At 52.8% G+C, this 60,948-nt stretch overlaps 1 long non-coding RNA gene across 1 annotated transcript; it reads left to right on the top strand.

Moving 5' to 3' along the window:
- Nucleotides 1-10,554: 10,554 nt before the first annotated feature.
- Nucleotides 10,555-14,696, top strand: LOC118679594. Its single transcript, XR_004975274.1, has 3 exons — nucleotides 10,555-11,594; nucleotides 14,391-14,543; nucleotides 14,667-14,696. It is a non-coding gene; the product is annotated as an uncharacterized LOC118679594 (long non-coding RNA).
- The last annotated feature ends 46,252 nt before the right edge of the window (nucleotides 14,697-60,948 follow it).

The following is a 60,948-nucleotide window of genomic DNA, read 5'->3' as shown; positions in this document are numbered from 1 at the left end:
AGGACCCAGCATCCTGTTTTGAGCCGACACTGGCTCCTCCCTCTGGCCTGTGGGGGAACTCCGTGAGAGCAGGACTGTCCGTCTGTCCGTCTGTCCGTCCATACGTCCTGCCCGTGTGCTCCTCTGTTTGGTGCCTCGAAGAGAGCGTCTCAGCGCAGGCGGCCCGAGGCTGCCGGAGGCTAGACATGGAGGCTCAGTCGTCTGCAGGAAGCAGCCGGCATACCCTGAAGATCGCTCCCATGTCAGCACTGGGGAGTGACTGAGTCAAAGTCTAATCGTGGGGGGAAGTACAACAAATGAAGTGTTTCCCTTTTGGTCGCACCGTTCCCAACGCCCCCTGCTTCCGGGGTGAGCTGGTCCGTAAAGCCAAGGCCTGGGCTAGAGGCTCCCTAAGGGGCCCCCGTGCGAGCGGGGTGCTGCCGCCTCTCCACGGTGCTCAACATCAGACGTGCCCTGCCTCCCTCTTGCTTCCACAGCAGCTGCCAGGCTCCCCCCCCGCCCCCCCGTCCCCCCCGGAGGCCTGTGGGAGCTGGCGGGGGCTCCCGCTGCTGCTGAGTGGGACGGGGTTGACCAGCTGCCAGGGGGTGACCTGCCGCGGTTTTCTGGGAAGGAAGATGCCCTGTGTGACTCAGAACCAAGTTAGGGAAAAAACAAGCTCACTCGCTCGCAGGCACCTCCGCCAGCTGGCTTTGACCATGAGCTCATGAAAGAGGAAGCTGGGCGGGCAGCTGGCGCTCCCTCGCTTCTTTCCATGGCCTCATGGCGCCTGGGGTGTCTGGGCCTCCGGACTGGCATGCGGCTCAGGGCCCCGGCGCTTTCATGACACACTCCCTCCCTAGATGCCTGGCCAGTGGTCTCCCGTTGGAAACCCCATACCACACAGAGGGATTGCTCATTAGGGCAGCCCCGGCCCTGGGACCGAATCCCGCATCTCTGAAGACCAGTGGTGCTAACCCCAGAGCCTGAACGAAGGGGCTGTTTGGAAGCCGGGGTTCCCCAGTTCAGGAAAGAGACAGAGGGTCCCGAGGGACTGGGCAGCCTGGCCCCCCAGGGACGGGACCCTGGCTGAGACTGAGCTGACACTGGGCTGCAGAGCAGGCCTCGCAGCAGGCCTTCCCCAGCGCCGTCCTGGCCCCCCTCTCTCCCGGCCCCCCTCTCTCCCGACCCCTCAACCTCCCCCGACAAGATGGGGCATCACTGCTGCTGCGCCCTGTCTCAGGCACCATGTCCTGCTTCCGCTCCACCCTCCTGGAAACCCAGCCTGACCCCATGCACATTAGTCCACCTACTGTGTGCATAAACCTCTGGAAGCACCCACAGCGCGGTGTGGCCACGTGACTGTTGACCTCTCTGATGGCCTGGGCCTGCACACGCCATTTGGTGCCGGGACCTTCTGACAGGCCAAAAGCTATTGAGTTGTCAGCATTTACAGAAAACCGGTAAGAAACATGCACAGCCTGTCTTCTCCACCTCCCTGTGGGTTGTGCTCGCCTGTCTGGCTCCCACCCGCTCACAGGTGGGGAGGGCTTGCTGTCGGAGCTTTTTATTGAAGCCGTGCTGTGGGCGCCACCTTACAGGCCAGGAGCTCCGTCCGCTAGGAGAACCGGCTGATGAGGAGTTTTGACAAACTCACCGCGATCACAGGAGACGTGGCGCTGCACGGAGAGCCCCTCGGCTGGCAGCTCCCGCCCCCACCGCAGCAGTGACCGCTGACCTGGCTGTGCCGCGTCCTGCCTGTTCTAGAACGTCACGTGGCCAGGGCAGCAGGCGGCACTCTGTCGGGAGCCTTTGGCTCAGTGTGTTTCTGTGATTCACCCATGTTCTGACCAACTCATAGTTCTTTCCTTCTCATTTCTGAGTAACATTCCATTGTGTACATATGACGGGCAGGCGGCTGTGGGGCCTGGACCCAAAGACCGGGTCCCGAGGTGCGTGCCCTGGGCTGGGCTCTCCTCGCCTTTCTCAGGGACTCTGAGGCCCACACTCTGTTGCAGACCTTTTTCCAAGCGGCCGCCGAGGAAGACGGCTTCAGACCTGGGCCTTGCGCGCCTTCCCCCGAGCAGAGGAACCCCTGACCCTCGGCCTCCCCGCGGCCCCTCCTCAGCCAGCCAGACATGGGTGCCCTTGGCCGCTGACCATCTGCAGGCCCAGGGAGGGCGCTGGGGGGACGGGCCCTGCCTCTGTGGTTAGACCGCCTCCCCCCCACCTCTGCTCCTGTGAGGTCTGTCCAGAGCAGCCTTTTATTTTTGCTATTATTTATTTATTTATTTATTTATTTATTTATTTATACAATTTTAAACAGTGATTTCAGAGAGAGGAGAGGAAGGGAGAGGGAGAGAGAGAGAGAAATATCAATGAGAGAGAATCATTGATCCGCTGCCTCCTGCACACCCCCCACGGGGGATCGAGCCCAAAACCCAGGCATGTGCCCTGACCTGGATGTGCCCTGACCTCTTGGTGCCTGGGACGATGCCCCACCACTGAGCCACGCCTGCCGGCTCCGAGCAGCCCAGGTCCCGTGTGCCATTCCTTGCTCAGAGCCCCTCAGCGGTCCCCAGCCTCGCTCAGTGGCTGCCAAGTCCTCACAGGACAATTCTGCAAGGACGTCATCTGGGCGCTGCCAGAGATTGCACTGAATCCACAGATCAGGCCAGGAGTGTTTCCACGGTAGCAGCACTGCCTTCCAGTCCATACACATGGTGCCTTTCTGCTTGCGTAGATCGCCCTCAGCTGCAGTGGCGTGCTGCAGTTTTCAGAATAGAAGTTTTGCATTTTTGTTACATTTGTTCCTAAGTATTTTATTCGTTTGATGTTGTTTAAGTGGAATTTGGTTAATTTTATCTTCTGATTGTTCATTGATAGTGTGCAGACATATAGTGGATTTTTGTATAGTGGAGCCTCACTGAACTTTTTATTAAATCTAATCTTTTGGTGGAAAAAATAAATATTTTACAGTTGACTTATTCACTCACATTGATGGACAATTGTGTGTTTTCTCTGGTTTTTGACTGTTATGAATAAAGCTGCTGTGATTGTTCATATACAACCTTTTGTGGACACGTGTTCTGTTTCTGGAGTACATCTCGGGTGGGGTATTCAGTACAAGTCTAACTTCCAAGAGGTGCCCACACTTGCCTCAGTGCCCCGCACACAGCACAGTGCTCCTGCTGCAGGCGCCGCGCCACCGCCCTCTCAGCGCGTCCTTTCCGAGGACGGAACTGCCTGCAGCTCCTCGGGCACAGGGCGGGCGGGGAGCAGGCACCTCTTGGGCAGGTGGGGGCACGGGGATGGGGGCAGGCACCTCTTGGGCAGGTTGGGGGCATGGGGGTGGGGGCAGGCACCTCTTGGGCAGGGGGGGGCACAGGGGTGGGGGCAGGCACCTCTTGGGCAGGTTGGGGGCACGGGGGTGGGGGCAGGCACCTCTTGGGCAGGTTGGGGGCACGGGGGTGGGGGCAGGCACCTCTTGGGCAGGTTGGGGGCACGGGGGTGGGGGCAGGCACCCTGTGGCCGGTGCCTCTCTGCGAGCTGGCCTCAGTGTCTGCTGCGTGGTGCCCAGGCCCCAGGCACAGTGGGAGCTCACTCCAGCCCACGCTGCCAGGCGCATGCAGTCCTGGTGGCATGATGCTCTGTGGCACCGCTCGCTGCGCCTTCACAAAGCCCGGCTGCCATAACTGCCCGTGTCGTCACCGTCCAGGTGAGGAAAGCGAGAGGCTTGCTGAGGCGCTCACTTCTCAGGACGGGAGTTGGACGAGGACCCTGGTCTGCTCCGCTCCAAAGCCCAGCGTGCCCTCCTGTGCACCCGGCACTGCCAGGTGTAATTCGTCTCATTTCACGCGAGCGTCTGCGAGGAGGGTCTTTATGTCACTTGTTTCCCAGGCAGAGGCTTACACAGCGGGGCGGGCAGGGGGGGAGTTGGCATCCAGGGTCTGGCTGCCACCCTCCGTGCTGCCACCTCCAGCAGCCTCCTTATCGCTCGGCTCACTGGCCCCGCTCTCGGGTCACTGCGGTGACGTTGGCGTCCTGGCGTCTCACTTTCACACGGAATGGCTGTGCACTCTCCTCCGGACCGCCTAACCCGGGCAGCCCTGGGGGCACGTCACCTGGGAAGTCGTCTGCTCAGGCCAGGACCCCCCCCCCCCCCCCCCCCCCGCAGGTGAAGCCAGGCGGCAAGGCTGGGCCCGGCGAGCTGGGCCTGGGAAACCTCCTCCAGCTGCTCTTCTCAGGAGGCCATGACGCAGCCAGAGACATGGGAAGGCCTTGAGCTCATCTCCAAGGGCCACTCGTTTCTCCGGCCGAGAGGCCCTCAGAGGCGCGGCGGCCTCGCACCTCGCACCCCTGCTGGCTTAGTGCCTGCTCTGCACGGAGCAGGTGCTCCGTCGAGTCTGAGTGAACGATTGAATACGGAGACCCAGCTTCTCTTTCTTTTTAAAAAAATATATTTTTATTGATTTCAGAGAGAGGAAGGGAGAGGGGGAGACAGAAACATCAATGAGAGAATTATTGATCAGCTGCCTCCTGCATGCCCCCTACTGGGGGTCAAGCCTGCAGCCCTGACCAGGAATCGAACTGTGACCTGGTTCACAGGTCCACGCTCAACCCCTGAGCCTCGGGGGCCGGCATATGTGGCTATTTAAATTTTCATTAGTTAAAATGTAATAAAGCTTACAATTCCGTTTCTCATTTGCATCAGCCACGTGTAAGTGCAGCACAGCCACCAGTGGCTGGAGGTCTCCCTATTAGGAAGCTCCCCTAGCCGGCAGGCACCGGAGAGGGCGAAGGCTGCCGGGGAGAACACCGCGGCGGGCCAGGCTCAAAGCGGCCTCGCGCCCTGAGGGAGGCTCCAGGTCAGTCCTCTCTCGTTGCCCAGCCACACGCGCGGTTCCGAGCCCCGTCGTGAGAACCTGTCATCGGGAAGGGGCAGCATGCTTCCGATCACACCCATGACCCACGCTCTGTGAGGAAGAAGCCGGGGTTGAGGGGAGCCGAAGCCCTGCGTCGGGGCACAGGCCACGCGGAGTCACCAGCCGCGCCGTGCGCGGGCCGCACCCGCAGCTCTGCAGCACCGGGCGGCCGGCATGAGTGGCTGCAGCTCTCGGGCTTGTGAAAAGCCAGGCACAAGCCCACGGCAGCACCAAGTCACCGAGAGGAACGTCAGGTTAGGTGCGGTTGGTGCATCTGAGGAATTCAGAGAGGGCTGGGGTGGGGGGGGTGCGGGGCGGGGCGCGGGGAGAGTCCGCCGGCGGCGCGGGGACACCGGGCGGTCACAGCCGGCACACCCCTGGCTTCCCTGCCAGACGCTCCGCTCCGCGCTGCTGGCTCTTATTTTTATTTTATTCATTTATTTTTTAAAAAAAGAAAAATAAGTTTAATTTTTAAAATTTGTGACATTATGTACAGTGGTTTAAAAATGCGTGTTGAAAAAATTCAATAGTATTATAATTGAAATCTAGAGCATATGTTTTCTTTTATATTTTTAAAAGAAAAATTATTTCAATGTACATAAAACTACTTTTACCATGTCAAATATCTCCTGGCAAATATCACCTACATCACCCTTCCCGGCATCTAAACATTCCTAGTTAAGAAGACTCCAAAATGGCATTGAGTCTTCATAGTTACCATATTTTTTAGAAAAGTCAATTTACACTTGCTCTCTTCGGCGACATTACATTCTCTCTAAAGGCAGACCCAGGAAGAGCAGGCATCAATAAGGTTTAGTAATTAGACTGATTAGTGGGAACCTCTCTGTGAATAATGCCACAAATACTCTGCATAAGTTCGCACAGCTCTGCCAAGGCTGTGCAGGTTAAATAAAGGCCAGCACTCCCAATTCCCCGCGGAATGGTATGTAATTACATTTATTTTAGTACCGCCTGGATATGCTCTTCTGTATGTACAACTGAGAGATCCCGCCAGTAAAGAAAGCAGAGGAGTGTATTCCCACTGGTAGTCGTATCATAGTTACAAGTGAAATATTATCTATAATTTTTACAGAAGTGCTATTCAACATAATGACAATAACTCTCATGTTTTAGAGGGAATTCATGATGACTGGGTACTGTTCTCTATCTATTTATTCTGAAACATAGTAGTTTCAAATAAGAACTATTCATTATTATCGCCCATATGTCTGTAGGCTTGACTAGGGGTCATCTTCTGTCTAGTGGCCGGGCTGGGAGGTCCTGTGGATCTTGACTGTTTTGTTCATGTCTGTGGCTCAGGTGGGTGAATGTGCTGTAAGCAGGACAGCTCTGCTTCTTGTGTCTTTCATCTTCCTGGGACCAGTGCCTTAGTCTGGGAAAATTCTTCTCATGGCAGTATCAGAGGCCCAGCAAAGCAAGCAGAAATATACACATATTTTTATTTTTTAAATTTTGTTTTATTGCTTAAAGTATTACAAAGAGTATTACATATGCCTCCTTCCCCCCCACCCCCCCTTGACATTCCCCCGGCCTATCCCACTCCCCAGTGTCTTGTGCCCATTGGTTATGTTTATATACATGCATACAAGTCCTTCGGTTGATCTCTTAACACCCCCCCCCCCCCCCCCCCCCGTCCCCGTCCCCGCCCACCCCGTGCTGGTGGCTTTTAATGAGAGCGTTGTGAGCTCATGCTCTCCAGAAGGTAAGGCGCGGCCCGGAGCTATTCCTGGGCGTTGACACGGCAGCCTCCGGTCTCCCCTCTCCGATGAATGCCCACTAAGAGGCATTAGTGTTTTCTCTTTGGTCCTCCACCCAAATGGTCAGCATACCAAACAGACAGACAAGAAGAAACCCAAGACTCCCATGCATTTCATGGTGATTCTAGAAACAGAAACTCCAGGTGCAAAAGGTTTGTGTTGCCTCTAACAACCCTGCGGTGAGCATCCCTGCTGACGCTGGGGCTCAGCCGGCTCCCCCTCCACAGCCTGCAGCGCAGCCTGAGCACCCCAGCGGCCTGCCCACAGGCTGCCTGTGCTGCAGTCACTTACCTGCCAGCAGGGATCTGTGAGTGTCTTTCTAAGCCAGCCGTGGGCAAACTACGGCCCGCGGGCCGGATCCAGCCCGTTTGAAATGAATAAAACTAAAAAAAAAAAAAAGACCGTACCCTTTTATGTAATGATGTTTACTTTGAATTTATATTAGTTCACACAAACACTCCATCCATGCTTTTGTTCCGGCCCTCCGGTCCAGTTTAAGAACCCATTGTGGCCCTCGAGTCAAAAAGTTTGCCCACCCCTGGTCTAAGCTCTGTGCACTCTGCCTCCGCTTCCTTAAATGGTTCTAAATCTGCCCTGGCTGGTTTGGCTCAGTGGATAGAGCATCAGCCTGCGAGCTGAAGGGTCCTGGGTTCGATTCCGGTTTAGGGCACCTGCCCAGGTTGTGAGCTTGATCCCCAGTGTGAGGTGTGCAGGAGGCAGCCAATCAATGATTCTCATCATCGATGTTTCCATTTCTCTCTCTCTCCCTCTCCCTTCTCTGAAATCAATACAAATATATTTAAATAATATTTCTAAGGCCTCTACCTTCCTTCTTAGGATTTGGATTTCTTTGGTTTCAAACCACAGGAACTCATTTAAACAGAAATGTAATTTAAACAGAAAAGTGGGCTGTTGGGAGGACATTGGTTACTCCCAGAATGTAAGGAAGGCTAGAGAACCGGGCTCAGGCAACAAGGCACCAAGGACCCAGGGCATTTGGTGGCAAGAACAAGTCTTACTCTTGCTACCTGCTGAAGTGAATGAGTGACAGCTAGTTTTCCCTCCCTCCCACTCATGTCCACCACCCTCCCTCCCACTCATGTCCACCACCCTCCCTCCCACTCATGTCCACCACCCTCCCTCCCACTCATGTCCACCACCCTCCCACTTATGTCCACCACCCTCCCTCTCATGTCCATCACCCTCCCACTTATGTCCACCACCCTCCCACTTATGTCCACCACCCTCCCTCTCATGTCCATCACCCTCCCACTCATGTCCACCACCCTCCCACTTATGTCCACCACCCTCCCTCTCATGTCCATCACCCTCCCACTTATGTCCACCACCCTCCCTCTCATGTCCACCACCCTCCCTCCCTCTCATGTCCACCACCCTCCCTCCCTCTCATGTCCATCACCCTCCCACTTATGTCCACCACCCTCCCTCTCATGTCCATCACCCTCCCTCTCACTCATGTCCACCACCCTCCCTCTCATGTCCATCACCCTCCCTCCCACTCATGTCCATCACCCTCCCTCCCACTCATGTCCACCACCCTCCCTCCCTCTCATGTCCACCACCCTCCCTCCCACTCATGTCCACCACCCTCCCTCCCTCTCATGTCCATCACCCTCCCACTCATGTCCACCACCCTCCCTCTCATGTCCATCACCCTCCCTCTCACTCATGTCCACCACCCTCCCTCCCTCTCATGTCCACCACCCTCCCTCCCTCTCATGTCCACCACCCTCCCTCCCACTCATGTCCACCACCCTCCCTCCCTCTCATGTCCATCACCCTCCCACTTATGTCCACCACCCTCCCTCTCATGTCCATCACCCTCCCTCTCACTCATGTCCACCACCCTCCCTCTCATGTCCATCACCCTCCCACTTATGTCCACCACCCTCCCTCCCACTCATGTCCACCACCCTCCCTCCCTCTCATGTCCATCACCCTCCCACTCATGTCCACCACCCTCCCTCTCATGTCCATCACCCTCCCTCTCACTCATGTCCATCACCCTCCCTCCCACTCATGTCCACCACCCTCCCTCCCACTCATGTCCATCACCCTCCCTCTCACTCATGTCCATCACCCTCCCTCCCACTCATGTCCACCACCCTCCCTCTCATGTCCATCACCCTCCCTCTCACTCATGTCCATCACCCTCCCACTCATGTCCACCACCCTCCCTCTCATGTCCACCACCCTCCCTCTCATGTCCATCACCCTCCCTCTCACTCATGTCCATCACCCTCCCACTCATGTCCACCACCCTCCCTCTCATGTCCACCACCCTCCCTCTCATGTCCATCACCCTCCCTCTCACTCATGTCCATCACCCTCCCTCTCACTCATGTCCATCACCCTCCCTCTCATGTCCACCACCCTCCCTCTCATGTCCATCACCCTCCCTCTCATGTCCACCACCCTCCCTCTCATGTCCATCACCCTCCCTCAACAGAGACTAACCAGCCTCGGTCCCGTGGGGCCAGGGGGAGAGCGGGCACCGGAACTGACAGCCCATCAGGACTGCATGTCTCTGTAACCCCAGGGCTGTCCCAGAGGAGGCAGTGGCAGCTGGAGATCCCTGAGTCTCCATTCTCTCCTCCTCACCGCCATCTCTCACTTTCCCTAGTTATCTGGAGTCCGCGTGACAAATGTCCCTTCCCAGGTTGTAGAAAAGAGATAGGAAAATAAACCCACCTGCTTTAGCATTTTTCCCAAAAGGGAAGTTTGGCCTCCCCCTCAGCACTGAGTGAAAGGTTATGGAAGATGATGTGGTTGAGCGACGACCTATGGACCAGGAGGTCATGGTTTGATTCTGGTCGCTGGGGTGTGAGCTGGATCCCCAGTAGGGGCGTGCAGGAGGCAGCAGATCCATGATTCTCTGTCATCACTGGTGTTTCTCTCTCTCCCTCTCCCTTCCCCTCTGAAATGAACATATTCATATGAGAAACAGGAGGCATTGCGCGTTGGGTTGGGAGCTACACCCACAGAGGCCTTAGGAACATCTGAGCTGGCCCTGGCCGCTGGGCCGTGGAGCAGAGACAGTGCAGTGCTGGTGTGGGGCTTGGCGCCAGGAGGTGGAGATAAATGAGAGGCCTTTGACGGCTGCCCTGAAGGGAAGGTGCAGGTGTGAGTGGGGCGGCTGCCCTGAAGGGAAGGTGCAGGTGTGAGTGGGGCGGCTGCCCTGAAGGGAAGGTGCAGGTGTGAGTGGGGCGGCTGCCCTGAAGGGAAGGTGCAGGTGTGACTGGGGCGTGGAGCGAGGCAGGACCAGGACGGGGTGGGGCGCAAGCACCTGGGCAGTGTCTGAAGCCAGGTCACCCGGGAGTTGTTTCTGGGGTTGATGGTGGCGGAGAAGGCGTGCGGCCAGCAGGATGGCAAAGGGGAGAAGCCAGGCCAGGATGTGGGAATGCGGGTGGAGCGCTCGGCGCCACAGGCAGAGGCAGTGTCTGCAGCCCGCACCAGGCGGGCATTGGTGGAGGTCTGCCCAGAGTGTGCGTCGGGACGGCTTAGCTCCCACGGGTCCAGGGCAATTCTCCAGGGACGAGGGCAGCTGCGTGCCGGCGCCTCCGTTCAGTGGGTCGCTGTTGGGCGTGTGGATTTGAGGTGGCGAGGAAGCGCCGTGTTGGCACATAACTGGCGGGGGTTCGGGAGGGAGAGGAGAGCAGCTCGCCGGTGCCAAGGGGAGGCGCCGCCCGCAGTGGTCGCCCAGGGGCCGGTGGTGCGAGAGGAGGGACCAGGAGTCACGCACAGGCGAGGCGCATGGGAAGGCCTGTTCTGTGCCGTGGACCTCACACGAGAGCAGAAGAGGCGGGAAGCAGCGGGGGTGGGGGGTGGGGGGGTGAGTGTGGAGAAAAGGCTGAGGTGCTGTTGCTGGTCTGTCTGTCGGGAGGTCTGGTGCCTTGGAGGGTTTCGGGGCGCCGCTCCCACACCTCCTGCCAGTCCTTTCCGACCAGCCCTCCCTCCTCCAGGCACTGTCCGCGTCCCTGAGGCTGCTCAGTCCTGCTTGTGCTCAAGCTACTCTGTGTCCAGGTTGCCTGATGCTGCCTCAGGGATCCCCCAAGACTGAGGGCAGGAAACGCCTTCCGCTCTGAGCCGGCTTCTGTGGGTCAGGAATTTGGATGGAGCCAGTGGGCTCGCTGCCCAGGGTGGCGGCTGCGAGACTCAGAACGGGCTGGCGCTGTCTGCAGGCTGCTTCCGGTCGGGCAGGGCGCTGCTGCCTGGGTCCCTCGCCTGGTCTAGATCGGGCGGCTCTGCAGGGCTGGGACTGAGCCGCGGCCGCTTTCTTGTGATCTGCGTTCTGTTCCACAATCCCCGCCGGGCACAGCGCCACCCAATTCACGGGACGGAACAGGACCCCACCCTGGGGTGTCAGTCACCCAACCGAGAGTGTGGGAGGGGCACTGCTTCTTGGAAATGCACCTGCCACTCTCTCCATTTGCTTCTTCCAGCGGCCGCCCGATCCGACCGTCAGCGGGCACATCCCCGAGGGGCTTCCTGGGCGCAGGGACCGGCCGGGACGAGGCTCAGTGCCGGGCCCACGGCAGACACCGGCAGGAAGACCTCCCGAAGCCCAGCACGTCTCACACGTCAGCCGTCAGCCGTCGGATCCCACAGCAGCTCTGGGGCCATTTCTCAGTTGACGACCCTGCGGCCTCGAGGGCAGGTGGCTGCACAGGACCTGCCAGCAGGAGCTCAGCTGTGACGGGAACCCAGATCTCCTGGCCTGAAGCTGCGTTTAAAAGAACCAGATGCCTCCAAGCAGCAAAGGAATCCCTCCGGGCTGGGCTGCCCCCATTCTCCCAGCAAGCAGCCCAGGCCACCCCCGGCCACTGACTGTCCTGCATTCGGCACAGACTCCACTGGAGAGTTTTTCATGATTTGCCTTTTCCTGTGGGAACAGGTAAGGGCCAGGCCGGGAGCCGCACTCATTCAGCCCCCGGGCGGAGGAGGGGATCAGGGGGAGCAATCAGTGACCCGGGAGGAGGGGGAGCCCCAGGGAGGAGGGGGAGCCCCAGGGGGCTGGTCGGGGTGGAGGGAGAGGAGAGCCGACTTCCACCCACTTTCTCACTCCCAGCCCAGCCCCAGGGCTTCCAGTCCCGGGAGGGCCTGGCCAGTGCGGCGTGGGTGGCAGGGCGCTCCTCTGCTGGGCAGTGGGTGGCAGAGCCTGATCAGGCTTGTTTTCCAAGCGCTTCCTGCGTCCTGCCACCCGCCCACCCAGCTCTGTCCCGGCTGGCCTCCCTCAGGGACTGTCCCAAACCCGCTTCCCTTCCAGTGGGGCAGGCGGCGGGCGGCTAACCACACGGGGAGGCCGCTCTCCGCTCCCCGCTGAAGGCACAGGCTCCCGTGCAGCCCAGCTGGCTCCCCTGCGTGGCACGGTGCCCACCTGCGTGCTGAGCGCCCCCCCCCCCCCCCCGAATCGCTCATGCTTATGTCAGATCCCTCTGGAGTGTGCCCCCTGACACCCGTTCTCCCCACATCCTTTACTATTTTGTGTACCAACGATGCTGTTTTCCCTCCCTGATGAGTAAAATAATAGATGTTTGTGGAAAATGTATAAAATTCAAACAAAAGAAGATGAAAAGTTCCCATGATTCCACAGCCCAAACAGCCAGCATTGCTACCTGGTGGGTTTCCTCTGCTTCAGGCCTCCACACACTCATTTTCCTTCTGCCTGAAAGCGCCACCCTCGCCCCCCTCCCCCCCTTATCCTTTCCCCTCCCCCTCATCCCCTCCCCTCCCCCCTCATCCCCTCCCCCTCATCCCCTCCCCCCTCATCCCATCCCCGCCCCCTCATCCCCTCCCCCCTCATCCCCTCCCCTCCTCATCATCCCCTCCCCCTCATCCCCTCCCCCCTCATCCCCTCCCCCTCCCCCTCCCCTCCCCTCCCCCATTCCTTGCCCCTCTCATACCCTCCCCTCCCCCTAATCCCCTCCCCCCTCATCCCCTGCCCTCCCCCTCATCCCCTCCCCCTCCCCCTCCTCCCCTCCCCCTCCCTGTCCTCCAGCTGTGAGTAAATCAGCTCATTCCCTCAGAGAAACCTTCCCTCCACCCATTAGTCCAACTACACACTCAGCCCAGTGCTTCTCCCTTTAACTCACCCCGACTAGAGCTCCTCCCTCCGCCGGCTTAGCTGCTCTGCTTGACTGAGGCCCGGGCTTGTCCGCTTCCTCCCCAGCCTCCAAGGCCCAGGCCCAGGCCCTAACCGCTGCACAACCGTGCCTGCCACGGTGCCTGCCCTCATCAGCCTGCTTCCAAATAGAGTCCCACTGGGGTTTAGGGCAGATTCTGTCCAGGCACATGGTCTGCGGCCCACCTTGCCAGCATCTGCCTCCTCCTTCCCTCCTTCCCTCCCTCCCTCCCTCCCTCCCTCCCTCCCTCCTTCCCTCCCTCCCTCCTTCCCTCCTTCCCTCCCTCCTTCGCTCCTTCCCTCCCTCCTTCCCTCCCTCCCTCCCTCCTTCCCTCCTTCCCTCCCTCCTTCCCTCCCTCCCTCCTTCCCTCCTCCTTCCTCCTTCCTCCTCCTCGCCTCCTTCCCTCCCCCCCTCCCTCCTCCTCCCTTCCAGCCTTCCCATCCCTCCTTCGCTCCTCCCTCCCTCTTCCCTCCTTCCCTCCCTCCTCCCTCCCCGTCCCTCACTCCCTCCCTCCTCCTCCTCCTCCTCTTCCCTCCCTCCCTCCTTCCCTCCTTCCCTCCCTCCTTTGCTCCTTCCCTCCCTCCTTCCCTCCTTTCCCTCCCTCCTTCCCTCCTCCCTCCTTCCCTCCTTCCCTCCCTCCCTCCCTGCCTCCCTGCCTCCCGGCCTCCCTGCCTCCCTGCCTCCTTCCCTCCCTGCCTCCCTGCCTCTGCAGGGTTCCTCCTCTCCCTGAAATGTCCAGATCTCTGGGGACCCTGACCTGGTCACCTCTGCCTGCCCCGCTCCTGGTTACTCTTTGTCAGGAAAAACCGTCTGGCTTTGGAGCAAGCAAATAGGGTTTTGCTTTCTTTGGCTCCGAGGCCTCTAAGAACCACAGAACCTGTCTTGGCCTCATTTGAACCACTTGCTCTTTTGAGAACAGAGACCTGAGGAGAACCAGTCCCAGGAACAGGGCACAGCTCAGAGGGGCGCGGCTCCCCTCCTCCTGCCCCGCCTCCTGTGTGTCTGCTCAGGGAGCCCTCAGTGCTGGGCGGCTCCCCTCCTCTGCCAGCACCAGGCTTGTACTTTGGGTGGCACCAAGCATGTCAAACTCGCAGCCTGCGGGCCACATGAGGCCTGCAATGAATATTTTTGGGGCCCAGCCAATATAACGGCATGTAAGAAACATTTTAATAACAATTTTGGAACTTAATTTTTACAATATCCTGTTATACATAATACTATATAATAAAAGGCTAACATGCAAATGGACTGAACAGCAGAACAACCGGTCGCTATCACAGGCGCTGATGACCAGAGGGCAGACGCTCAACGTGGGAACTGCCCCCTGGTGGTCAGTGCACTCCCAGCCAGAAGCTGGGCTTGGTAGCAGCACTAAGGATATCCCCCGAGGGATCCAGGACTGGGAGAGAGCGCATGCAGGGCTGAGGGACACCCCCCCCCCCCCACACACACCCAGTGCATGAATGTCGTGCACTGGGCCTCTAGTTATTAATAACGAACTACACGTTTGCTAATGACTCATGACGATAATCATGTTGCATTTATTTCCCTACGCGCCTTACACGCAGGCGACCATTTCTCCCCACTGATGCCAGCAGCGAGTATTTAGCAGCCGATCGCCATGTCATTAGTCTTGTTTGGTGTGTGCAACAGGAAATACTTTGCTTTCGGAGAAGAAGAAAAATAGATTTACTTGTGTTACGCTTATTAATTTGTGTCTGGTAAGTTAATGTTCAAGAAAAAATTAATTTTTATTAAAATGTTCTATTATTTTATCTTAATGATGACTCATTTATTTCAGCCCTTTGTTTTTTTAAAAATATATTTTATTGATTTTTTTACAGAGAGGAAGGGAGAGGGATAGAGAGTTAGAAACATGGATCAGCTGCCTCCTACACACACCCCCTCCTGGGGTTGCGCCTGCAACCAAGGTATGTGCCCTTGACCGGAATCGAACCCGGGACCCTTCACCTTCAGTCTGCAGGCCAACGCTCTATCCACTGAGCCAAACCGGTCAGGGTTATTTCAGCCCTTTGTATTCACATGTCTCGATCGAAATAAACCTCCATGTCTATTAAAAGTGAAGCTTTTGTTTTTTTGCTGCCACATACACTTAAACCTTGTTAATTGGTCCGCGTTAGCCTTAGAGTTTGACACGGTTGGTTTGCACTTTCAAGTCCCAGTTTAAATGTGGGATCCAGGGCGGGCCTTCCCCTCCCTGTGCTGGGTCGGGTCCTCCAGCTGCAGTTCCTGGAGGCCTGCGCTCCCCTCCCTCCAGCAAGCTTCCTGGTCCCAGAGCCGGCAGAGCCCGCAGTGCCCTCCGGCCAGCCGTGCCGCGCCAGGAAGCGGTTCCGTAGCCGACAGCTTCTCCTGCAGCTGGCCTTGGCCTGGGTTATCCCCAGGTCGTTCCTTAGAGAGGACGTGCGTTTCGCTGTCTAAAAGGACTGACATTTCTCAGAAGGAATCTGTCTGGTCCACTCTGCACACCCTGGGCTCTGGCTGAGAAACATCTCCCCAGGAGCACTTGCCCGCAGGCTGTGCTAGAAGGACATGTGACGTAGCAGGTCATTTTATTGTGCATCTAGCCCAGGGGTGGGCACACTTTCTGACTCGAGGGCCACAGTGGGGTCTTAAACTGGACCCGAGGCCAGAACAAAAGCATGGATGGAGTGTTTGTGTGAACTAATATAAATTCAAAGTAAACATCATTACATAAAAGGGTACGGTCTTTTTTTTTTTAGTTTTATTCATTTCACCCGCGGGCCGTAGTTTGCCCATGGCTGATCTAGTGTAACTGCGACCCAGTGAGCCTTAGAAAGCCACGGAGGCACACTCCCGGGTGCTGGCCTCGAGGAGTCCAGTCGGCTTGTGCAGTTTCAGGGGGAAGGGCGGACCGGTGGGGGCGGGGGTGGGGGTGGGGGTGGGGGTGGGGGAGGTCCTGAAGAAGCCCAACCTAGGCAAGCCTGGGCTTTGAGACCTGGGCGTCTGGTTTGAGAGGGGAGGGTGTGAGGGCAGCAGCGGAGCCCTTGGTTGACTCTTGGGCCTCTGGGGACTGAGGAAAAGAGGGGGTGCAGTTTCTCCAGGGTGTGGAGGTCTGGCCCCCCCAGAGTGGCCCCTGTGGCGGGACTGGCTGCGAGGCCGTAGAACCTGCTCTTCGCAGGGCATTGCTTCCGGAGCCAGGTGACCTCAGGCCCAGGCAAGGCTGCAGAGAAGCAGCAAAAATGTGAAACAAAGCCAGCCTCACGGGTGCGTGTAGACCTGTGATTTTCCTAAGTGCATAACTACTTTGATGTTCTCTCTCCGTCTCCTCCTCCTCCTTAAATGCCAAATTATTTTCAAGGCGTTTTTCCCTCTCTCCCGGCTCATCAGATGCCTGGCCCCGTCAGCTGCGCGGCCTGACTTGAAATGGACCCCCTGGCCTGGGCGAGGAGCGGGCAGTGCCGACACCGTGGTCCGAGGAGCAGGCTCTCCTGTTTCCTTCTGTGACCCAAGAGGACGGTCGGAAAACGTCAGGCACGAACCAGTCAGGGCTGAAGCAAGATTTGATATGCGTGTGAGCCCACAGGGACGCCGGACACCAGGGACCCATTCGTTCGTACCCGTTACGTAGACGGACATTTGTGCTTGCACACAACAATGTTTCTTTTTTATTTTTATTGATTTCAGAGAGGAAGGGCGAGGGAGAGAGAAATAGAAACATCATTGGTGAGAGAGAATCATGGATCGGCTGCCTCCTGCATGCCCCCTACTGGGGATTGAGCCCCAAACCGAGGCATGTGCCCTGACTGGGAACTGAACCCTGACCTACTGGTTCATAGGTTGACGCTCAACCACTGAGCCACCCAGCCCGGCCACACCAATGTTTCTAGGTAGCCAGAGAAGGAGCTAGTAACAACGGTGGCTTCTGGGGGGTAGAACTAAAAACCCCAACACCAATGAGCAGATGCTATTTTATAATAAAAATGGACTTCAAAATGAAAATGACAGCAACAGCAAACTCATCAGGCTGATGGCCTCTTCCACTTCAGTCTATAGAGGGCAGCTGGAGATCCTTCCAGAGGGCGAGCCGGGGCGCAGCTGGGCTGCGAGCGCCGTGGCGCCGTCCAGCTGTGGCGCATGCGCTGGGCTGAGAGCCGAGGCGAGCGGAGGCCAGGCTGGGAGGGGTGCCAAGGCCCCCGGGCGGGGCCAGCGCCCGTCTTCACTCATCAGGGACCACCCGCCTTGTCCTGAGTCCCAGGCCCAAGGGCATGGGAGGAAGAGAGCCACTGGGCTCCTCGGCCGACCTGGGGTCTAAGGGAGCCGACGTGTGGGTCGCACCGTCCCAGCAGGAGAGCGAGGGGACCCAGGCGGCAGGTCAGGGTGCAGGAAGGCGCCGGCCCTCTCCAGGGCACCTCCTCCCAGAGCACCTCCTCTGAGGGTCTCCTCCCTGCCATTTGAGGAGCCAGAGGTTTCATTTTAATGTAAGAAGACTTTTCTTAGTTAAAAACGTCATTTTAAAAATTAACATGGCCCTGGCTTGCATGGCTGAGTGGTTAGAGCATCGACCTGCACACCAAAGGGTCCCGGTTTGATTCCTGTCAAACACATGTACCTGGGTTGCAGGTTTGGTCCCTGGCCGGTCGGGGCCCTGAGGGAGGCAAGCAGTCGATGTGTCTCTCTCACATTGCTGTTTCTCTCTCTCCCTCCCCCTCCTTTCTACTCTCTCTGAAAATCAATGGAAAAAATATCCTTGGGTAAGGATTTAAAAAACCTAACAGAGTGACCTTGGCTTTTCAGTGAGTTCTACGTCACAGCTGGCACTGTGACACTCAGTGACCCCCCACATCAGGACAGAGCCCTCCCACTGCCCGCCGCCCTCCTGACCCTCCGCCTCCGCCGCCCGCCCACGGCCGAGGTGTTCTGATTCAGTCTCCATCATCGCAGTTTGATTCTTCACGTAAACAGTTCAGCCTGTAATCTTTTGAGACCAGATTTTTCCACTCAGCTAAATGCCTTTGAGGCTCATCCAAATTGTGACATGCACCGACAATTTGTGTTTTTTTTTGTCCTGGGTAGTATTCCATGGGATGGAAACTGAGTCACCCTTTCCGACCCAGTTTTGAGAAGTGACGATTGAAGCTATAACATTTAGTGTACAGATTTTTGTATGAACACATTTTGCTCCGCTCAGGCGGATTGTTGGGGTATATGGTAGGTGTGCTGATTTGATAAGAAGTTGCTAAACCATGTTCCAGCGCATGCCTGCGCCCAGCAGTGACGTGTGGTCTGCCCGTGCCCGCATGGCCGCCCACCCGCAGGGCCTCAGAGCTGTTTGCTGTAGCGGCACTTTATCCTATCCTGGTTTCAACGTGCGTGTCCCTGATGGCCAAAGGCTGAGCAGCTTTTGTGTGCCCATTTGCCTGCCTATATCCTCTTTGGTGAGGCGGCTATTCAAGTCGTTGGCCTATTTGTAAGTGGAGGTGTCTGTTTTCTTGCTGTTGAGTTCTGGAAGTTCTTTCTAGGTTCTGATACACGTCCTGTGTCGGATGGGTGGTACGTTCTTCCACCCACTACCTTGTCCCTTCAGCCTCTCAGCAGGAGCTTTGGCACAGCAAATACTTTCTATTTTGAAGAAGACTATTTTCATTACACATTTTTCTTGAGATATAACTGACATGCAGCAAGTGTACCAATCTTAACGGACAGCTCAGCCACCAGGTTCCCCTGAGCCCGCTCCCACCTGAAGCCGGTGCTGTGCTGGCTTCTCCCACCGCAGATTAGCTTGGCCGACACGTTTCTAAGGACTGCGCTCCGCGTTCTGTGACGACTTGATTTTGTCTTGGAAACTGGAAGTCTCCGAAGCCCCTGCCCCGGGGAGAGCCCGTGACCCTCCCCAGCGACGTCCAGGCTGCCGGCCTGAGCACCGCTGCGCTTTCATCATCTTGCTTCCGCGCCGGCGAGCCCCACTTCATGGCAGAAAGGTCTCCCCCAGCCTCGAGGCAGTGGGCACTGTGGAAGCCCAGTGCCACGGGCAGGGCAGTCCCAGCAATCAGAGCACATGGGTGCGCCCCTCTGACATTTACTGCGTGTCCCTGAACAAACCGATAACCTTAACCTTTTTATTTTTTATTTTTAATGTTTTTATTTTGAAAAAAATAATATATGTATCTAACATTTACAAGATTAATACCTAGAGCTCCAGAATACCTTTAACAAGATTCGCGGTTGTCAACATTGACCACATTCATTCATTCATTCTCTCCTCTCTCTTTTCTCATTCTTTCTGATTGCAGAGTAGTTTCATATATAATACAATTTATCCTCTAACATCTCACTCTGTGTTTTCTGAAAACAACCTGTTCCTTTATGTAACCACACTCTCCTCACCCAGTTCGGTGGTTTGAACACTGACAGCACTGTTCCCCGCTGCACAGTTCTGTTCCACTTTTGTCAGCTGTCCCCGCAATGCCTTTCCCGCATTTTCCCGCCATTACGGGAGCGGGTCCAGAATCTGGTTTTGCATTTAATTGTTGTGGCTCCTTAGCCTCCTTTAATCTGGAAGCAGTCCTTGCTTAGCCTCCCGTTGTTTTTCATGCCGTTGACCTTTCTGTAAAACACGGCAGGTTATCTCACAGAATGTGCCTCGGTTTGGGTTGGTCTGAGGTTTCCTCATGATTGAAGTCATGTTTAACATTCCGGCCAGAACACCGTGGAAATGGTGCTGTTCTCAGAAAGCCACCCCTAGAGGCACGTGCCACTGGCCCACTCAGGGGCCATCTTCATTTTTTCTCAGCAGGTAAGTCTTGTCTAGCTCAGTGTCTCGGTGTACTTGCTATCACCCACTTGTATGTATTAAGTTCCCCGAAGGGAGACAGGTTCAGATCATGCAAATGCCTGTTCCTCATCAGACTCTCATGTCCCAGACATACTACCCATCGGCAATTACTATCTGGACAAGTCTTTCCTATAATGACTTCCAAACAGCGATGTCCAGCTCACCACCACCCCCTCCTCATCTACCAGCTGGCATTTTATTGAGGAAAGAGCATTTTCTTTTCGTCTCTTTATCTAGCTCGCCAGTTGTCTTACTATCTCAGTCTACCCCTCCATCCATCCATCCATCCATCCACCCACCCACCCAAGCACTTGTCTATTTACCATTATTATAGATCAATGGCTTACTATTTTATTCAATTGGTTATATTACATTACTGTCTTTATTTTGATACTTGATTTCTTTCGCCAGATCTGGTTGGCAGGATCCCTTTAAGCAGGCCCATGCATCCTTTTGCTAAGTCCCCTAAGGTTTTTAGTACATGCTTACCTTCTGGCACAGTGAGTCCAGGGCTTGCACCCTCCCTGCCCCAACCCGGAGTTAGTGCCTGCTCCAGGCGCCCTGGCTCTCCTTGCTGGGGACCGACACTAAGGCCTGGGTCTGAGTTTTTTCACTGTCACTGAGATCTCCCTGCCTTACATCCTCTCCCTGGACAGGGCTGTGAAATGTTTGTTGCTGGGGTCCAACCCCAGCAGGTCCAGGGGTCCCCAAAGGTGTGGACAGAGTCGGCGAAGAAGGAATGAGACGGAGACAGCGTTCAGTTGATCAGCAGCCTAGCCAGGATCTCTAGCCAAGTTCTGGACAGGATCTCCGGCAAAGTTCTGGTTAGGATCTCCAGCCAGGTTCTGTGTCCATGTTCTCTTGCTAGGTTCTCCAGCCAGGTTCTCCAGGTTCTCCAGCCAGGTTCGGTCACCAGGTTCTAGTCAGGTTCTCTTGCCATGTTCTGTCCAGGTTCTGTAGCCAGGTTCTGTCTCTAGGTTCTTCAGCCAGGTTCTCTCGCTAGGTTCTGTCTCTAGGTTCTGTCTCCATTTTCTGTCCAGGATCTTTTGCCATGTTCTCTCCAGCGAAGTTCTTCTGTCTCTAGGTTCTGTGTAGGCTCTGTGTCTAGGTTCTGTGTGTAGGTTCTGTGTCTAGGTTCTGTGTGTAGGTTCTGTGTCTAGGTTCTGTGTCTAGGTTCTGATAACCTTAACCTTAAACCTCAGCCGCCTCGTCTCCGCACGGGAACAGTGACGTCCGCTGGGAGGACCAGGCTGGTCACAGGTGGAGCCTCTCCTTCCAGGCCCCCAGCAAGATCGCGTGTGCCACCCACTGACGCCGACGCATTACCCGGCATGGCCAGGGGCTGACTTTGGCCGATGAAAACATGCCCCATCTCCGTGGGAGTGAAAGGCAGCCTGCGCTTTCCCCACTCTCCTCCTCCCACAGGGCGGCGGCATCAGCACTGGGGGGGCTCGCAGCAGAGCCCCAGCCAGCCCACACCGCTCCGTCCGTCGCAGGAGCCTCCGCTGCACAAAGCCACGGAGCTTTCCGCCTTAGCTGCAGGCATAGCCGCTTGCTTGGAGGACGTGCCGCGTTACTGATGTTAGCACGATCCCATGAGTGAAGTGTGGGGGGCTCGGGGACGAGCCTGATTCCCTTCCTTTCACCATCTCCTTTTTTTCTGGGAAGCCGTGGACACAGGGAAGCTCTTACCAGCCTAAAACCCTCGATAAGAGATAAGAGAACAGACGGACAACCACCCAATCTCAAAAGAAAGAAGAGGAGAGATACAAAGCAGCAAAGGGCCCAGCACGAGGGCCCAGCCAGGAGAAGCGCAGTGACCGGAGCGGCAGCCGGGACGAGCGGGCGAAGAGGAGAGGCCCCGGGGCAGCGGGAGCCTCCCACAGCCTTGAGGCAAATGGTCGGTTTGAGGTCAAGCTGCACCACCTGCCCTGGTCGCTGAAGGCACAGGCTTGGGTTCTACTTGTTCCTGGTTATCAATTTCTGCCAGTCTTTCCACCCAGTGTTTGCCGAGCACCTTCTGTGTGCTGAGTTTAAGGAGTGAGCGGGACCCAGGCTGGCCTCAGCCTTCAGGATCCCAGTTGGAGTGAAGCAGCCCCATCAAGAGTCAGGGCACCGTTTGGCCTGGGCGATGACGCAGGTGTGTTCATGGAACTCAGGGAGGAGACGGGAGCCAGGCCCGCTCAGGGGGTCAGCAAGGGCTTGCTGGAGGCAGGAGCCCGAGGGCCGTGCAGGCCGCCTAGGATCAGCAGAGGCGGGAGGGCATGCAGGGCTGAGGGGCAACAGGAGCGGGCGGTGGAGGACAGACTCCTGTGGTTTGGGGTCGCAGGAGCCTTGGGCCAGGCAGTGGCATCAGGCGATGGGGCTGGAGAGGGACTGGGGGCCGCCCACAGGGCTGGATGCCGGTCACTGGTGGCTGGGCCGGCAGCAGAGGTGGGTGGTCGTGCCTCAGCGGAGCTGCTGGGCCTGTGGCGTGAGCGTCCTGGCGGGAGCCCTCTGCGTGCGGTCTCTGGGGCTCAGGCGGCCTGCCCCCGGATGGGGAGATGACCTCATCGCAGCCTTGCAACAGTAGCTTCCATGAAGCAGGTGTTATTCACAGCCCAAACCTCCCAGGAAGAAAACAAGTGAGTTGTCAAAGGTCAGAGCCCCGACTCAGCCCTGGTCTGGCGGCCGAGCCCAGCAGGGGTCACGGTCACGTGTCAGTGGCCAGCCTCACGCCCCACACATTGGTTCAGACCAGGGCACCCAGCCTGCTCAGCTCCTCCTGCCCAGGGAAACGCTTTTCTGAGCAGAGGAGGCAGTCACGGAGACGTGTGGTTTTGGCATCAGTTTCCTGGTTAGGCAATGGCTTCCGCCCTCCAGCCGGTGACGCCAGCAACCTGGATGTCTGCCAGCTCTCCGCCGGGAAGCAGACTTCCGCCGGGCTCCTGGCCGAGCAGACCTCTCAGTGTGCAGAGGGAGAGACTAAAGAGCAGGCCCAGGGAGGTCTCACGAGGGAAGGGCTTACACTGGCAGGAGGAGTCCGAAGGCCCCGCCATGGATGAGCAGGGGCCCCGCTCTGGCCCGGGGTCCTTCCTGGGCACAGAGGGTCAGACCGAGGGGTCAGACTGTGACTAATGGACTTAGTAACGGGGTGGAGGAGGAAGGGGAGCGAGGCTGAGGAAATCTGGGAAAATCACACACGAAGACACAGACACAGGAGGCCGGGCCGGGCCGGAGCGGACTGCGGGGCCAGCGCCGCCCTGGCCGTGGACACCGCGTCCTAAGGAGCAGGGACGGGAGCACCAGGGCCCTCGCGGCTCTGCTTTGCCGAGTTATAAAAGCACTCCGGCTGCAGGAAAACCTAACCGTAGATAAGCGAGTAAAGTGGGAGTCAGAGCCCCCCAGCCCTCGCCAGGCCTCGAGCGGTGCCTTCAGCCAATCTCGGCTCGTTCAGGCCTCACGATGACCCTATGAGGTAGGAACTATTATTATCCTTGGTTTTTAAAAATTGCCCATTGCAGGATAAGAACCAAGATGGCGGCATAGGTTAACACCGGAGTTTGCTGCCTTGAACAACTACTTCAAAAGTGAAACTAAAAAACGGAACGGACATCACCCAGAACCACAGGAACGCTGGCTGAGTGGAAGTCCTACAACTAGGAGGAAAGAGAAACGCATACGGACACTCAGAGGAGGCGCAGTGCTGAAGTCAAATTCTGAGGTGCGGAGTGCGCTGAGCGGGCTGGCGGGGGAGGGCGCAGTTGGCGTTTTCAATCGGGAGGTAGTCGCGGACTCTGAGCTCCAGATACAGGCGAGTCTTTAGGGGCCCAGACTCAAACGGCAGAAGCGGGACTGTCTGGCTTCGGTCAGAGCGAGTGCAGCTTTCTCTCCGAGGTTTGCAGTGGGTGCTGGGACTCAGAGAGGCAGAGCCCCTGGGGACAGGACTGAGAGCCGCCATAACTGCTCTCTTCGGCCCACCCTGTTGATCCTGTGCGACCCGCCCTGCCCAAGCCCTGCACAGAGGCATTTGCCGGATAACCTCAGGCAAAGGCCAGATTAGCACCTCCCTAGAGGACAGAAGTTCTCTCACTGCAGACACAGCTGATTCTCACAGCCACTTGGCCTGCAGGTCAAACCCTCCCTGGTATTAGCTACAACAATCAAGGTTTAACTATAAGACTGTGAACAAAGACCACTAGGGGGTGCACCAAGGAAGCATAACAAAATGCGGAGACAAAGAAACAGGACAAAATTGTCAATGGAAGATATAGAGTTCAGAACCACACTTTTAAGGTCTCTCAAGAACTGTTTAGAAGCTGCCGATAAACTTAATGAGATCTACAAGAAAACTAATGAGACCCTCGATGTTATATTGGGGAACCAACTAGAAATTAAGCATACACGGACTGAAATAACGAATATTATACAGACTCCCGACAGCAGACCAGAGGAGCGCAAGAATCAAGTCAATGATTTGAAATGCGAGGAAGCAAAAAACACCCAACCGGAGAGGCGGAATGAAAAAAGAATCCAAAAATGCGAGGATAGTGTAAGGAGCCTCTGGGACAGCTTCAAGCGTACCAACATCAGAATTATAGGGGTGCCAGAAGATGAGAGAGAGCAAGATATTGAAAACCTATTTGAAGAAATAATGACAGAAAACTTCCCCCACCTGGTGAAAGAAATGGACTTACAGGTCCAAGAAGCGCGGAGAACCCCAAACAAAAGGAATCCAAAGAGGACCACACCAAGACACATCATAATTAAAATGCCAAGAGCAAAAGATAAAGAGAGAATCTTAAAAACAGCAAGAGAAAGAACTCAGTTACTTACAAGGGAATACCCATACGATTGTCAGCTGATTTCTCAACAGAAACTTTGCAGGCCAGAAGGGAGTGGCAAGAAATATTCAAAGTGATGAATACCAAGAACCTACAACCAAGATTACTTTATCCAGCAAAGCTATCATTCAGAATTGAAGGTCAGATAAAGAGCTTCACAGATAAGGAAAAGCTGAAGGAGTTCATCACCACCAAACCAGTATTATATGAAATGCTGAAAGGTATCCTTTAAGAAGAGGAAGAGGAAGAAGAAGGTAAAGATACAAATTATGAACAACAAATATGCATGTATCAACAAGTGAATCTAAGAATCAAGTGAATAAATAATCTGATGAACAGAATGAACTGGTGATTATAATAGAATCAGGGACATAGAAAGGGAATGGACTGACTATTCTTGGGGGGGAAAGGGGTGTGGGAGATGCGGGAAGAGACTGGACAAAAATCGTGCACCTATGGATGAGGACAGTGGGTGGGGAGTGAGGGCGGAGGGTGGGGCGGGAACTGGGAGGAGGGGAGTTATGGGGGGGGGGAAGAGGAACAAATGTAATAATCTGAACAATAAAGATTTAATTAAAAAAAATAAAAAAAAAATTGCCCATTGGGATAGTGCTGATATGTGCGTGGATGTGCACATATCTGAGTTCTGCTTTTATTTTAAACTAGAGGCCCGGTGCATGAAATCAGTGCACAGGTGTGGTCCCTAGGCCTGGCAGGCAATCGAAGTGCGAGCGTCTGGTGTGGAAGGGCAGGACCCAGCTGACTCTGGGCCCTGGGCAGCACCTGGGCCCCCGGGTCCCCACTGACCCCCTTTGCTTGAGTCATTGGGTTCCCACTCAGCTCCCTCAGTGCCTGGGAGCTGGGTGGCAGCCCAGCCCCCCGCCACTGCTGCTGGTCACCATCTGCAGGGTGATCGGGCTCTGCTCGCACCTGCCTTGTCCTGGCACTGCCCGCTTACCTACTCCACTATCCCGCCACAGTCCTGCTCTTGTCAGGGCCCATAGGGGCCAGCAGCGCCTCCACTGCTGCCGCTGCCAGTGCCTGTCACCAATGCCTACCATGTTCTGTGCCACCCCCTGGTGGTCAGCGCATGTCATAGCGAGCAGTTGAACTCCCAGTCAAACTCCCAGTTGAGGGGACAGTTTGCATATTAGGCTTTTATTATATAGGATAACATGAAATATAATTCACATGCTATATAATTAACCCTTGTAAAGTGTATAATTGAATGGATTATTTTAAATTAAAAATTGTAATTACTTAGAAGCATTCAGGATGTCAATAAAAAAGCTGCAACTTTTTTTTTCAGTTACAGAGTGGTATTCAGTTAACAAAACAATGATTTCATATAAATTGCATCAGACAAGTGAAGATAAAAAACTACCACCCCCTGCCAAAACCGGTTTGGCTCGGTGGATAGAGCATTGGACTGCGGACTGAAAGGTCCCAGGTTCGATTCTGGTCAAGGGCATATACCTCGTTTGCGGGCACATCCCCAGTAGGAGGTGTGCAGGAGGCAGCTGGTCGATGTTTGTCTCTCATCAATGTTTCTAACTCTCTATCCCTCTCCCTTCCTCTCTGTAAAAAATCAATAAAAATATTAAAAAAACAAAACAAAACAAAAAAACTACCACCCCATATATAACTAATTTGTGCTTTGACCAACAAGAACCTGATTTTAATTCCCATGCCAGCTTGCAGCCCCCATACTGTACCAGGCAAGTTTGGTCACTACAGAAAATACCACCAGGATAGCGCCATCTAAAGACACATTCGGTAGTGTAGTAACTGCACAAAAAAAGAGACACCGCACAGTTTAAAAACAAATCTTACACAGCTTTATATTTCAAATAGAGGCCCAGTGCACGAATTCATGCACCAGTGGGGTATCTTGGCCTGGCCTGCGGGAATTGGGAGGAAACTGGCTCTCCGACAGCCCCTGAGGGGTCCCGGATTGCGAGAGGGCGTAGGCGAGGCAGTGGGACCCCACTGGTGCATGATCAGGGCAGGGAGGGACACAGGAGGGTGGCTAGTGGGGAGGGACCACGGAAGGTCCCCAGGGCATGTCAGGCCTTTCTGGTTCAGTCCTGATCAGCCAGACCCCAGCAGGAAGCCAACCTACCAGTTGCAGCGTCTGCCCCCCAGTGGTCAGTGCATATCACAGCAAGCTGTTGAGTGGCCTTACATATCATTAGTATATTAAGCTTTGATTGGTTGAATGGATGACTGGACACTTAGCATATCAGTCTTTTATTATATAGGATTGTTTTCTTTAAAAGGAATGAGTTGTGGGACAACTAAGATGGCAGGGTAGGTAAATACCAGAACTTGCCACCTCCCACAATCACATCGAAATTACAATAAAAAGTGCTCAGCTGGCATGGCTCAGTGGTTGAGCCACGGTTCGATGCCTGGGTTGTGGGCTCGATCTCCAGTGTGGGGCTTACAGGAGGCAGCTGATCAATGATTCTCTCTCATCATTGATGTTTCCATCTCGTTGTCTCTCTCCCTTAATCTCTGAAATCAATAAAAAGATATTTTAAAAAATTAAAACTAGAATACAGAAAAACCATCATTCAGAAGCGCCTGAAATCTGGCTGAATGGAAGTCCTACAAATAGAGAAGTAAAGAAGAAAGCACATCGAGGTTGGTAGGAGGGGCGGAGGTGCATTTGGGCTGGTCCGACACCCACATGTGGCATTTTGTTTTTTAATCGGGAGAGTATCGTGGCTGTGGAGGCCTCCCATGAGGAGCAAGGGATCTCAGCCCCACACCAGACCCCTCAGCCCAGGGTTCCAGTGCTGGGAAGAGAAGTCCCTGTCACTTTAGGCTGTAAAAGCCAGCAGGGATTGTGGCTGAATGACACGGAGGCTGCTGCAGACCCAGGCAGTTCCTCTTAAAGGGCTGGCACACAGACTTACCTAGACTCACTCCCCTGTGCTCCAGTGCTGCAGAAGTAGCTTTGGAGGATGCAGGGATATACCACTAAGCATATACATACAGTCAAGTCACTGTGGCGAAAAGTGGACTGTGTAGATCTACGGTTATACTACTAACCCACTGTGCACATACGAGTAAACTCTTTTCTTTTACTTTGTTTTTGGTTTTCAGGGAATGCTTTTTATTTTATTACTAGAGGCCCACTGCATGAAATTTGTGCACGGGGAGGGGGGGGGGGGAGTCCCCCAGCCCAGCCTGCACCCTCTCCAATCCAGGACCCCTTGGGGGATGTCCAACTGTCTCTCACAATTCAGGACTGCTGGCTCCTAACCACTCGCCTGCCTGCCTATGTGATTGCCCCTAACCACCTCTGCCTCACCCCACACCTGGGACCAGGATTCCCTCCTCCGACCTGTTGCAGGCACCTGGGACCCGGGCTTGCCTCCCTCTGGCTGGCCACAGGCACCTAGGACCCAGGCCAGCTTCGCCTGGGATGGCCGCAGTCGCAGGGGACTGTGGGCAGGCAACTTTGCCTGGGCCACAGCAGCAGGCACCCGGGACCGTGGGGCAGGCGGCTTGTCCCTCTCCCAGGCTGCAGCCTGGCTGGTCCCCATTCCTCTCTCACGAGCTCATTTGTGCCTGGCTGGTCCTCATACCTCTCTCCCCGGTGTTGAGTGTCTGAGCCGTTAAGGTGTGACGGTGTGAGGGCATGACGACCATTTGCATTTTAGCTCTTTATTATATAGGATTTTTAAAAATTGATTTTGAGAGAGAGAGAAACATCGATTTGTTTCCCACTTATTTATGCATTCATCTGTTGCTTCTTGTTTGTGCCCGACCAGGGCTCGAACCTGAAACCTTGGTGCATCGGGAAGACTCTCTCTCTAACCAACTGAGCTATTCAGCCAGGGACAGGGAGTGCTTCTTAAACTTCATTTTGCGTGTAATTATGTTAAATATTTACATAGTTCCAAAGTCAGATCTGCGAAACAGGGGGGGTCAGGAAAACCTCATTTCTATCCGTATCTTCCCCGCTCTATTTTCTCCTTCCCCATGGGAAGCGAAGTAAAAAGTTTTTAGCTTATTCTTCAGTGTTAATATGTGTAACACTAGAGGCCTGATCACGCTGCTGCCTCCCGGCTCCCAGGCACTGAGGGAGCCGGCAGCGGTCCTGCCCCCACCGCGGCAGCTGGTTGCCCTGCGATCAGAAGGGCAGGGCATTGGGCCCCTGCTTGGCTCCCTCAGCACCTGGGAGTCTGGTGGTGGCGGGGCGATCGGCCCCCGCCCGGTGACCAGTGGCTCCCACCCGCCTTGGCCTGGCATCGCCCACTCACCTGCTCCACCATCCTGTCCTGGTCCCCCTCTTGTTGGGGCCCATTGGGGCCTGCAGCACCTCGGCGCGCATCATAGCAAGTGGTCCAACTCCCGGCAGAACTCCCAGTCGAGGGGACAATTTGCACATTAGGCTTGTATTGTATAGGGTTGGGCTGTTTTTAGTCTTTTGGTCTCTCAGTCAGGGCTGCAGTAAATAGCCTTATGCAAGCTCTTCCCCATGTTTGCAGGGACTTTTCGGGGAGGGCTTTGCTGGATTAGAGAGGAAATGCTCTATGACTTTGCTAGATATTCTGACCACATGCCCCACGGGCGCCCCGGTGTGCATCCCCAAATGCCTGTTTGCCCACAGCTTTGCCAACAAAGTGTGTTGGCAAACTTTTGGATTTTTGACCATATCATGGATAAAAATACTGCCTTCCTTATAGTTTTGATTTGTATTTTTTCTTATTAGAAGCAAGCTTGAACACCCTTTCATATGTTATGGAGCCCGTTACAATTCTTTCTGAGAACTGTTCATGTCTTTCACAATTTTAAAGTTGAATTTGTGGGGTGGAAACATTTCCCCTTCTTTCCTTCTGGGTTCCTGGCGCTCTAGTCACTAAATGGACGTAAGACGTTAACAGGGAAAACACATTGAATTGTGTTCGTACAGGAAGGGCCCAGGTCGCCTGAGACTCACAGGTGGGAGGGACTGTGTTCTGTGCCTCCTGAGGAGTGTGTGCGTGTGCGTGCGTGCGTGCGTGTGTGTGTGTGTGTGTGTGTGCGTGTGCGTGTGTGTGTGTGGGGGGGAGGGGGCGAGCGGTGGGTCGTCAGATGCACCCTCACCAAGCAGGCAAGTCTCTCAGAGGAAAGGCTGCCCTGGGATGGCCCCTGCCTGGCGCTCAGGCGGTTAAGGAGAGGTAGAGCCCTGAGTCCCCTGCGTCCCCATGGCGCCAGCGGGGGCCATCTTGGGGCGCTCTGCCCTTCAAGCTGTGGTCCCCTCCGGCGTTTTGAGCTCTTTATACATTGGCATGTGAGCCTCTTGTCTGGGAAAGCTTGTCACTTTACTTCGCTTATGTATTTCCTTACAAAAGTTTTTGCTGTTAACTTTTAAGTAGTCAAATTTATCAAAGTTTCCCCTCACTTGCAGCTAGATTTGTAGTGATAGTTATGAAAGTCTTGCATTCTCTATGGAATTTATTCTTTTGAGTGATATGATACACTGATCAAATCTTATCTTTTTTCATAGAGTCTCAGCTTTGATATTCCACCCCCTCAGCTTGCATTTTCCTGGACATTTATTATTTTCTAGGTTTGCCCAAACGACGTGGGTCAACATACACATCTGCTCACTCCCTGTTTTTCTTCCCTGGACTCCCGTCTGCTCAGTGTTTTTCCAGCAGCTCAGAGGGGTGGCCTTTTGAGCTTCAGGAAGTGTGAGCTCAGGAAGTGTAATAGAGGGGCAATGGGCACGTCCCTTCTGCCCAGGAGGGGGGCTGTGTGTGGGGTGGGGTGGCTTCCGGGGTGGGGGGGCACTGAGGACACAGTGTTGGTGACCCTGTTTCTGTGCCTCCTGCAGTCTCTACCAGGAGAAAACTGGGGGGGAGGGGGGAAGAGAGGGAGAAGAGGGAGGGGAAGGGGGAGGGGAGGGGAGGGGGGAGGGGAAGGGCGGGCTCCCCTGCTGAGCTCAGTGAATGCCGAGCAGACCCTGCCAGTGGTCCCAGCTCCCACTTACTATTTCTACACCCAGGTGCCAGGTACTGTGCTAAACCCTTTCCAGGGTAAATCATCCACTCTCAACCTCTTAGTTGGCTAAGGTTGGTGTTCCAGAGGGCAAAGGGGCTCAGACACAGGTGGCACAGGTGCTGGGCAGAAGGATTAGGGTCTGTGCCCCCCGGGGAAAGGCCGCTCACCTGTGGCCCCTCACTTCCTCTGAGGACCCACGTCCTGGCTCCCACTCCTGTGAGGCTCTGTGGCCGGGACGGCCCAGCTTTTATTCTGTTGCCAGAAAAAGGCCTGGCACATGGTGGGCGCTCATAACATATCTGTTGGGCGAGGGAGGGGCAGGGCGGAGGAGGCGTGGGGAAGGACACGGGTTGGGATAAAGCAGTGGAGTCGGGGTGTTTGCTGTTTGGTTAGAAGCACAGAAAAGAGTTTACTTTCGGGTCAAGAGTGGTTTCAGCTCTCAGCAGCTGCTAGGTTGGAGGGAGCCCAGGATCGGATGCATGTCACTGCAAGGCAGATGGTGACGAGATACTGGCCCCTCCCTGGAATCCATGACGACCCCACACAGACACTGGGCCCTCCCTGGAATCCATGACGACCCCACACAGACACTGGCCCTCCCTGGAATCCACGACGACCCCACACAGACACTGGCCCCTCCCTGGAATCCACGACGACCCCACACAGACACTGGCCCTCCCTGGAATCCACGAGACCCCACACAGACACTGGCCCCTCCATGGAATCCATGACGACCCCACACAGACACTGGCCCCTCCCTGGAATCCACGACGACCCCACACAGACACTGGCCCCTCCCTGGAATCCACGACGACCCCACACAGACACTGGCCCTCCCTGGAATCCACGAGACCCCACACAGACACTGGCCCCTCCCTGGAATCCACGACGACCCCACACAGACACTGGCCCCTCCCTGGAATCCACGACGACCCCACACAGACACTGGCCCCTCCCTGGAATCCACGACGACCCCACACATACACTGGCCCTCCCTGGAATCCACGACGACCCCACACAGACACTGGCTCCTCCCTGGAATCCACGACGACCCCACACAGACACTGGCCCCTCCCTGGAATCCACGACGACCCCACACAGACACTGGCCCCTCCCTGGAATCCACGAGACCCCACACAGACACTGGCCCCTCCCTGGAATCCACGAGACCCCACACAGACACTGGCCCCTCCCTGGAATCCATGACGACCCCACACAGACACTGGCCCCTCCCTGGAATCCACGACGACCCCACACAGACACTGGCCCCTCCCTGGAATCCATGACGACCCCACACAGACACTGGCTCCTCCATGGAATCCATGACGACCCCACACAGACACTGGCCCCTCCCTGGAATCCATGACGACCCCACACAGACACTGGCCCCTCCCTGGAATCCATGACGACCCCACACAGACACTGGCCCCTCCCTGGAATCCACGACGACCCCACACAGACACTGGCCCCTCCCTGGAATCCACGAGACCCCACACAGACACTGGCCCCTCCCTGGAATCCACAACGACCCCACACAGACACTGGCCCCTCCCTGGAATCCATGACGACCCCACACAGACACTGGCCCCTCCCTGGAATCCATGACGACCCCACACAGACACTGGCCCCTCCATGGAATCCACGACGACCCCACACAGACACTGGCCCCTCCCTGGAATCCACGAGACCCCACACAGACACTGGCCCCTCCCTGGAATCCATGACGACCCCACACAGACACTGGCCCTCCCTGGAATCCATGACGACCCCACACAGACACTGGCCCCTCCATGGAATCCATGACGACCCCACACAGACACTGGCCCCTCCCTGGAATCCATGACGACCCCACACAGACACTGGCCCCTCCATGGAATCCATGACGACCCCACACAGACACTGGCCCCTCCCTGGAATCCACGACGACCCCACACAGACACTGGCCCCTCCCTGGAATCCACGACGACCCCACACAGACACTGGCCCCTCCCTGGAATCCATGACGACCCCACACAGACTCTGGCCCCTCCATGGAATCCACGACGACCCCACACAGACACTGGCCCTCCCTGGAATCCATGACGACCCCACACAGACACTGGTCCTCCCTGGAATCCACGACGACCCCACACAGACACTGGCCCCTCCATGGAATCCACGACGACCCCACACAGACACTGGCCCTCCCTGGAATCCATGACGACCCCACACAGACACTGGCCCCTCCCTGGAATCCACGACGACCCCACACAGACACTGGCCCCTCCCTGGAATCCACGAGACCCCACACAGACACTGGCCCCTCCCTGGAATCCATGACGACCCCACACAGACACTGGCCCCTCCATGGAATCCATGACGACCCCACACAGACACTGGCCCCTCCCTGGAATCCACGACGACCCCACACAGACACTGGCCCCTCCCTGGAATCCACGACGACCCCACACAGACACTGGCCCTCCCTGGAATCCACGACGACCCCACACAGACACTGGCCCCTCCCTGGAATCCATGACGACCCCACACAGACACTGGCCCCTCCCTGGAATCCACGACGACCCCACACAGACACTGGCCCCTCCCTGGAATCCACGAGACCCCACACAGACACTGGCCCCTCCCTGGAATCCATGACGACCCCACACAGACACTGGCCCTCCCTGGAATCCATGACGACCCCACACAGACACTGGCCCCTCCCTGGAATCCACGAGACCCCACACAGACACTGGCCCCTCCCTGGAATCCATGACGACCCCACACAGACACTGGCCCCTCCATGGAATCCATGACGACCCCACACAGACACTGGCCCCTCCCTGGAATCCACGACGACCCCACACAGACACTGGCCCCTCCCTGGAATCCACGACGACCCCACACAGACACTGGCCCCTCCCTGGAATCCATGACGACCCCACACAGACACTGGCCCCTCCATGGAATCCACGACGACCCCACACAGACACTGGCCCTCCCTGGAATCCATGACGACCCCACACAGACACTGGTCCTCCCTGGAATCCACGACGACCCCACACAGACACTGGCCCCTCCCTGGAATCCACGACATCCCCACACAGACACTGGCCCCTCCATGGAATCCATGACGACCCCACACAGACACTGGCCCCTCCCTGGAATCCATGACGACCCCACACAGACACTGGCCCCTCCCTGGAATCCACGAGACCCCACACAGACACTGGTCCTCCCTGGAATCCACGACGACCCCACACAGACACTGGTCCCTCCATGGAATCCATGACGACCCCACACAGACACTGGCCCCTCCCTGGAATCCACGAGACCCCACACAGACACTGGCCCCTCCCTGGAATCCACGACGACCCCACACAGACACTGGCCCCTCCCTGGAATCCACGACGACCCCACACAGACACTGGCCCCTCCCTGGAATCCACGACGACCCCACACAGACACTGGCCCCTCCCTGGAATCCACAACGACCCCTGCATCGGGAACTTCCTCAGCTCATGCCCCAGCCCCTCACCCAACCACAGTATAAAAAAAAGGCACCTCCCTCCCTATTGGCGGGAATTCACTGGCCCTGCCTTTGGGGCTGTGTGTTTCACCCTGGGACGCAGAATTAAACTCTCTCCTTTCCTATTCTCTGACCGGCTTGGTTCTCTTTATTCTCTGCGCCACCTCCTGAGCCACCTTACAGCAACTTCCTGAGAAAATCACTGGTCATTCCCTGTCGCTTTCCAGATAGACCTTGTTTCCTGACACCTTCCATTGGCCCGGACCGGCCAGAAGGCCCTCTGCAGCGGGGTGTCCTCTGCCCTTCAGTGTGGGACACACTCAAGCCGCTCCGCCCTCAGCTCTGCTGCAGGACAGACAGGAGCAAAGCACTGCCGTGTGCACGGGCCCAGGCGCTGGCGGCTCGGGGAGCAGAGAAACACCCGCTCCCTGGGGCCTCTGCAGGCGGCACAGGCGGCAGGGAAACAGCGGTCTCTCTGCAGCCCTCCCTGCAGGTGCTGACCTGTGGCTCTCCCGCTCCAAACAATCCTCCTCCTCCCCCCCCCTCCTCCTCCCCCTCCTCCCCCTCCTCCCCCTCCCCCTCCTCCCCCTCCTCCTCCTCCCCCTCCTCCTCCTCCCCCTCCTCCCCTCTCCCTCCTCCCCCTCATCCTCCTCCTCTTCCTCCTCCTCCTCCTCCCCCTCCTCCCCTCTCCCTCCTCCCCCTCATCCCCCTACTCTTCCTCCTCCTCCTCCTCCCCCCTCCTTCTCAGCTTCTCTCACCTTTTTTCTTCTGCCCTTCCTTCCTTCCTTCCTGCCTTCTCTCTCTCTCTCTCTCTCTCCCTCCCTCCCTCCCTCCCTCCCTCTCACTGCTTTAGGGTAAAATCATTACTTTGTGGAAATTTTACTCTTTTGTGGGAGAAAATGTTTTGATTACTTGAAATTGCAGCCGAGTCTTAACTGAGAGGCTGATGGAGGTACGGAGCACAATGCAGGGGAAGGGTCCCCCTTGGGCAGAGAGGGCAGGGCGCCGCAGGGGCGCCGCTCACAGACCACGTCAGGCCAGTCTCTGCTGCGGAATTGCACCGTGGCCCCTGTTCGGGCTATCATCCCCGCTTGACCGCCAATCCGCGGTTCAGACCTCCACGAAGCTGCCTCCACACCTCCCACTGTCCGCTGGCGAGGAAAGGCGGGCAGGCGAGGCTGGACCCCACAGGGAGAGGCTGAGAGGGGGAAGCAAGAGGCGATGCCACAGGAGAACGGCCACATCTCCTGGGTCCGGCCCAGAACTTCCTGCAGTTGTTGAAAAGTGGGGCCCGAGTTATTTGACGATCAAAAGGCAGGTGACGGCCAAAGGCTGAGAAACCCGGTCGGGCCAACTCCCTCAGCCTCTCCTGTTGGACATGTATGTTGCTGTAAGTCTCCCCCATAGCTCGGGGCGGCCTCCCACTGCTGCCTGGCGCACCCACACCTGGCCCTGTGCGGCGTGCTTCTACCCTATCTGGGGGCACCTCGCCACCCCTGGGCTGACACCGACACACTCGGAAATAACAGTTTCTTAAACTCTCAAAGCGTTTCTTGGCCTGGCTCCTGTCGGCACAGACCTAACAAAACCCGCCGGCCTCCCTTTTGGCCTGTAGCCCTGCTCTCTCCCCACAGAGCCTGCGTATGGCTGCGTCTGTCCACTGACCGAACTCCCCTCTGTCTTCGGCAGCCCCACCACCTCCTGCCTCTTCTAACCTCCTCCCTTCTCTCACTTCCTTCTCCCTCCTCTTTGCTTCCTTTCTCTCCTTTTCCTCCCTCTCAATGTCTTCTTCTCGTTCTTCAACATTTCCCAGGTTTCTTCTTTCCACCCGGCCGGGGGCTCCTTTCTTTTCCATCTCCCGTCTTCCTTGCCTGCGCTCCCACCGCTTCCTGCTTCTCACCACACATCTTTGCAACAGCTTCTTAGCCACCATTCAGCAACCTAGAGGATGCAGACTGATGGTCTACTGCTTGAATATATGCAGAGAAGTATAATTTGCTAACAGAATGTTTAGCAAAAATATTGAATCCATTCCAACACTTTAAAATGGAAAGTTGCACCTAAAATTCAGATTTCTGGCTTTGGAACAGTCAGAGTACGGCATGGTGGGCACACATTCACTCCTGGTCACGGCCAGTGGGGCTGGGTGGCAGCACCCCTCAGGTCTGGCGGCCTCCCTAACACTGAGGGAAACAGCAATTGGTGTTTATCATTTAGCCAGAGCAGCTTTTCTTCTCCAGCAGCCAAATTGTGTCCTGAACGCCCCCCTCCCCCCCCCCGCCCCCGGTGTCACACATTCCTGCTATGCCCTGGGCTGTGGAGTTGGTGACTTCACTAAGGCATATTCAGGACTGTATTTCTCCCCTCACCTCTCCTTTATCCATATATATCCTTCCCCACCTTTTGTTAATATAATGATTGGATTTTAATGAGTCAACATAAGAAACATTTAAACCTGTAGAGAATTTTTGTGAGTTTATTTGAGCTGAACTGTAGACAATTGCTGGGAAGCAAACACTCTACAGACTGAGAAAATGTCCAGAGAATGGCAGTTTTGCACCCTGATTATTATTATTATTATTATTATTATTATTATGTTCTTCCCACATCCCCCACACCACTTTCCCCCGCGAGAATAGTCAGTCCACTCCCTTTCTATGCCCCTGATTCTATTATAATCACCAGTTCATTCTGTTCATCAGGTTATTCACTTGATTTTTAGATTTACTTGTTGATAGATGTGTATTTGTTGTTCATAGTTTGTATCTTTACCTTTTTCTTCTTCCTCCTCTTCTTAAAGGATACCTTTCAGCATTTCATATAATACTGGTTTGGTGGTGATGAACTCCTTTAGCTTCTTCTTATCTGTGAAGCTCTTTATCTGACCTTCAATTCTGAATGATAGCTTTGCTGGATAAAGTAATCTTGGCTGTAGGTTCTTGGTATTCATCACTTTGAATATTTCTTGCCACTCCCTTCTGGCCTGCAAAGTTTCTGTTGAGAAATCAGCTGACAGTCGTATGGGTATTCCCTTGTAGGTAACTGACTGTCTTTCTCTTGCTGCTTTTAAGATTCTCTTTTTGTCTTTTGCTCTTGGCATTTTAATTATGATGTGTCTTGGTGTGGTCCTCTTTGGATTCCTTTTGTTTGGGGTTCTCTGTGCTTCTGGGACTTGTAAGTCCATTTCTTTCACCAGGTAGAGGAAGTTTTCTGTCATTATTTCTTCCAATAGGTTTTCAATATCTTGCTTTCTCTCATCTTCTGGCACCCCTATAATTCGGATGTTGGTATGCTTGAAGCTGTCCCAGAGGCTCCTTACACTATCTTCGTATTTTTGGATTCTTTTTTCATTTTGTTTTTCCGGTTGGGTGTTTTTTGCTTCTTCATATTTCAAATCTTTGACTTGATTCTTGCGATCCTCTAGTCTGCTGTTGGGAGTCTGTATAATATTCTTTATTTCAGTCAGTGTATGCTTAATTTCTAGTTGGTCCTTTATCACAACCTTGAGGGTCTCATTAGATTTCTTGAGGGACTCATTAAGTTTATCGGCAGTTTCTAGAAAATTCTTGCTTTCCTCCATTTCTGTCATTTTTGTCCTGTTTCTTTGTCTCCGCATTTTTTTATGTTTTGCTGTGTCAATAGAGTGGCTTTCTGTGCTAGGTGTCCTATAGGGCCCAGTGGCTCAGCCTCCCCAATTACCTGAGGTAGACACTCTTGGTGCACTCCCTTGTGGGCTTTGTGCACAGTCTTGTTGTAGTTAAGCCTTGATTGTTGTAGGTAACACTGGGAGGGATTGACCTCCAGGACAATCGGCTGCAATCTGGATGGTCCCACTCTCTATTATTATTATTTTCAAATCTTCATTGTTGAGAGTATTACAGATGTTCCCCTTTATCCCCCAATTGCCCCCTCCATCTGGTTCCTGTTGTTTTCACCAGATAGGGGAAGTTTTCTGCTACTACTTCTTCAAATAGGTTTTCAATATCTTGCTCTCTCTCTTCTCCTTCTGGGACCTCCATAATGTGATTGTTGGTTTGCTTGAAGTTGTCCCAGAGATTCCTTATACTATCTTCATATGTTTGTATTCTTTTTTCTTTTTGCTCTTCTGAATGGGTGTTTTTTGCTTCCTCATATCCCAAATTGCTGATTTGATTCCTGGAATCCTCTACTCTACTGTTGATTCCCTGTAAATTACTCTTTATTTCAGTTAGTGTATGCTTAATTTCTGACTGGCCCTTTTTGATGTCTTTGACGTTCTCACTAAGATCCTTGAAATTTTCACTAAGTCCCTTAAAGCTGTCATTAAGATCCTTGAGCATCCTTATAAACATTGTTTGAACTCTATCTAGTAGTTTTCTTTCATTTCATTTAGTTCTTTTTCTGGATATTTTCATTTGTGACATGTTTCTTAATCTCAGCAGTTTGGTTGCTTCCCTGTGTTTGCTTCTATGTACTAGGTAGAGCTGCTATGTGCCCTGGAATTGGTAGAGTGGCTTGTGTAGTAGGTGTGCTGTAGGGCCCAGTGACGCAGCCTCCCCAGTCACCTGAGCTGGGCACTCTAGGTACACCCCTGTGTGGGGTGTGTGCACTGTCTCATTGTACTTGAGCCTTGATTGCTGTTGGCATCACTGGAAGGAATTGACCTCCAGGCCAATTGGCTGTGAGGACCAGTTGTTATTACAGCAGAAGAGCTTCTGTGTAGAAGACACCCCTATGAAGCAGGACTTGCTTCAGTGAGCCTTTGGTGCTCACTGAGTCTGCCCCTTGAGTGTGTTGTTTGTGGATGTGAGGAGTTGTAATTTGGTGTGGTCTGAAGCTGTTCACCGGGTGCACTGGCTCTGGGGCCTCCTGGGAGGTGCAAAGTCAGCCACTGCCTGTGGCCTGTCTGGGGCCACCTGTCAGGAGCTACAGAGTGATCTGCAGATGGCTGCTACTAGTGTTGGGCTTAGAAGTGCCCAGGAGAGGCCAAACTGTGAAACAAGACAGACTGCTTCTAGTTCTGGGCTCCCAGGGGCCTCTAATTGAGAGGAATGGGGCATGCTGACACCAGCTGCTGCTTGTTTGAGAGATTTTAGGAAAGTCTTAAGCTTGAGCTAGGACAGGCCATTCATATGGAAAAGCCATTGCAGACAGCTTGGGTAGAGTTGCAAATTGGGTGGGGCGGGGTCTCAGGGAATCATCAGGGTGGAGCAAACAGTGGGAGCTGGTTTGATGGAGAAGCAGATATGGCACCTTCCAGTCATCTCTGCACTGTGGAAAGTCTCAGCATAGGAACAATGATTGCTGTGAGCACCCCTGTCTGGGAGAAAGCCAACTCCAAGTTCTTGTCCTGAGTTCTTGCCAGACAATCCAGTTCCTTCTTGTATGTCCCTGGACACTATCCCCTCCCCCACCTTCCCCAAGCCATTGCTCCAGCATTGGAGCTCAGAGGGAGTGAGTTTGAGTAACACATGCTGGCCTTTTAAGAGGAACTGCCTGGGTCTCCAGCAGCCTCAGTGTCACCCAGCCACAATCCCTACTGGTTTTTTATTTTTTTTAATGAAATCTTTATTGTTTGGACTATTACAGTTGTTCCTCTATTTTCCCCCCATAGCTCCCCTCCAGCCGGTTCCCACCCCACCCTCTGCCATTACCCGCCCCCCCCCCCGCACTGTCCTCATCCATAGGTGTACAATTTTTGTCCAGTCTCTTCCCACACCCCCCACACCCCTTCCCCCCCCCTAGAATAGTCAGTCCACTCCCTTTCTATGTCCCTGATTCTATTATATTCTCCAGCTTATTCTTTTTTTTAATTAAATTTTTATTGTTCAGATTATTACAGTTGTTCCTCTTTTTCCCCAATAGCTTCCCTCCACCCATCCCCCCCCCGCCCTCATCCCCCCCCCTCCACTGTTCTCATCCATAGGTGCACGATTTTTGTTCAGTCTCTTCCCGCATACCCCACACCCCTTTCCCCCCCAGGAATAGTCAGTCCACTCCCTTTCTATGCCCCTGATTCTATTATAATCACCAGTTTATTCTGTTCATCAGATTATTTATTCTAGTCTGCTGTTGGAACTCTGTATAATATTCTTTATTTCAGTCAGTATATGCTTAATTTCTAGTTGGTCCTTTTTCATATCCTTGAGCGTCTCACTAGATTTCTTGAGGGTCTCACTAAATTTATTGGTAGTTTCTAGAAAATTCTTGAAAAACCTTATAAGTGTGGTTTTGAACTCTATATCCTGTAGTTTGCTTTCCTCCATTTATGTCATTTGTGACCTGTTTCTTTGTCTCCTCATTTTTTATGCTTCCCTGTGTTGATAGAGTGGCTTTCTGTGCTAGGTATCCTACAGGACTCAGTGGCTCAGCCTCCCCAATTACCTGAGGTGGACACTCTTGGTGTACCCCTTTGTGGGCTGTGTGCACAGTCTTGTTGTAGTTAAGCCTTGATTGTAGTTGGTATCACTGGGAGGAATTGACCTCCAGGCCAATTGGCTGTGAGAATCAGCTGTGTCTACAGTGGGAGAACTTCTGTGCTGGAGAAACCCTTCTGGGGCAAGACTTGCTTCAGTGGGGCTTTGGTGCTCACTGAGTCTGCACCCTGAGTGTGTCCCTTATGGATGTGAGGAGTTGTAATCTGGATGGTCCCACTCTGACCACTGGGTACACTGGCTCTTGGATCTCTAAGGAGGTGCTAATTTAGCCTCTGCCTGAGGCTACCCAGCAGGAGCTATGGAGAGATCTGCAGATTCCTCTTCTTTGTTTGGGGTTTGGAGGTGCCCAGATGAGGCCCAGCTGTGAAGCAATGCAAGCTGCTGTGGGGCATTGGGCCTTCTTTTGGAAGTTCTGGGTCTCTCTGACCCAGCTGCAGTTTGTTAGGTAATTTTCAGATTGCAAAGGGCCAGGCCTTTCATATGCAAAAGCCTCTGGGCATGGCTTGGGTGGGGCGGGGCCTCAGGGGATCAACAGGGCAGCGCAAGCAGCTATGGCTGCTCCTCAGTCCTACCCTAAGAGGCCCCGGGTCTCAGTTCCTGGTAATTGCTGCAAGCACCTCTGAGAGAAAGCTGCTCTCGAGTTCTGACCGATGCCAGACAGTCCAGTTTCTCCCCGTATGAGTCTGGGTCCCCAGAGATTTCCCGAAACTGGAGATCAGAGCAGTCAGGAGCTTGAGACTCCCTCCTGATTGAAAAAGACAACCGCGTACTCAGTTACCAGCCCTTTCCACGTGCGCCTCCATACCCCTGCACTTTACTTCCACACCTCCTCTGAGTCTCAGTGTGCTTTTCTCTTTCCTTCTAGTTGTAGAATTTCCACTCAGCCAGCCTTCCTGTGGTTCTGGATGATGTCTGTTTTGTCTTTTAGTTGTATTTTTTAAGTGGTTGTGTGAGGCAGCAATTTCTGGTCTTTACCTATGCCGCCATCTTGGTTTCTCTCCCCTACTGGTTTTTTTTTTTTTTAAATATATTTTATTGATTTTTTACAGAGAGGAAGAGAGAGAGATAGAGAGTTAGAAACATCGATGAGAGAGAAACATCGATCAGCTGCCTCCTGCACATCCCCCACTGGGGAAGTGCCCACAACCCAGGTACATGCCCTTGACCAGAATCGAACCCGGGACCTTTCAGTCCACAGGCCGACGCTCTATCCACTGAGCCAAACCGGTTTTGGCTCCCCTACTGGTTTTTATAGCCTAAAGTTACTGGGACTTCTCTTCCCAGCTCTGGAACCCTGAGCTGGGGGTCTGGTATGGGGCTGGGACCCTTTGCTCTACACAGGACGCCTCCATAGCCAAGATATCCCTCCCAATTAAAAACAAGCCACATATGTGTGTCAGACCAGCCCATTCTTTTTTTTTTTTTAAACATATTTTATTGATTTTTTACAGAGAGGAAGGGAGAGAGATAGAGAGTTAGAAACATCGATGAGAGAGAAACATCAATCAGCTGCCTCCTGCACATCTCCTACAGGGGATGTGCCTGCAACCCAGGTACATGCCCTTGACCGGAATCGAACCTGGGACCCTTCAGTCCGCAAGCCGACGCTCTATCCACTGAGCCAAACCGGTTTCGGCCAGACCAGCCCATTCTGTGTCTCTGCCCCTCCTACCAGTCTCAATGTGCTTTTTTCTTTACTTCTCTAGTTGTAGGACTTCCATTCAGCCAGATTTCAGGCGGTTCTGAATGATGGTTGCTCTGTATTTTAGTTGTAATTTTGATGTGGTTGTGGGAGGTAGTGAGTACAGGTGTTTACCTGTGCCACCATCTTGGTTCTCTTGCACCTTGTTTTATACATTACAATCAAAAGAGTAGATGTAAGTGGGTGACATGAAATTCACTGGTGATAGGTTAGGGAGGCGGGAGAAAGCAAAGTGGGGAAACCTCTGGGATTGGATGAAAAGTAAAATGACAGACACATACTTCTTTCACTTAGGTGGCTGCAGCGTAGTTAACAGTTAACAATTCATAACAATGAGGGGATTTGTGGTCTCTGCACAGCGTGGCCGTGCTTTTGACAGTGGGGAAGGACACGCACCAGGAACAGAGCCCTGGCTGTCTAACCATGTTCACCTACTAACTACAGATGAGAATCTCCTTACAGACCCCGGGGCACTGGAGGGTGAAACAGGCTGTAGAAAGATCAGATGCCTCGGTGGGTCCATGACTCAGAAAAGAAATACATTTTGACAGCAGACCAAGGACCGGACACGCTCTGACTTGGTGGCTGGGCCTGGACCCTGGCCCTCTGGGGGTTCACCTCAGGAACGCTGGCCATTGTCCAGCCCCAGGCACAGGCTGAGCTGTTCGTAACATCATAGAAGATTAGCCGCCTTGTTATCCGGCTCTGAGCTCCTGAAGGCCGGACTGCAGAGCCTCCCCTCCCCTTTCCCTGTTACACTGCAGCTCGCAGCTGCACGTAGCTGTCTTCTCCCTCGTGTGTATAACCAGCTGACTGTGAGGGGTCAGAGCAGAATTTCCAGGGTGACTACTGCTCTCCCACGCTGCCGGCAGTATTGGAGTAAACGCTCATATACGATCCAGCCCTCTCTCTGCTGAATTGGCTCAGGTAGTGACAGGCCTAGGACCCATTGTGTCCGGTTTCACTTTGAGAGGTCTGGAAAAAGAAAAATTACTTTAACATTTAAAAAAGATATATTTTAATTGATTTTAGGGAGGAAGGGAGAGGGAAAGAGAGCTAGAAACATCAATGATAAGAGAGAATCATTGTACATCCTGTACACTCCCTACTGGGGATGAAGCCCACAACCTAGGCATGTGCCCTGACCGGGAAGCGAACCCTGACCTCCTGGTTCATAGGCCGATGCTCAACCACTGGGCCACGCCAGAGGGCTACTTTGACATTTTAACGATATGTTATTGTAGATGCAAAAAGACAACAGGCTCAGTTAAGGTAAAGATTGAGCTTGGTCAGGGAGGATACCGGCCTATGATATGACTACCCACCATACACTTCTTTTTAGTTAAAAAGGTTTTAATTTCAGACCCTCCTTTGTGGTCTCTGAGTTTGCTAGGTCGCCACGCAGGCTTCCCCGAGCTTGTCAGGTCAGCATATGGCTCCTTTCTGTCCATATTAGTGGAAAGTTCCCTCCCCCCACCCCTTCATACAAGCCTCTTTTGAACTCTTCATAACTTTTGTTCTAAGCATGTTTTACAGACTTGGGAAAAATACTGATAAGATACCTCCTAGGACATCTGCTGGACTGTCTCCTGGAAAGCAAACAAACTGTAACTTTTCAAGACAACCCCTGCTATCTGCTCAACTTCAACATAATCCCCCACCCCCCCACCTTCCTTGTTGCTTAGCAACTGCAATTGCTTGTTCTTTATTTTTTATTTTTTAAAAAAAAGATTTTTTCATAGATTTCAGAGAGGGAGAGAGAGATAGAAACATCAATGATGATAGAGAATAATTGATTGCCTCCTGCACACTCCCTACTGGGGATGGAGCCCACAACTTGGGCATGTGCCCTGGGCGGGAATTGAACCATGACCTCTTGGTTCATAGGTTGATGCTCAACCACTGAGCCACACCAGCCAGACCAATTGCTTGCTCTTTAAAAGCAGAAGCACCCTAGCTGGTTTAGCCCAGTGGATAGAGCATCGGCCTGCGGACTGAAGGGTCCTGGGTTCGATTCCAGTCACACCTGGGTTGTGGGCTCAATTCCCAGTAGGGGGCGGGCAGGAGGCAGCCAATCAATGATTCTTTCTCATCATTGATGTTTCTATCTCTCTCCCCCTCTCCTTTCCTCTCTGAAGTCAATACAAAAATATTTAAAAGCAGAAGCCACTCTTTGTTCCCTGCCCTGTAGTGACTAGCATCACTGGGCAAACCCTAACAATTACCATTTGTGTGTAAAGTTCCCCCCACGTCCCGCCTGGTTCAGGGCTCAGGATCTGGAAGAGGGCCGCACGCAAATGAAAGAGAAGAGACAAGAGATAATTTGGAAATACTGGGGGGCCAGGCGGGCAAGTCCAACTCGAGGGGAAGGACTTCCACTGGTGCTCAGGCCTCGCCAACCTTTTATTGGTTTGGGATCCACCCATGGCCCTTAGGCAGGCAATTTCCAGTAACAGGCAGACTAGCCCACCAGCAGGGATTTACATAATAGTAAATGGGGAAGTTGCTTCAGCTGCCATCGTCTGGACCAGGGGTCCTCAAACACGGCCCGGCCCGCCGGCCACATGCGGCCCGCTGGAAACATTTATTCGGCCCGCCCGGTGTTTTTGCCTCCTCTGTGTGCATAGGAATTTGTTCATAGTTTTTTTTTAAACTATAGTCCGGCCCTCCAACGGTCTGAGGGACAGTGAACTGGCCCCCTGTTTAATAAGTTTGAGGACCCCTGGTCTGGACTAACAGTGGGTGCACAGCTCTGACCTTTGCCAGGGCTTCGAGGGTCACCAGCCTTCCAGGTTCCTTGTCCACACCCCTCTAGTAGAGAAGACAATAGGCAGCTTCCCACACATTGGGGTGTGGCATTCAGCTGGTGGTGACAGAAATCTGAAAATACCACACACACAACGAGGGGCTGAGTCTGCTGCATTTGAAACAAATCGCAAGCCGTGGCTGAGTGGCTCGGTTGATGACGTATCATCCCGGACACCAAAAGGCTGTGGGTTCGATTCTGGTCAGGGCACATACCTAGGCTGTGGGTTTGATCCACAGTTGGGGAGCATATGGGAGGCAACCAATTGATGTTTCTCTCTCTCTCTCTCTCTCTCTCTCTCTCTCTCTCTCTCTCTCTTTCTCTCTTCCTATCTCTCTAATAATCAATGAACATATTGTTGGGCCTCAGTTCCCCTGCAAGGGACTGGACCTCTGTGGACACCGGGCACTGGGTGAAGACGAGTAGCCCCGGCATAGAGGAGAGACTTTATTTTTTCTTTTTTTAGTTTTCTTTTTATTTCAAGAAACACAATTTTAAGTATAATAATGTTACATGCAATAAACATTAATATTTCAAGAATAAAAGGATTTTAAATATAATAATATTACCAAAACTGTACTAACATAGGATGATATCACAAAAGTTGTAGGAAATATTAAAAATCTGTGAATAACAAGATTACTTCTATTATATTCTAGAACAGTGGTTCTCAACCTTCTGGCCCTTTAAATACAGTTCCTCATGTTGTGACTCAACCATAAAGCTATTTTCGTTGCTACTTCATAACTGTAATGTTGCTACTGTTATGAATCGTAATGTAAATATCTGATATGCAGGATGGTCTTAGGCGACCCCTGTGAAAGGGTCTTTCGACCGCCAAAGGGGTCGCGACCCACAGGTTGAGAACCGCTGTTCTAGAATATTTTTCCCCCTCTGGCTCTATTTTTGTTCATCAGTTTATGTTGTTCATTATATTCCACAACTGAGTGAGATCATATGATATTTATCTTTCTCTGACTTGCTTATTTCACTTAGCATGATGCTTTTAAAGTCTATTTTGTCGGATATGAGTATTGCTACTCCAGCTTTTTTTCTTTTTCATTTGCATGGAAAATTTTCCTCCCATTTCTTTACTCTCTTCCTGTGTGTGTCTTTTGTTTTGAGGTGGATCTCTTGTAGACAGCATATAGTTGGGTCATGTTTTTGTAACCGTTGAGCTACCCTACACCTTTTAATCCATTTACATTTAGGGTTATTATTGAGAAGTATTTATAGCCATTTTAATTCTGTATGGCTTCTTCTCAGCAATCCCTTTAGCATTTCTTGTAATGCTGGCTTGGTGGTGATGAACTTCTTTAGCCTTTTTTTTTGTCTGGGGAGCTCTTAATTGACCGTCTATTTTGAATGATAGCCGTGCTGGCTATGGTAATCTTGGTCTCAGATCCTTGCTTTCCATTACCTTGAGTACTTCATGCCATTCCCTTCTGGCCTGCAGAGTTTCTGTTGAGAAATCAGGTGTCAGCCTTATGGGAACGCCTTTGTAGGTAACAGTTTTCTTTTCTCTTGCTGCCTTTAGAGGAGAGACTTTATGGCAGACCAAGTGGCCATTGCAGACACAGCAGCCCCACAAAGCAGTCCTTGCTCACACGGTGGCAAACAGGAGCCGTCAGACAAAGCAGTTCTTCAAAGTAGCCCCACAGGCAGCCGCCCCCGCTGGTCAGCAGCACATTTTATACCAACTCAGACAACAGGGGCTTCTTGCCAAGCAGGGACGTCAGCATCTGGGTTCTAGAAAGGCGCCCGCGCAATGCGCACAGTAAGGCTGCTGAGTCACCGCCTTTGCACATGTTCAAGGCACGTCCGGCGTAGTCTGGTCAGGCTCCCAGACATATACTCGGGTGGGGATTAAAAAAATAAAAAATATTAAAAAACAATAAAAAACTCCAGGTGAGAACAGAGCGTCTAACAGCCTGGCAGGAGCCTGACTCTCCGGGGGCCAGGACCCCATTTATGTATTTGTCTCCTCCTTGCAGTCGCTCAGCTCTGCGCACGAGGTATCTATCAGCCTCCCCACGGCTAGGCTCAGACGGCCGGCTGCTGCCGGTGTTGATCCTGGAATCCCCAGCATGGAAAACGGCGCGTTTGCTGAGTGAGTGAACAGAAGCTCTTAGGGCGACTGCTGGGCCGCAGAGCGCCCTGTTCGTGACTCAGGCAGGAAGAAGTGGGAGACAAAGGGCAAAAGGGCACTGAACCAAGTTTTCCTCCCCTGCCCGGCCCTTCTGGGATATTTATTTTGAGCTGTTTATTAAGAAACAAGAATCAGAAAGAACCTTTAACCACCCCCCACCCCCCTTTCCTGCCCAAGAGATTCACACAGAGAAACCTGCTTCAGGAAGGAGGCCTTGGGTGCTGCCTCAGCCCCATCTGCATTAAGTGTGGTAAACAAGAGCCTCCGCGGGGCCTGCCAGCTGGGTACCCATGTCCGTGCCCAGGGTGCCCACTCTCCCTCAACCACCTGTAAGTCACCATTCTCACTTCTGAAATCTAATAACCTCCCTTTCTCCTTTGTCCAAAAATGTCTTATATACCCAACGTTGCCTCGCTATCTTTGAGATTTTCATGCCTATGTGAATTCCCCATGCGCACGAATTAAAACTTTGATTTTTCTCCTATTAATCTGTCTATTAATTTGATTATTGGCCCAGCCAAAAGAACTTAGAAGGTAGAACTGGCAGGCAGTTAGACAGATAAGGGCAGAGCAAAGATGCTGGGCCAGGCACAGGTCACCGGGCGGAAAGCCCAGGTGCCTAGCGATGGACAGTCAGTTGTGGGGGGACCTCGCCCCAGGGTGACCTCCTCCCCTAGCATACGCTGGTCCTGCGGTGTGGACCCCTGACCTTTCCTCCCCAGAGATGACATCGAGGCCTCAGTTGTATTTCAGCTTGAGTCCCAGAAAAGCAGCAAAACCAGACAAGTGACCCCACAGCTGACATCAGGACCAGCTGCACTGGGTACTGACCTGCCCTGGTGCTGACCAATCAGTGGAGACCTAGACCCTGAAAGGACACCCCTGGAAAGTGCTGAATATTCGATTGAGCTCTTCCCCGGGACCTCCCCAACACCTCCCCCCTCACAGGCCTTAGGGCAGAGGGCCCAGGGTGCTCTCCCTCCAGGACAAGCCCTGCCTTTCCCTTCTCTTCCCTTCCTCCTCCTCCCCCAGGTGAGTCACCATTAGCTTCCTCCCTCCCAAGCTCCAAGGGCCCTTCCTTTGCCTCTAGAACTTGTTTCCTAAGCCCATTTCTTCTACAAATTACTTCTCCCACCTCTGGGATTTTGTAAATAATTGTTCTCTTATCGTTGGCGTCGTGGCTGTGAATTCTTTCCTAGCCAGAACTCAAGTACTGAGGTTGCTGAACCCAGGTGGGTCTGACCCCTGGGTCTCACCTGGTGCCGTTCCCTGCGCAGGCGACAGAAGGAAAGTGTTGGTATTATTTTGGCGCCCACAGTTGGGCGATCCAGCTGAGAATCACTGGCCGAGACCCTGCTGGCCCCTGGGCTGCTGCAGTGGGCGGTCACGGCATCTGACCACAGCCTGCACAGGAGATAAGCATTCGCCCTGTCAGCCTCTCTGAGCTCTTATCTGAGGGCTTCAGTGGAAGTTAGAATGGGGATGAGGCAGAAAGAAAGAGGTCAGGGGAACATTCCGACGAGGGGAAAGAGGAAGTGGGGGCATCACAGGACCATAAGCCACAGCTCTCCCCCCTGAGCCCCCGCCTCCGTGCACGATCAAAGGGAATGCCTGGGGATGAAAGGGGCCACATGTTAACCCGACAAGCTCAGGGGAGCCCTGCATGATGGTCCTTACAAACTCAGAGACCAAGAGTAACCACATAGGATGGCCTGGAATTGAAACTTTCTAACTCAAAGTGAGTTAAGGCGGAGAGTCATGTCCTAGGCTGGTGTCTTCCTTGACAAAGGCCCAGCTTTACCGTCACTGAGCCTGTCTATTGCCTTTTTGCATCTATGATCATATACTTTTGAAATATCAGGTTAATTTCCTTTTTTTCCAAACCCATCAGGGCACAACCAATGCACCAGGTGAAGACCACAAATTCTTTCATCGTCATTGTTATCATGTAAATTGTTGACTGTTAACTATCCTGCACTCACCTCGTAAAAGAAGCGTGTGTCCATCATTTTACTCTTCATCCAATCCCAGAGGTTTCCCCGCTTGCCTTTCTCCCGCCTCCCTAACCTATCACCAATGGATTTCATGCCACCCGCTTACATCTTCCCCTTTGATTCTAATGTATAAAATAAGATGCAAAACTGCCGTTCTCGGGAGCATTTTCTCAATCCCTTGAGATTTTGCTTCCCAGCAATTGTCATCAGTTTTACTCAAATAAACTCATAAAAATTCTCTATGGGTTAGAACGTTTCTTTTTCTTTTTCGAATGTATTTTTATTGATTTCAGAGAGGAAGGAAGAGGGAGAGAGAGATAGAAATATCCATGATGAGAGAAAATCATGGATCAGCTGCCTCCTGCAAGTCCCCCACTGGGGATTGAGCCCACAACCCAAGCATGAGCCCTTGACCGGAATCGAACCTGGGACCTTTTAGTTCACAGGCCGATGCTCTACCCACTGAGCCAAACTGGCTAGGGCTAGAATGTTTCTTTAATTGAAATCCCTGTGGTGGTCACAGAAGTTAAGAGGAACTAGCTGAATCCAGATCAGTCCAGGACGGAGGAAAAACTGACCAGAGAGCAACCCCACAGCTCCTTATACCATCATGACCGTGCACACTGACACCACAAGTACACGGGGCCAAGGAAGACAAACACCACCACATTGCCAAGATGGGTCACGTTAGCAAAACTGGAAACTAAAATCCCAAGAACTGCCTGGCCATGTGTGTAACTCATGAGTTGGCCTGCCTCCACGTGGACATGAACTGTCGCTTCTTATACAGCGGCAGTGTCCTGGCCTCTCTCTTTCTCTCTACCTGAATAAAACTTTCTTTTCTTCTCACTCGGACTCATCCTTGAATTCTTTCCTGTGCAAGGCAAGAGCCTGGAGGTCGCCTAGCAGAGGTAAGGTCCTGGGCTGGGCTGGGGCCCGGACATGGGACTCGTCCAGTGGCCCTGAGAATCTTTTTCTCTTTTCTAAATTTAGATTGCAGGAGAAAATATTTGTAAGCTAGTTTCTTGGGCAAACGTGACTCTGGGAAAGACTGGTGTTGAGTCTCTTGTTTTCTATTGATCCGTTCCTTCCAGAGGTGGTCGTTATCTCTGCCCGCTGGAGGGCTTTGCATCTAGCGGGCAGCCAAATAGGCGGTGGGTCCAAGCTTTGGGACCTTCAGATATTTGTAGATATTGTAAAAAATATCAAGACATTGGAAGTACAATTGCCCTGCACTTGAAATAAAAATGGGTACACAGAAACAGAACTAGTTTTAGCTGTATTTGGGTCTTACAGATGCTATTACAAACACCATGTTAATTAACAAGAAAAAAAAAAGGCAAAATGGGCCCTAGCTGGTTTGGCTCAGTAGATAGAGTGTTAGCCTGTGGACGGAAGGGTCCCAGGTTTGATTCTGGTCAAGGGCACATGCCTGGGTTTTGGGCTGTATTCCCAGTAAGGGGCATACAGGAGGTAGCCAATCAATGATTCTCTCTCATCATTGATGTTTCTATCTCTCTCTCCCTCTCCCTTCCTCTCTGAAATCAATAAAAATGTATTAAAACATATCTATCTCTATATATAAGCCTACGCGACCGACTGACTGACTGACCAGTTGCTATGACATGAACTGACCAGCAGGGACAGACGCTCAATGCAGGAGTTGCCCCTGGTGGTCAGTGCGCTCCCACAGCCAACCTCCCATAGTCCCTCCTCCCAGCCAGCCGGCCCAGATCTGCCCGATCGCGACTGGGCAAGAAGGCCCCAATAGGCCCCGATCACTGGCCAGATCAAGTGACCCCACTCGTGCACAAATTTGTGCACTGGGCCTCTAGTCCTATCTAATAAAAGAGAAACATGATAATTAGCCGTACATCCGCTACCCTTCCCATTGGCTAATCAGGGCGATAGGCAAATTAACGGCCAGCCAAGATGGCGGCCAGCAGCCAGGCAGCTGGAAGCGAACATGAGGCTTGCTTGCTTCAGTGATGGAGGACTCCAATGTTCCTCGCCTGCTGCTGCCGGCCTCTGAGCTTGCAGTTTGAAACATTGTTACACATATAGAAGCTAAACAAAACCCCAGAAACCTGCTTTCAGCCAGCCGGAATCTCAGAGCTGGAGTTGAAACAGTGTTTCGATTATAGAACCCAAACAAACCAGATACCTGCTTTCAGCAGCGGAGGCCTAAGAGCTGGAGCCAAGCCTCAGAGCTAAAGCTGGCCCAGAATAAAAAAAAAAAAAAAAAAAAAAAAGGAGCGGTGGGGAGCTGCAGTCACCCACCAGCCTGAAAACAGACCTCAACCCCTCACCCAGACTGGCCAGGCACCCCAGTGGGAACCCCTACCCTGAAGGGTGTGTGACCAGCTGCAAACAGCCATCATTCCCTCATCCAGGCTGGCCAGGCACCCCAGTGTCCTGATCCAGGACACCCTTCAGGGCAAACCAGCCGGCCCCCACCCGTGCACCAGGCCTCTATCCTATATAGTAAAAGGGTAATATGCCTCCCAGCACCGGGATCAGTGGAGCCATGAGGCCTCCCAGCACCAGGATCAGCGTGACAGGGGGCAGCGCCCAAACCCCCTGATCGCCCTGCGGCTCTGTGTGTGACAGGGGGCGGGGCCACAGCCTCCCGATCCGCCCTGCTCTGTTCGTGACAGGGGAAGGCGCCCCAACCCCCTGATCAGCCCTGCTCTGTGCCTGATAGGGGGGAGCTCCCCAACCCCCTGATCGCCCTGCGGCTCTGTATGTGACAGGGTGCAGCGCCCCAACCCCCTGATCGGCCCTGCTCTGTGTGTGACAGGGTGCGGCGCCCCAACCCCCCCCCCCCCCCCCGCCCTCCACGGGCCCTGCTCTGTGTGTGACGGGGTAGAGCCATAACCTCCCCATTGGTCCTGCCCTCAGTGTGACAGTGGTGGCACCCCAACCCCCTGATCGGCCCTGCTCTGTGGGTGATAGAGGGCGACGCCTCAACTGCCCCCCACGGGCCCTGCTCTGTGTGTGATGAGGTAGAGCCATAACCTCCCCACCGGCCCTGCCCTGAGTGTGACAGGGTGCGGCGACCAAACCCCCTGATCCACCCTGCTCTGTGTGTGACAGGGGGCGGTGCCCCAACTCCCCCATCGGCCCTACTCTGTGAGTGACAGCGGGGAGCTCCTCAACCCCCTGATCAGCCCTGCTCTGTGTGTGACAGGGTATGGAGCTCCAACCCCCCTGATGGGCCCTGCTCTGTGAGTGACAGGGGGCAGCGCCAAAACCTCCTGATTGGCCCTGCTCTGTGCATGACAGGGGGTGGCGCCGGAACCTCCCCATTGACCCTGCCTTAAGTGTGACAGGGGGCAGTGCCCCAACCCCCCAATCGGCCCTACCCTGAGCATTACTGGAGGTGGCATCGCAACCTCCTGATCCGCCCTGCTCTGTGCATGACAGGGGGCGGTGCCCCAACTCCCCAGTCGGCCCTGCTCTGAGCCCGACCAGGGGCTGCACCTAGGGATTGGGCCTGCCCTCTGCCACCCAGGAGCAGGCCTAAGCCAGCAGGTCGTTATCTCCCGAGGGGTCCCAGACTGCGAGAGGGCACAGGCCGGGCTGAGGGACCCCCCCCTTCCCCCTGAGTGCACAAATTTTTGTGCACCCGGCCTCTAGTATATATATAGAAAGGCAAAATGGAAAATCAAGAGATTTCCCAAAAAGATGACAATTTTTTTAAATTGTTTTATTGCTTAAAGTATTACAAAGAGTATTATATATGTCTCCTTTTATTTTTCTCTCCCCTTGACCCTCCCCTAGCCTCCCATGCCCCCCTCCCCCAGTGTCTTGTGTCCATTGGTTATGCTTATATGCATGCATACAAGTCCTTTGGTTGATCTCTTACCCCCCCGCCTCCCACCCCCAACCCTCCCCAGCCTTCCCGCTGTCGTTTGACAGTCTGTTCGATGTTGCTCTGCCTCTGTATCTATTTTTGCGCATCAGTTTATAATGGTCTTAATTATCCATAAATGAGTGAGATCATGTGGTATTTTTCTTTCATTGACTGGCTTATTTCACTTAGCATAATGCTCTCTAGTTCCATCCATGCTGTCGCAAATGGTAAGAGTTCCTTCTTTTTTACAGCAGCATAGTATTCCATCATGTAGATGTACCACGGTGCCAGAAGCACTGTATATGTTTCAAGGGACCTGGTGTATATGGCATACTGTTCTTAATATGTTTGCTCCCCTTAGCGCTATGTGTTTTAACCAAGGTCACCTCTCTGAGAAAGGTTGTTTCCCCAGGTAGGGATTTTTCCCTGAAGTTAGGGAGGGGATAAAACCCCTTAACTAAGTGCCAGGCGGGTAGTTAATCACTTTAACTACGAACAATCACACTTAAGCTACATAATCTTTACTCCCTAGAATGGAGATAAGAAACGCCCTAACCTTTGGAATAGAGATTGATAGGATTGGAATCAACTGGTATAAGTACAGAAGTAACAAGACAACAGGACACAGAACCTAGAGACAGAACCTAGCGAGAGAACATGGCAAAAGATCCTGGACAGAACCTGGCTACAGAACTTGGCTGGAGAAACTAGACAGAACCTGGTTGAAGAACCTGGCCACAGAACCTGGCGACTGAACCTGGCTGGAGAACCTGGCTGGAGAACCTAGCGAGAGAACATGGCTCCAGAACCTGGCTGGAGATCCTAGACAGAACTTGGCTGGAGATCCTGGCTAGAGGAACCTGGCTATGATGATCACTCAAAGGCTGCCTCCGTGTCATTCCTTCTTTGCCGACTCCGTCCACACCTTTGGGGACCCCTGGACCTGCTGGGGTTGGACCCCAGCATATGGCACCCGAACAGGGACCCCTAGGTAAGCGCCCCGCACTCGGGACGGATAGGACTCCACTGTAGGAAGAGGGTGGATAGTCTTCGCCGACTCCGTCCACACCTTTGGGAACCCCTGGAACAGGATTCCCCTAGGTAAGCCCCCCCCCCATTGAGAACCCCCACACTCGGGATGGATAGGACTCCACCAGGGTGCTGCAGACCCCCCTATAGAGGATAAATAGGGTAAGAAGGTGGATAGTACAGAACTTAGATTGAGAAGATGTGCCATACTGAGTCCAAAGAAAGAAGACTCTGTATTGATCTTTGGATTAAGAAGATGTGCCATACTGAGTCTAAAGAAAAAAGACTCTGTATTGATCTTTTAACACATATGCTTGCTAGCAGAGGAATTAAGGTTACTCCCAGTCAGACAGAACGTTTTATACAAGAAGTATGTCCATGCTTTTCTGAGGAAGAAAAGGTAAATGTAAAGGCATGGGAGAAGGTAAGCCCAAGGAGCCTTATCCTTAACCCCACTGCAGCCTTTCCACCCCGGGAAAGTGCAGGATTGGCAAGCTCTCCCTGGGGTGATAGATCAGGACTCAGGTAATAGCAGAAAGTGCCAATCGTACTCTTAAAATGGATACAAGAGAGCATTTGGGGTTTTTCTTTTTAATGCCTGCTTTGGATTGAGTAAATGCATTACGTGCGTCACCACAATGGACCCAGAGAAGCTCCTGTCCCATCGTTCCAAAGACTTAGAGTTGCCCCGATGACAGAAAAGCGGAAAAAAGAAGAAAAAGGCTCTGCAAGGGACTGAGGTGCCAACATGGGGTCAGCTGAAGAAGTTAACAACTGAGGCCCAGCAGATGGTAGGAAAGCAAGAAGTGGAAGCTACTCCCTCAGCCAAGTCCAAGGACTCTGAGTGAATCAGCAAAAGACACTTTCATTTAGCAGAAACTCACTTATTTCGTCAAATGGAAAGACTTACTTACAGGAGCCTGGAAGGGACCTGATGTACTTTTAACCTGGGGGAGAGGAGATGCTTGTATATTTCCACAGGATGCAGACTCACCTGTGTGGATTCCAGACCGTCTAATCCGACCTTATGTCACACCACCCTCTGTCTCTGCCTCATCCTCCTTCTCCCCGGTATTATCCATATCGGCCGACCCAGAGGGCACAGCTGAGTCCTCCCCGGACACCGACACCACCATCAAGCACGGCCCTGATGGACCCTTTGATGCAGCCCTTCAACTCACTGATGCTTCGGGAAGCCCGTTGCCAGTGACGCCGCCCACTAGCCAGACCAACAAAGACAATCAAACCAACAACTTGAGGACAGCTGAAATCCCTTGACTGAAGAGCCCGGCAACCTTCTACAGGAACGGGGCTCCTTGTGCACTCCATCCACTATGTTTATAGTTATGCTCGCTATCATTGCTTGTCAGTCTTCTTCCGAGTCTTAAACGGCCCAATCTGAGAGGTGGCCACTGATTTGCATGTGCTATCATTTAAAAAGTAAAAAAGGGGGAATTTGCTGGAAGCCGGTCCATCCTTGCTGCTTGACACAGTCGCTGCAGGAAAGAAATATCTGCACAGCATATGTTTCAAGGGACCTGGCATATATGGCATACTGTTCTTAATATGTTTGCTCCCCTTCTTGGCGCTATGTGTTTTAACCAAGGTCACCTCTCTGAGAAAGGCTGTTTCCCCAGGTAGGGATTTTTCCCTGAAGTTAGGGAGGGGATAAAACCTCTTAACTAAGTGCCAGGCGGGTAGTTAATCACTTTAACTACAAATAATCACATAGTCTTTAGCTACATAATCTTTACTCCCTGGAATGGAGATAAGAAACGCCCTAACCTTTGCAATAGAAATTGACAGGATTAAAAATCAAACTGATATAAATACAGATGTAACAAGACAATAACCACCAGAACTTGGCTGAAGATCCTAACCAGAACTTGGCTGGAGAACCTGGCTAGGCTGCTGATCAACTGAACGCTGTCCCCGTGTCATTCCTTCTTCACTGACTCCGTCCACACCTTTGGGGACCCCTGGACCTGCTGGGGCTGGACCCCAGCACTTCCCTTCTTAAAGCTTCCATGGTGGGGGGGCGTTAACCCCCAGCCCAGGGCTCAGCCCTGGCCAGGTGTTCGCCACCTGCCTTCCCCAGCCTTCCCGCTGCTGTTCTGCTTCCATTCCCTGCCTGAGATGCCTGGGCTCAGCGAGGTGGCTGAGGCCCGTGTGGCCTGGGTGCTGCTGTCACAAAGCAGGAACACCTCCACCAGAAGGCCTTGGACCATCCTCCACTCTATCCAGGACCCGTGGGTGCCTCCCCACCAATGGCCACCATTGCCCTCCTCCTGTGTCTGGGAGGGGCTCCCCGCTCTGCACTGCCTGCACCCCGTCCCTTGCCGGGTGCACCTGCTCTGCTCCCCCATGGTCACCACCCCCTTCTGCGTGCAGTTTCCTTCCCTTTTCCATTCCTGCGCTTATTGTATCCTATCTTACCCCAGGCCTTGCAGCTGCCTGAGCAGAGGGTGAGGATGCAGTCTGCTGATCCAGTCGTGACGTGATGCTGTAATGGACAAATTTGCATATTCCTTTATTATTAGATTAGATTAAAAAGAGTTAAGAATTCTAATTAAGATAAAAATACTGTATATGTTTTTGGTACTAGGTGGTATAAAGTATGGAGATACATTTTTAAGGGATTTAAAACAATGTGGTCATATGACCCAGAAATCCCTCTTCTGGGTATCTACCTGAGAAACTTGAAAACATGTGTTGGTAAAGATATATGCACCTGTGTTCACGGCGGCCAAGACATGGAGACAGCCAAAGTGCCCTGCGACAGAGGCCTGGATAAAAAACATATGGTACATGTACACAATGGAATACTACTCAGCCATAAGAAAGGATGAAATACTGCCATTTCTGGGCCATGAGAATATTATGCTGAGCAAAAAAGCTAAGAACTATATGATTTCTGCTCATATGTGGGATATAAAACAGAAACTCATAGACACAGACAACAGTATGATGGTTACCAGAGGGAAGGGGTAGGGATGTGTTGAGGGGCCAAATATTTGGTGACGGAAGATGACTTGACTTTGAGTGGTAGACACACTATTTTGTATTGTAGAAGTACACTTGAAACCTATATGATCCTATTAACCAATGTCACCCTAATAAATTTAATAAAATAAAAAAGAAAAGAAAAGGGATTCTCCTGGGGTAGAATCTGCTCCAGCATCAGAATTACAAAGCAATGAGGGACATCCCTGGGGCTGAGCTAGTAAAGAAACAAAGGACAGCAGATCCTACAATCCCTGGTGGTTTTTTAAAATATATATATATATATATATATATTATTAATTTTTTACAGAAGGGAAGGGAGAGGCATAGAGAGTTAGAAACATCGATCGGCTGCCTCCTGCATACTCCCCACCGGGGATGTGCCCGCAACCAAGGTACATGCCCTTGACCGGAATCGGACCTGGGACCTTTCAGTCTGAAGGCCGACGCTCTATCCACTGAGCCAAACCGGTTAGGGCTAGGCCTGTAGTTCTTAAATTAATCTTATTTTCAGTACAGGGAGTCCTCACTTAAAATCATTGATAGGTTCTTGGAACTATGGTGAAGGGATAAAAACAGCAACCAGTTTTACTATAGTCTAATGCAGTGGTCGGCAAACTCATTAGTCAACAGAGCCAAATATCAACAGTACAACGATTGAAATTACTTTCTTTTTTTTTTTTTATAAATATATTTTATTGATTTTTTAGAGAGGAAGGGAGAGGGAAAGAGAGTTAGAAACATCGATGAGAGAGAAACATCGATCAGCTGCCTCCTGCACACTCCCTACTGGGGATGTGCCCACAGCCAAGGTACATGCCCTTGACTGGAATCAAACCTGGGACCCTAGAGTCTGCAGGCCGAAGCTCTATCCACTGAGCCAAACTGGTTAGGGCCTTTCTTTTTTTTAAAAAATAAAATCTTTATTGTTCAGATTATTATTGTTGTTCCTCTTTTTTCCCCCCATAGCTCCCCTCCACACGGTTCCCACCCCACCCTCTGCCCTTACACCCTCCCCCGCCACTGTCCTCATCCATACCTGCACGATTTTTGTCCAGTCTCTTCCCGCACCCCCCACACCCTTTCCCCCCCAAGAATAGTCAGTCCACTCCCTTTCTATGCCCCTGATTCTATTATATTCACCAGTTTATTCTGTTCATCAGATTATTTATTCACTTGATTTTTAGATTCACTTGTTGATAGATGTGTATTTGTTGTTCATAATTTATATCTTTACCTTTTTCTTCTTCTTCCTCTTCTTAAAGGATACCTTTCAGCATTTCATATAATACTGGTTTGGTGGTGATGAACTCCTTTAGCTTTTTCTTATCTGTGAAGCTCTTTATCTGACCTTCAATTCTGAATGATAGCTTTGCTGGGTAAAGTAATCTTGGTTGTAGGTTCTTGGTATTCATCACTTTGAATATTTCTTGCCACTCCCTTCTGGCCTGCATAGTTTCTGTTGAGAAATCCGCTGACAGTCATATGGGTACTCCCTTGTAGGTAACTGACTGCTTTTCTCTTACTGCTTTTAAGATTCTCTCTTTGTCTTTTGCTCTTGGCATTTTAATTATGATGTGTCTTGGTGTGGTCCTCTTTGGATTCCTTTTGTTTGGGGTTCTCTGTGCTTCTGGGACTTGTAAGTCTATTTCTTTCGCCAGGTAGGGGAAGTTTTCGGTCATCATTTCTTCCAATAGGTTTTTAATATCTTGCTCTCTTCTTCTGGCACCCCCATAATTCTGATGTTGGTACACTTGAAGTTGTCCCAGAGGCTCCTTACACTATCTTCATATTTTTGGATTCTTTTTTCTTTTTGTTTTTCTGGTTGGGTGTTTTTTGCTTCTTTGTATTTCAAATCTTTGACTTGAGTCTTGCGATCTTCTAGTCTGCTGTTGGAACTCTGTATAATATTCTTTATTTCAGTCAGTGTATGCTTAATATCTAGTTGGTCCTTTTTCATATCCTTGAGCATCTCACTAGATTTCTTGAGGGTTTCACTAAATTTATTGGCAGTTTCTAGAAAATTCTTGAAAAACCTTATAAGTGTGGTTTTGAACTCTATATCCTGTAGTTTGCTTTCCTCCATGTATGTCATTTGTGACCTGTTTCTTTGTCTCCACATTTTTTATGCTTCCCTGTGTTGATAGAGTGGCTTTCTGTGCTAGGTGTCCTATAGGGCCCAGTGGCTCAGCCTCCCCAATTACCCTTTTGTGGGCTTTGTGCACAGTCTTGTTGTAGTTAAGCCTTGATTGTTGTAGGTATCACTGGGAGGAATTGACCTCGAGGCCAATTGGCTGTGAGAATCAGCTGTGTGTGCAGTGGGAGAACTTCTGTGCTGGAGACACCCTTATGGGGCAAGACTTGCTTCAGTGGGGCTTTGGTGCTCACTGAGTCTGCCCCCTGAATGTGTCCTTTATGGATGTGAGGTGTTGTAATCTGGATGGTCCCATTCTGACCACTGGGTACACTGGCTCTTGGATCTCTAAGGAGGTGCTAATTTAGCCTCTGCCTGAGGCTAGCCAGCAGGAGCTATGGAGAGATCTGTTTGGGGTTTGGAGGTGCCCAGATGAGGCCCAGCTGTGAAGCAATGCAAGCTGCTGTGGGGCGTTGGGCCTTCTTTTGGAAGTTCTGGGTCTCTCTGACCCAGCTGCAGTTTGTTAGGTAATTTTCAGATTGCAAAGGACCAGGCCTTTCATATGCAAAAGCCTCTGTGCACAGCTTGGGTGGGGCGGAGCAAACAGCTATGGCTGATCATCAGTCCTACCCTAAGAGGCCCCGTGTCTCAGTGTCCTGGTAATCACGGCAAGCACCTCTGAGAGAAAGCCACTCTTGAGTTCCGACTGATGCTAGACAGTCCAGTTTCTCCCCATATGAGTCTGGGTCCCCAGAGACTCACCTGGAACTGGAGTTCAGAGCAGTCAGGAGCTTGAAACACCCTCCCGATTGAAAAAGACAACCACGTCCTCAGTTACCAGCCCTTTCCACGTGCGCCTCCATACCCCTGCACTTTACTTCCACACCTCCTCTGAGTCTCAGTGTGCTTTTCTCTTTCCTTCTAGTTGTAGAATTTCCACTCAGCCAGCCTTCCTGTGGTTCTGGATGATGTCCATTTTGTCTTTTAGTTGTATTTTTGAAGCGGTTGTGTGAGGCAGCAATTTCTGGTCTTTACCTATGCTGCCATCTTGGTTTCTGCCTGAAATTTCTTTTGAGAGCCAAATTTTTTAAACTTAAACTATATAGGTAGGTACATTGTTATTAACTTAATTAGGGTACTCCTAAGCTGACCTTTGCTAAAAATGTCCTCAAGCTGATTGAGGTACGTTCGCTGAGGTCAACCCCTTCCAACTCTCCCATCCACACTCGTCTTGTAGCCAGTTGTATCCCATGGCCTGCCTGTGCCATGTCTCCCGCCGCCTGCCCGACCAACACTCCCTACTTCTTCTAATGCCACTTCTTCAAAATAGATTCGCCCAGGCTTGAAACCGACTTCTGAACATGGGCCACAAAGTTTTAATCACACTGTATGTGCATGCCTGCACGTGGTATTTTGTGGAAGAGCCACACTCAAGGGGCCAAAAAGCCGCATGTGGCTCATGAGCCGTGGTTTGCCGACCACTGGTCTAATGCATAAAAACAACAGTTAAGTTCTGGGTCTCTCTGACCCAGCTGCACCTGGGTCAGAGAGCATCTCATCAATATTATAATGAAACTAGTGCCCAGTGCATGGAGATTCGTGCACATTAAAAGGAAATTTATTAGAAGGTGGCTGATGGGGTGGGGCTGGGTGAGACAGGCCATACCTACCCTGGAGCCAACCTCTTGTGGTCCCTTCCCAGCATCTGTGGAGTGGGTGGGGTCCCTTCGGCAGGTGGGGTCCCTTGGCCTGGCCTGCAGGGATCGGGCTGAAACCAGCTCTCCGACATCCCCTAAGGGGTCCTGGAGTGCAAGAGGGCACTCTGCAAATTTGCTGTCATACAGGGTGTGGAAGGCAAATGCAAATGTGCAGTAAACCATATTCAGGGCTGA

This window comes from Myotis myotis, unplaced genomic scaffold (genome assembly GCF_014108235.1).
Source record: "Myotis myotis isolate mMyoMyo1 unplaced genomic scaffold, mMyoMyo1.p scaffold_m19_p_26, whole genome shotgun sequence".
Taxonomy (NCBI): Eukaryota; Metazoa; Chordata; class Mammalia; order Chiroptera; family Vespertilionidae; genus Myotis; species Myotis myotis.
This window is presented reverse-complemented; position numbering and strand designations above follow the sequence as displayed.